Here is a 70,546-nt window from a genome sequence, read left to right on the forward strand (position 1 = left end):
GTGTCAGCGGCTAGCTGGCACTTCTTGGGCGAAAACATACCCAGCCTGAGGGGTGGCAGTGATCTTGCCATCCCTCCGTACTGCCCCTTCTGGGGGAGGTAGACCTTCCGGTGTCACCCCCAACCCGGTGACGCACAACACCTGGGTGAGTGAGTAGGGTTGGTCTCCCAGGCAACCCTTATCCCCCCGCCCAGCCTCACAACCCGTTCGGGGGGGCCTCAGGCGTCACCTGTCACCATAAGGTTCCTCTGCATGCACACCATCCCTACTTTCCTGTAGGGATGTACGAGAGTCACTTACCTGGTCCCGCAGCTCGCTTCGCGGTGGGGGGGAGGCGCTTTGATTCTACCCCTGAAGTTCAGGCCGGGAGGGGAGGCGCCCTGCCTCACCCGGACGAAATTCAGGCCGGGGGGGGAGGCGCCCCGCCTCTCCTGGCGGAAATTCTGGCTGGGGAGAAGTGCCCCATCTCCCCGGCCGCGAAATAAAAAAGTGAATGTAAAAAAAACACACACACACATGATAGGCTACATAACGATTTACATAGCCTACCACTGCTAGATTTCCAAAGTCAGCCGTGATAGACTACGTAAATCATTATGTAGCCTATCACGTGTGACTTTGAAAAAAAAAAAAGCATGTACGCAAATGGCGACGCCCATGGGCGCCGCCATTTGCGTTCCTTATTTGGGCCCGGGTAGTCTACGTAAAGATTTACGTAGACTACAGTGAAAATAAGGGCAACGCAAATAGTGTTGCCCTTATTTATGCCATAGTTATACTTATTTATGCCATATCTTTACGTAGACTACCCGGGCCCAAATAAGGAACGTAAATGGCGGCGCCCATGGGCGCCGCCATTTCCGTGCAAGCTTTTTTGTTTTTTTTTCAAAGTCACCCGTGATAGGCTACGTAACGATTTATGTAGCCTATCACGGCTGACTTTGGAAATCTAGCCATGATAGGCTACGTAAATCGTTACGTAGCCTATCACGTGTGCAGTTTGTTTGTTTTTTTACATTCACTTTGTAATTGCGGCGGCGGCAGCCAGTTGGAAGACCGGCCGCCGCCCTCGCCGAAACACCACCGAAACGCCGCCGGGATCCGCCGCTGAGAGGGACATTCGACAGAGGTAAGTCACATCCTGGGGGGTGGCGGAGAATTTCACCGCCAATTTCGGGGGGCCGAATGTGTTGGCATTTGGCCTCCCCTAGATTCATGGAGAAATTCTCCGCCATTCCTACTTTCCTGTTTATGCCCGTCCCAGCCGCCACCTGGAATGTGACCAATGATAAAGACCATACTCCCTTACAGGACACACGTGACCCGCAAAACAGTGTGACGTAGGCAAAAAAGACGCACAGTAATAGGCCAATCGAACTGTCAGCCAAATTTCCTACATGGTTCCCAAAGGGCAATCGGTAGTAAACCCACACTGCTTAGGGGAGGGTGGGAGGGAGCTGGGTTGAGCCAGAGAGCTAAGATTGGGAGGGTGGCTGAGTGTAAGGCAACTCAGCCTGCCCCTCCTTGCATGGTGGTACCACTGGGGTGCACCAATCAGAGGTCCCTACGTCTTGTCACCCCACCATCCCGCAATGGTCCCCCCTTTCAGCCAGACAAGCTGGCGCCGGGGTGAGGGCATTTGCGTACATGCAGTTGTTGTTTTTTTCACTCAGCCGTGATAGGCTACGTAAATCTATCATGGTGTTTTTTAAAGATCTAGCCATGATAGGCTACGTAAATCTTTACGTAGCCTATCACATTTTTTTTTTTTTTAACTTGGAAATGGCGGCGACGGGAGCCCGTCGGAAGACCGGCCGCCGCAGCCGCTGCCGCCGCCGAACTGCTGCCAAACCGCCGCCGCTTCCGCCGCCACCGCCGCCAGGGACATTCGCCAAAGGTAAGTCCCAGGGGGGGTGGGGGGGGGCTAACCGTTTCTCCATCAATTGCGGGGGGCTGAATGCGCTGGCATTCGGCCTCCCCGAGATTCATGGAGAAATTCTCTGACATCCCTAATTTCGCCAGAAACACAAATTGCGTAGTTGCTCGTCCACAACCCTTTTCATTTTGACTGAAGTATATCACTCAAAGTCAGAGGGGCCAAACCTTGATGGACAAACATTAGTTTTAACCCCAAATTTAATGTATTCAACCAAACCTGGCATTCAGCTGATATTTGGCCTGTCTTTAGACATAGGAGGATGTTGGGCACACTAGGGTTGGCGGACAATTTCTCCCCAAAACTTCGGGGGGCCAAGCACCAAAGTGTTCGGCCCCCCAAACAAGTTTCGGGGAGAAATTCTCTGCACCCCCGCCCCCCGCACCCCCCCCAGGACGGGACTTGCCTTTGGTGAATGTCCCTCCTGGCGGCAGGTCCGGCCGGCGATTCGGCGGGTCTTCGTCGGGGGCGGGAGCGGCAGCTGGTCTTTTGACCAGCTGCCGCCGCCGCCATTCCAATAAAAGAAAAAAAAAAACACCCGCGTGATAGGCTACGTGACGATTAACGTAGCCTATCACGGCTAGATTTGCAAAGTCAGCCATGATAGGCTACGTAAATCGTCACATAGCCTATCACGGGTGACTTAAAAAAAAAAAAAAAAAGCACGTACGGATAATGGCGGCCCCCATAGGGAGCCGCCATTCGCGTTCCTTATTTGGTCGCTGTAGTCTACGTAAAGATTTATATGGCTCCCTATGGGGGCTGCCATTTGCGTAGGTGCTTTTTTTTTTTTTTAAGTCGCCCGTGATAGGCTATGTGACGATTTACGTAGCCTATCACGGCTGACTTTGCAAATCCATGATAGGGTACGTTAATCGTCACATAGCCTATCACGGGGGCGGTTTTTTTTTTTTTACTTTTTAGTTCACGGCCGGGCGAGGCGAGGCGCCTCCTTCGTGGCCTAAATTTCGGCCGGGCGAGGCAGGAAGCCTCCCCCCCAGCCTGAATTTCGGCCGGGCGAGGCGGGACGCCTCCCCCCCGGCCTGAACTTCGTGGGGGGAGCAGCGAAGCACCTCCCCCCCACCACGAAAAGCTTCGAGGACAGGTAAGGGACTTTCGTGAACCCCTAGGGCACACAACTCGGAAGGCCTAGAATATTTCTTTGGAATTTTCTTTGGGTGGAATCCATAGTGACAATATTACTATAAAATTACTAGCCACTATAGAGTAGTTGGTTGACCAGTCAGATGTGCGATTAATAAATTTAATAATTTAAGAAAATGAAAATACTATAAGCACACAACTGAGCACCATATAACATTTGTTTTAACGTCTCGGCAGGAAAACCTTGGAGGGTGATGAAATGCGCTGACCTCCTTTGGCAAAGAAAAAAAGAGATGAATAATCTAACGACTCCTCTGAGCAATAGCCTGAGAGATTTGAGTTCTCCAAGAGCCAGACAACTGGAAAATCACTCCCCAATATTAGAAAGATTTCACCTGCTCAATCAGATCCCCATTTATCTGCCAGGAATGTTTAGTCTGTTTTTGAGTAAACAAAACTTTAGATTTGGCATAATCACCAATTTTTCAGTTTTACAATAAATTTCCAGGGCTCTTAATAACTGCCTCAGGCCAATAACTTAATAACTGCCTCAGGCATGTCAGAGAAAGAAGAATCGTGTCACAAAGGTCGATTTTACTATATGTCAGGCTGCTGCGGACGCAAATGGAATCCTGCGTAGGGGACGTCATTTGTGTCCCTATGCTAGCCTGTTATAGGCTATGCCTATATTTATGTATCCTGTCACGGCTAAAGCGGGGATGCAAATGACGTAGGGGACGCCATTTGCATCCCTGCTGTTGGCCATGATTGGCTACGTAAATATATACGTAGTCTATCCTGGCCAACAGCAGGGAAGCAAATGGCGTCCCCTACGGAGGACGCCATTTGCGTCCGCAGCACCCAGGCGGCGGGTGGAGGCCCCGCTGTGGATCTGCCTGGCCAGTAGCTCCGCAGAATGGCCACAGAGCGGAGCCAGCCGGGCAGGATTCCGGGGGAGAGGAACAGATCTCCCCCCCCATCAAGGAATTCGGGGGAGGGACAGATCGCCTCCCCTCACCTGCAGACCCCAGCAGATCCAGGTACGTGGGGTTTCATACACCCCTAGCATTCTTCCATGTCAAGTAATCACTTCTTCATTTGTACATCAGCTGAATAATTTTTTTAGGAGTACCACTTTTCCCTCATCCTAAACATTCTTTATACATAGGTTGTGCCAGTTTCTATCTGTAGTGCCTCCTGCCAGCCTGGGTATCGGAAGAGAAAGAAGGAAGGGGAGAAGTTTTGTTGCTATGATTGCAATCTGTGTCCAGAAGGGAAGATTTCAAATCAAACAGGTATGCGATGGGATGCACTAAATATTCCAGCAATTTGGGTTAATATAATACCATAGTACCATTTTAGAAGAGAGAGTTCTCAAAGCGTGCATGTCACTATTCGGTAAGTGTCAGAAATTGATCTGCATCATTCATCCTGACCCATTCAAACATTCCCAAATTAGGTAGATTTTTAAAATTATTATTTATGTACTTTACTGTAATTATTTAGTTCCAGGAACCTGAAAGGAATTGCTAGGAAGATTTGAATCCCCACCACGATTTCAGTGAAGGTCAATTCAAACATTCCCCTGCAAGTCACAAAGTGACAAGACCTCAAGTCAGGTACATAAATGCATGAACCAGCTGTTAATTGAGGACAGAATTGGGAAATGGAACCCTGCATAGTGCTTTAAATTTCTCAGCTAGTGAATAAGTCAGAAAATGGTTTTTCTTTTTAGTTTTTTCTATTCATTTGATTCATTTCCAGTGACCATAGCAAGTGAAAGCTGTCGAACACTTCAAAATAGTGAAGCTTTTCATCACTAAACGATCTGCCATAGCTGCCAGAAATTGCAGAAATCCACCTGTCTGTGCTCATTGGGGTCTGTGGCAGAATTCTCTACCACCCCTAGCTACATCTCCAGGGATTTGTGTGTGTCCTCATTTTAACTTGTGCCATGACAGTGTGAGTGCCCAAAGAACCCAGGTTGATGGGCTGTAAATAATCGTAATTGTAATCATAATCATGTAGGCAGAGTTATGTGAGTAGGGATGTACGAAAGTCACTTACCTGTTCACAGATTATGTTTATGGTGGGGGGGAGGTGTTCTGTCCCTCCCCCTGGAATCCTAGATGGGGGGGAGGTGCTCCGTTCCTCCCTCCCGGAATCCACTGCATCTGGTTGTGCTCCGCGGCAGCTCCGCAGAGCAGCCGGCCAGCATGAGCCAGGCCAGAGCCGTCCGCAGCCGGATTTCTGGCCGCGGAGGGCTCTGGGTAAAAAAACAAACAAAAAAAACCACGTATGTAAATATTTATGTAGGTTAAAACGGGGAATCAAAAAGGGACTCAAATAGCACCCACTACGCTATTTGCATTCCCCTTGATTTTCGCCGTCATAGCCTACATAAATATTTATGTAGACTAAGACGGGCAAAAATAAAGAATGCAAATGGTGGCGGCTGTAGCCGCCGCCATTTGCGTACGCGGTTTTTGATGTTTTTTAACCCACCCAGCCGTGATAGGCTACGTAAATATTTACGTAGCCTATCATCCCGTGTTGTTGTTTTTTTTAACCAAGCCATGATAGGCTACGTAAATCTTTGCGTAGCCTATCACGTCTTTTTTTTTTTTTTTACAAGAACAAGAGTGGAAATGGCGATGGGGGCAGCTGGTCTGAAGACCAGCCTCCACAGCCGCCGCCGCCCTGAAGATACGCCCCAGGTGAGTCTCGTCCCGGGGGGGATCCGCGGGGTGGCGGGGGGGTGGCAGGCCGAATGCACTGGCATTCGGCCTCACCGAGATCCATGGCGGAATTCTCTGCCATCCCTATCTGTGAGTGCTGTCCCCCTGTACATTCATTGAGTGACTCATTTCAATACTTGCTTCTAACATTTGTTAGAAGCAAACCCTGCTCTATCTAGGGATGTACGAAAATTCCGGCATGGATCTCGGGGAAGCCCAATGCCTGCGCATTTGGCCCACCAAAATCTGTGGAGGAATGGCCTGCCACCCCCCCACACCCCCCCGGGATGAGACTTACTGTGGGTGGATCTTCCTGGTGGCGGCGGTTCCGGTGGCGGTCCCGGCGGTGGTTCGGCAGTGGCAGCTGTGGCGGCTGGTCTTCCGACCAGCTGCCCTCGCCGCCATTTCCAGTTAAAAAAAAAAAAGTTATAGGCTACATAAAGATTTACGTAGCCTATCATGGCTAGGTTTTTTTAAAAAAAACTTGATAGGCTATGAAAATGTTTACGTAGCCTATCATGTCTGACTTTAAAAAAACAAAAACAAACCCGCGTGTACGCAAATGGTGGCGGCTGTAGCCGCCATTTGCGTAAGAACGTTTGTTTGTTTTTTTAAGTCAGCCATGATAGGCTATGTAAACATTTACATAGCCTATCATGGCTGACTGCAGGGACACAGGGAAACTGTGGCGGCTACAGCCACCGCCATTTGCGTCCCTGCTAGCCAGTGGCCGGATGTCCGGCTGCTGGCGGAGCCAGCCGGCAGCTCAGCAGAATCCCTGCGGAGCACAGCCAGCTGGCCAGGATTCCGGGGGGGGGGGAATGGAGTGCCTCCCCCTCTGGTGAGGATTCCGGGTGGAGGGATGGAACACCTCCTCCCCAACCATAAATATAATCTGTGAAAGGTTAAGTGCCTTTCGTACATCCCTAGCTCTTTCTGTTCAAAGTGCAATGAGCCCATTTCCTTCCCTGCTGGAACATTTCAGGCAGGAGGTGGCATTTGCAGGAGGGAAAGAGGAGGAAGAGACACTGCAAGAAAGGGGTGGAGCTCAGCCTATCAAGGTGGGCTCTGCCTAGACTCAGCATCTTCACTTCTGGGTTCCCACCCTCCCCCTAAAACCAGTAGGAGTCTAACTAGGCACTCCCTTTTGGAGGGCTGAGTAGGAATTTTTGCTTGCCACTGATTTGCATTTGCATGCAAGTGTTTTCACCTACTCCCTACTGGAGCTAGTAAAATTAAGATGGGGGGCTGCTTAAATAGGTTGATTTGGAGTTGGCAGGGATGTGCAGGAATTTTAGGTTAATAGATTTGGTGAGCACTCTCTGGCACTTTTATGGTGATCAACAAGAATGGAGGCCTGATGCAGGGGGGCTGTGTGACCCTTGAGAAAGGAAATGGTGTACCTTTGGGTACCATTCTGCCTGACCTACTCGGAGCTGTGTGTGGCACCAGGTTTCTGCACCCTTACATTGACATGTAGCCTTGAAAAGTTGCTGGGATCAATCTGACTCCTAACTTTGACAGAGTAGCTCACCATAAGGCAGGCTAGTTGTCTGCAGGAGAAGGTTTAATAGATTTCCGCACTTTTCTCATGCAGATCCTGGGTGGGGTGAATCACCCATGTTAAATAAATAGGTCCTAATTTATTCAGGCTCTCTTGAATTCCACTGTTCCTACTGCATCCACAAAAAGAGAGAAAGGTGCAATGCTTTATGGCAGGCGTGGGCCGCCACCTTTCGCTGACCACAAATGACACCTGCCACTGACTGACCACTGACATTAATGGCTGCTCCAGAAAACAACAACAACAAGAAGAAGAAGCAGCAAACATTTGTTTACAGCTATGGAGCAGTAAATAGGTCAACTGTATCTCCTTTCCACGCTAGATTTGACCGAATTACCTCTCTCTAATGGTCCCTGCCAAATTTCAGCAATGAATCTCTCTCTCTCTCTCTCTTTAACATCATCATGGGGCATAGGAGAATTGTGCGGGGTGCTGGGCGGTTATGGCCTCAGGATACCTTTGTGCAAAATGGGCCCTGTAGCCCATAGTTTCCCATCCCTGCTTGATGGTGTGATAAAATAAATATATTTTCTGACAATTCACAAGTAACCTAAACAGTGAAACTAAATAATAACTATTAAATATTTTACTGCTATTATTAATAATGAAAATAAGCAGCAGCAGCAGCATTCGGGACTAACTAAGCTGATCTCCTCTCATGTTCCATCTGTTAACTGTTTGGAGTTCATCATGTTCCAGCATGCTGTTCCTCGGTATTCTTTTGATCTGCTGAGAATTTCTTGTGAGTTCCACCAGAACAAATGTATATTTGATTATGTACACTCACCTTCCCCAACCCAAAGGGAGTATTTCTGTGCTTCTGGCTGACCAATGCTTTTATGTGCATATTATGCTTACTAGCCCAGAATACTCTGATGAAAAGTGCTAGTGGACATGCACTTCCTTACCTGGCCGTACTAGAAGAAATATATTTTTTTCTCACATTTTAATTTGAGTAAAAGTTACAGATAGACACACAAGCACACACACAGAGGGGTGGGGGATAGCCCTTCTCTTCTGAATGTATTGTTGCTTCTTGTGAGCTTCAGGTTAAGTCTTTCTATTCCAACTTCTAATAAACTGGAGTTCCCAAGCTTCCTAGGGGAAAGGGACAGTCAAAATGTTAGAAAGAGGAAGAATTCTCAGAGATATCACAGAGAAGAATTTAAGCTCTTATAGGCACTGGAAGGAAGAATGAAATTGGAGGGCTGCCCCTTTTTTTAGTAACAGTAATGCTATCAGACAGATGTGGACAATGTTTTTACCGCAACAGTCACATGCAGGTGGAGGTGGCAGGTCAGTGGTACAGATACCTGCAGGTTCAAATGCACACACACAAATATAGACTCATCACCCACTCATCATATTTCAATGAAAAAGATGAGGAGGCCTTGACTGCCCCACTAAAACCAACATGAGCCTTCTACATTCAAGACAGAGACAGGGAATCCAAATGTAATGTAAAGCTAGGGATGTCAGATAATTTCGACACGAATCTCAGGGAGGCCAAATGTCAGTGCATTCGCCCCCCCGAAATCGGTGGCGAAACGGTCTGCCCCCCCACCGCCCCGGGACGGGACTTACCTTGGGCGAATCATCCTGGTGGTGGCAGCTCCGGCGGTGCTGCGGCGGCCGTGCTGCGGCGGCGGTGGCGGCGGCGGCCGGTCTTCCGACCAGCTGCTGCCACAACCATTTCCAGTAAAAAAATACAAAAAACAAAAAAAGTGATAGGCTACGTAAAGATTTACATAGCCTATCATGGCTAGGTTTTTAAAAAACACCGTGATAGGCTACATAAATGTTTACGTAGCCTATCACGGCTGTTTTAAAAGAAATCAGCTGTGATAGCTGATTTCTTATTTTATAACGCCATGTGCGTTCCTTATTTTGACACGTCTTAGTCTACGTAAACATTTACGTAGACTAAGACGGCGAAAATAAGGGGAACACAAATAGCGTAGCGTCTATTTCGTTTTTTTTCTTTTAAATCAGCCTTGATAGGCTACGTAAACATTTACTTAGCCTATCACGGCTGACTGCAGGGAGGCAAACGGCGGCGGCTACGACCGCCGCCATTTGCGGACCTGGCTGGCCAGGATTCGGGGGGAGGAGGGACGGAGCGCCTGCCCCCCGGCCAGAATTTCGGGAGGGAGGGACAGAGCACCTCCCCCCTGCCAGAATTTCGGGGGGAGGGACGGAGCGCCTCCCCCCCACCGCAAATCAATGTCGTTAAAAGGTAAGTGACTTTTGTACATCCCTATTAAAGCGTAGGGATGGACGAAAGTCCCTTACCTGTTCTCAAAGCTTGCTTCGTGGTGGGGTGGTGCTTCAGTTCTCCTCCCGAAATTCAGGCCGGGGGAGAGGCGCCCCATCCCTCGCCAGCAAAATTCAGGCCAGGTAGAAGCGCCCCGTCTACCTGGCCGCGAAAAAAAAGTAAAAAAACACACACAGACACCCGTGATAGGCTACGTAACGATTTACGTAGCCTATCACATCTAGATTTCCAAAGTCAGCCGTGATAGTCTACGTAAATCATTATGTAGCCTATCATGGGTGACTTTGAAAAAGAAAAAAAACCCGTACACAAATGGCGGCTCCCATGGGGACCGCCATTTGCGTTCCTTATTTTGACACGTCTAGTCTACGTAAAGATTTACATTGACTACGGTGAAAATAAGGGCAACGCAAATAGCGTTCCCTTATTTTCGCTGTAGTCTACGTAAATCTTTACGTAGAGTAGACGTGCCAAAATGAGGAACGCAAATGGCGGCGCCCATGGGCTGCTGCCATTTGTGTATGCATTTTTTTTTTCCAAAGTCTCCCGTGATAGGCTACGTGACGATTACGTGGCCTATCACGGCTGACTTTGGAAATCTAGCCTTGATAGGCTACGTAAATCGTTACATAGCCTAACATGGGTGTGTGTGTGTTATTTTTTACTTTACTTTTTTTTTTTTGCAATGGTGGCCGCTGCCCCCGCCCCCAACAAACCGCCGCTGAACCGCTGCTGGGACCCGCCGCTGAGAGGAACATTCGGCCACGGTAAGTCCCATCCCGAGGGGGGAGGGGGGCCGGCGGAGAATTTCCGCACCAATTTCAGGGGGGCGAATGCATTGGTATTCGGCCTCCGAAGATTCGGGGAGAAATTCTCCGCCATCCCTAAATTAAGCGGAGAAAGGGGAGTGGATTCATGAGCTATTTGACCATTTTAAACCATTGGGATTTAGGATAATAATTCATGGGGCAGAAAGTTTCTACCCATGAGCACCCATCAAAGGATCATTCCAGGATGTTAACATAATGAAGGAAGGGTTGGTGTTTGGCCAGCAGGATGAGGATGAGATATCAATTAAACTTATAGAATCATAGAATAGTAGGGTTGGAAGGGGCCTACAAGGCCATCGAGTCCAACCCCCATGAAGAAGTTACCAATGGTAACTTCTTCATGAAGAAGTTACCATTCAGATGATGGACCCCCGAAAGTTGCAGTTTGTTCTTTTTTGAAGGTAGCATGACAAGACAGATCGGAATTGCATATCTCAGACAGAAATGTAATGGCGGTGGATACATTTAGTAGTATCCCTCTGCTAAATCAAAATGCCTTCCCTGAACATGAACTCCTCATGTGAAACTACAAGAAAAGAATTGGCAGAAGCAGAGACTCTAGAGTCAAAATTAATCATGGAAATTATTTCCAGTTTACATATGAATAAGCATACTGATGACCCCTTCTCTTTTTTCAGACATGAATGACTGTTTTGAATGTCCAGAAGATCAGTTTCCAAGCAAGGACAGAGATCAATGCATTCATAAAAGTGTAACCTTCCTGTCCTATGAAGAACCATTGGGGAAAAGTTTAGCCACAGCTGCCATTTCATTCTCCTTGGTCACGGCCTTTGTGCTGCAAGCTTTTATTAAGCACAGAGATACCCCCATAGTCAAAGCCAACAACCGAGGCATCACCTACACTCTCCTTATCTCTCTCCTGCTCTGCTTCCTCTCTGCTTTGTTATTCCTTGGCAAGCCTGGGAAACTGACCTGCCTTTTCCAACAACCAATGTTTGGTTTGATCTTCTCAGTGGCTGTTTCTTGTGTGTTGGCCAAAACCATCACAGTGGTTGTAGCTTTCATGGCCACCAAGCCAGGATCTTGCATGAGGAAATGGGTGGGGAAAAGGCTGGCCAACACCATTATACTTTTTTGCACCCTCATTCAAGCTGGCATTTGTGCCATGTGGCTGGCAACCTCTTCCCCATTCCCTGATATAGATACGCACTCAGCAATTGAAGAAATCATTGTGCAATGCAATGCAGGTTCGTCCACCATGTTTTACCTTGCCCTGGGCTACATGGGCCTGCTGGCCATTATCAGCTTCACTGTGGCTTTCTTAGCCAGGAATTTGCCAGATGCTTTTAATGAAGCCAGGTTTATCACCTTCAGCATGCTGGTGTTTTGCAGTGTTTGGTTGTCTTTTGTTCCAACCTACCTGAGCACCAAGGGGAAAGACATGGTTGCTGTGGAAATCTTCTCTATCTTAGCTTCCAGTGCTGGGTTACTAGGTTGTATCTTTTCCCCCAAATGCTACATTATTATGCTAAGGCCTGAGCTGAACAAGAGGGAGCAGCTAATAAGGAGAAAGAATTAAATGCGTAGTGGGTTACATGTGGCCAGTTGTCCCCCCCCCCTGCTTTTTTTTTTTTTGATGTTCCCTAACAATCCCCACACCAGTATCAATGCACTAATAAAGGACCATCACCGGCTATGAAAAAAAAAACTCATTTCCCCTTTCAGTCAAGGAACACAGGGAGTGTACACCTTGCTTTAATGGAAAATCTCAGACCCACAGGGCTCCCGGCAGCATTTCCTTAGAAGGAAAAATGCAGCTTTTTTCTCACTCTTGAATTGGTGCTTCTGCAGTGATTACTGTGGCAGAGAGGCATGTGCAGCCACTGGTGGGTAGGAACGGAACCCCAGGCTCTGCAAAGTTGCCCCCTTTCCCAAAATATAGTAGCAATCTGTAATAAACTGTAGTTCCTCTGCAGGTCAGGACTCTTTTGAAACATAACTCCTTCAAGGAAGGGATGGTGTTGCTTGGGGGAGCCTTCAACTCAGTAGTTAATTCCTCTTCAGACAAGTCTAGACTAAAAACCTAAGTAAAAAGAGATCATGGGAGATGTCATGGAATCAATTTACAAAGCACAACTCTGTCTTCCGGGCCTGTCAATCATCATTTTAGAGGAATTTAAGGACTAGGGAAGTCAGCCACATCATGATCATGGTTGAAGATGTTTTTCTTTAATATCTTTCTAGAGCAATACGACAATGGAACCAATGACTTAGGGAGGTAGTGGGCTCTCCCACACTGGAGGCATTCAAGATGAGGCTGGACAGCCACCTGTCAGGGATGCTGTGACTTGGATTCTTGCATTTAGCAGGGGGTTGGACTCGATGGACTTTTTGTCCCTTTCAACCCTACCATTCTACATAGGGATGCACGAAACTCACCTCCGAGTGTGCCGGTGGTGTTCCACGGGGGGGAGGCGATCCGTTCCTCCCCCCAGATTCATCCCCGGCTGGCTCTGCTCTGCAGCAAGTCAGCAGAGCTGCCGGCCATGTCCGTCCACAGCCGCCCTGCCTGTCTTCAGATGCAATTTGCGTCCGGCGTAGCAGGCGCCAATTGTGTCCCTGCTCTTTGCCGTGATAGGCTACATAAAGATTTACATAGCCTATCATGGCAAATGACAGGGACACAAATGGTGTAGCAGGCGCCATTTGCATCCCTGCTCTATTCTGTGATAGGCCACGTAAAGATTTATGTAGCCTATCACGGCAAATGGCAGGAATGCAAATGGTGTCTGCTACGCCGGATGCCATTTGCATCTGAAGACAGCCAGAAGCAGATGGGACAGGTGGCAGCGGCTGGCCGGCAGAAGGTAGGATCCGGCCCTGCGTGGTTTTCCCTGGCCATGTCCGTCCAATGCCACCCTGCCTGTCCTCGGAAGCAAATGGCGTCCGGCCTAGCGGGCGCCATTTGTGTCCCTGCTCTTTGCCGTCTTAGGCTATGTGAAGATTTACATAGCCTATCACGGGAAATGGCAGGGATGCAAATGGCGTAGCAGGCACCATTTGCTTCCCTGCTGTGTGCCATGATAGGCTACGTAAAGATTTACGTAGCCTATCACGGCAAATGGCAGGAACGCAAATGGTGTCCACTACACCATTTGCGTCTGAAGACAGCCAGGTGCAGATGGGACATGTGGCAGCGGCCGGCTGGCAGAAGGTAGGATCCGGCCCAACGTGTATTCTTTCGTTCCGCCACGGACTCCGGGGGGCCAGATTCTAAGAAGAATCATTGGAGTCTGTGGCAGAATTCTCTGCCATCCCTAATTCTATGATTCCATGATTCTATGATTCTACGATCTCATGTTGTACATGCAATGATCGAGCCTAACCCATATCCGCGACTGCATCTTCCTGCTTTCTCAAGGCTGGGTGAGAGTGAACAGAAGACTTCTGGGTTACTTACTGCCTTGTACAAACCAGCAGAATTCTTAAACTGGATGAATGAATATTTCCAGAAACTGTGCTCTGACTGGAAAATCCCGCTTTGCATTCATAATTTCTGGAGAAGTAATGTTACGGTCTATGCAATGAATATACATACATGTATTACACACCGACGATGTGCGGGATGTTTTTCTGTAAATAAATTAAGATAGTCAGGAAGAAGAAAGAAAGTGATATCCCCTACTGTTCAATCCTCTGTTAACAGTGTTGGATTCCCACAACAAATGTGAACAAGTCAATACAGTGGTGAGGCAGCATTGGGTAAGGAGTAGGGGTGGACAAAAGTCCCTTACCTGTCCTCGAAGGACGTTCGCGGTGGGAGGGAGGCGCTTTGCTGCTCCCCCCGTGAAGTTCAGGCCGGGGGGGAGGCTTCCCGCCTCGCCCCGGCTGAAATTCAGGCCGGGGAGGAGGCTTCCCGCCTTGCCCGGCCGCGAACGTGAAAGTTTTTTTTTTTAAAAAAAAACGCCCCCTGATAGGCTACGTGACGATTAACGTAGCCTATCCCGGCTAGATTTGCAAAGTCAGCCATGATAGGCTACGTCAATCATCACGTAGCCTATCACAGGTGACTTTTAAAAAAAAAAAAAGCGCGTACGCTAATGGCGGCCCCCATAGGGAGCCGCCATTCGCGTTCCTTATTTAGTCACTGTAGTCTACGTAAATGTTTACGTAGACTACGGCGAAAATAAGGGCAACGCAAATAGCCCTTGTTTCTCTTATTTGCCCTTATTTCTCTTATTGCCCTTATTTCTCCCTGAAACTTGTTCGGGGGGCCGAACATGTTGGCGCTCGGCCCCCCGAAGTTTCTGGGAGAAATTCTCCGCCAACCCTAGTAAGGAGACATAGTTGTAGGATATCTGGCATTTCTATTCTGCCTTTAACATCAGCTGGTTATGCTGAACTTTTCCCACAAAGAAAAACAAAACAACCTAACTCTTCAAAGAATGTGTGAAGCAGTCTTGGAGACACAGGGGTTAACGCCACTCCCCACCACTGATACAGCAGGCAGCCATGCCCCTAGAAACCATACTGACGTGCATACAAGGGACTCCTCTGCATAAGGGGTCGCAAATGGATCTCCTTCATATGGAGATGCTCAAGCATGTGTATGCACATAGAACCCATTCTCCTGAACACAGAGCATGCATGTGTGCCCACCAGATACATCCATAGTGGTGGGTCATGCCTTCCAGGTGTGGCCAGGCTCCCCACTCATAACACATTAGGTGTTTGTATGTACACCTTGAAAATTAGTTCCTGAACTTGCCCCAGTGGGTGAGAGAGTCTAACCAGAGCTGACTGAAGTCCATGTAAACGTTCAATATGTTTGAAAATATATATTTAAACCCTAAGCAGGACAACAAGGGATGTCCTCTCAACTTTGCTGAGGCTTGTTAGAAAACAACATATTAAAGCATCAAATAAAATAGCTCTAGTATACCAAAGTTGCAATAGGCCCGACTAGCAGCAGTCTGAATTGTTACTTAGCTCCACTTAAACTTCTCTCAATCCAAAGGAGTTAACCTTATTTTTAAAGCTTCCAATTAAATAGCAGCGTAGTCCACACCTTGTGGGAAAAGGAAGGGGGCAAAGAAAAGGAATGTGTAACTACCTATCCCAAGGAGTAGCTGAGTAACAGTCTCCTGTGGGCACAGATGTAGATTGGAGGAGACCACTGACAGGGTCCAAGGTGTAGGACCCTCACCCAGCAAAGTGCAGATAGGAAAAATAATCCAGGTAGAAAGTTGAGTGAATGTTTCGGCTATTGGGCTTCGGCTATTGGGCGGTATAGAAATAAATAAATAAATAAATAAATAAATAAATAAATAAATAAATAAATGTTTCAAAACGGAAAAGCGTGGTGACGTCTGAGCCCCATCAGTGGGTAAAATGAAATAGTGTGTTTGTATGTGTGTGGAGGGGTGGTGGTAGCAGTGAATCAACCTACTCAGGAGCTAGGCATCTAGCCCCCAAAGGCTAGTTTATAAATTATGGCTAGCTGCAGCCTTAAATACTGAAGAAGGGACATGGCCAAAGGAAGGCATTCCACATTTTCTCAAAATATGGCAGCTGGGACTAAACAGAGATCAGGGAGCTATCGACTCAGGCCAGCTTGCAGAGTTTTGGGTGGTTGGTTTTGTAGCTGTTGTTTTTAATTGAGATTCACATAACTTGCAGGTGCAATTTGTGCAAAATTAAGCATATTACGGCTGCAATTTATGCAAATTCAGTAAATTAAGCCCAACATTTGGATAACTTATGCAACTTCTACCCGCAGTTTGCGTAAATGGCAGTTGAAAGACCAATCTGATAAAGTTCCTGGATTTTGGTGGGAAAGGGCCATGGCTGAACTCACAAATGGAAGCCAAGCGGGGTGAGGGGCGGGGGTCTGTGGAAGTCTGTTTCCCCCCCCAAAAAAGGGATGGATTTCCTTGTGACAGCCATCCCCAATGGTAATGTATGCATTTCTTTCTGTAAACACATATCTCATGTTTTCACTGCATGGTCTATATTCTGTTAACAAGTTTCTTGGTACCAGTTCTTTCCAAACTCAGGATTTGTGGTACAAAACTAGCACAAAACATTGTCACAGGTTTGGAGGTGATATGAGATTGTGGACATTTCAGCCTTCACCAGGCCCATGTAAGGATATGTCATTTCCACGATCTTGGTGCCAGCACAAAACTCAGGATTTGTGGCACAAAATCATGCAAAATTAACACAAAACTTCTCCTATGTTTCAAGGAGATAGGAGAATATGATTTTCTTATCATTCTCTATGCTAGATGTTTCTGATTTTGGTGACAGCACAAAATGTGGGATTTGTGGCAGAAAATGGCGCAAAACTAGCACAAGATGTTGGCAGCACTTCAGAAGTGATATAAGATTGTACAAATTTCAGCTTTTGCCAGGCCCCACCTAAGGGGATGTCATTATCACACTTTTGGTGCTGGCATAACATTGAGGATTTGTGACACAAAATGGCATGAAGCTGGCACAAAACGTTGGCATAGGTTCAGAGGAGAGATGAGAATGCGGATTTGTTTTAATCATTCACTCTGCCACACCTGAGTGTATGCCATTTTCACCTTTGGGGTACTGGCACAAAACTCAGGATATGTGTCACAAAATAGCACAAACATAGCACAAAACATTGGCACAGGTTTGGAGGCGACATGAGAATGTGGAAATGTTTGTGTTCGCCAGGACACACCTAGGGGTCTGTGATTTTTATGCATTGGGTTGTGGCACAAAACTCTGGACTGGTGGCACAAAGCAGCACCAAAATAGCACACAACTTTGGCATATATTCTGAGGTAATTTTAACAATGTTGGTTTCTATGTGTGTTCTCTATGAACCCACATTTGATGTAGCAGTACACAGTTGTGTGTGGAGGCACAGCACCTGGGATTTCTGGCACAAAACTAGCACAAACTGTTGGCATATATTTGGAGAAGGTATTAGTTTCAGGGGCTCACAAAGAAAATCAGGGATCCTATTTCCTCTTAGGTTCTCTGACTAAATATTCGAAGGTACAACCGTGTAGTATCACCCTGAGAAAAGATGACTCCCAACTCCTTTATGAAATTGGGGCTGGGCAGTTGCATCATGTCGAACTGCATCACTACCACAGTCGAGCTGATGAGTTCATCTTATGGCCCAAAATGGCTGCTGCTATTTCCTCACCATCTGAAAACTGTCTGCTTGTAGCGCCAGCAGAGAAAACATGTGGTCAAGAAATAATTATCTGCCTTGTCATTATCCACATCAGTGTAATTCCCCAGTGAAAGGAGCACAGGTTTTTCCGAAGGCTAGAAAACAACACTGAAGTGAGTAGGAAAGTGGTTACATAAACCCTTCCAGTTGTGTCATTCAAGGCAATGGGCAGGCAGGGCTCTGTCATGTTGATCTGTGACACTCCTTTTTTCAGGTCGTATAGGACGGACTTCACCAGTTCATTGGCAGTCTCTGGGATGCCTTAGGCATGCATTCGTACCCTGCTGCTGCTAGGGACAAGGTTGTTAAGTCTGCAGGCAAAATCAGGTGACAGCCAAGGTTGCCTCCTTATGCCAGGCATAGGTTGTAGATGAATGCAGGGATGTTTGCATCTAGAGGGAAGCTGGAAGAATAGTGGGATGGCAGCACTATACTTGTTGCTTCTGCTGTTTCTCTGGGTGTGTGAAGTAGATACAATAAAACGCCTCACAACAGAACCTATCCCTGTTCCACATGAGTCATATCAGTCAGGGGGCCTCCTTATTGGTGGGATGGTTTCTCAGATCATTCACCATTTTCCAGAATTTTCTTTCAAGGAAATTCCTTGGCAGTCTTTCTCTGACTTTATCATGTAAGGAATTCCTTGTTCTCCTTTTTATTGTAAATACAAAAACGCTGAAGGAACATCGGCCATCTCCTTCAGAACTAATTTATTTTCAGTGGTTGTATGCATTTCACCCAGCTGATGTATATAATAGGGAAAATGTCATTGTGTTGTGTGAATTCATGTGTTTGTGTTGGGGGGATTTGTCCTTTCACTCCTGACACCATATTTGGATAAGCATTCATACAGCGGAATAATTTGCAAGGTGGGAAGAATTTCATGGGAGACGTTGATGCAACAAAATACAAAGGGGAAAAGTCACCTCTTGCAAAAGTTCCAAGTCTTGCTGTCCCACTAAACTTTGAATGGGAAAAAAGACAAAACAAACCCATGGTTGATAAGATTGAGGCTGGCAAGCAGAGAAACAAGTATAAATAGATTAAAAACAAAACAAAAATCAATCTCGAAAGAATAGATAGAGATAGATGATGATGATGGTAGATAGATAGATAGATAGATAGATAGATAGATAGATAGATAGATAGATAGATAGATGATAGATAGAGATAGGTATTTATCAGAAATTACTGATCAAGGTTGATGTCAGTGTTGGATGACACCCTGAGAGTGGCAGAATGTAAGAAAATAACTACTTCTAAAACTGAGCAGAAATGGATGCTGACAGAAATTGAGGTAAAATGGGGCCCCTGAGAAACAGGAGGGAGGTAACAGCATACTCATAATAACCTCAAAGTTTGCAGAAGGGTACAGAATCTTAATTCTTAATTGGAATTCTTACCACTTACCCCTTACCACTCAATGTCAACAAGCACACTCCTGCTAGGCAGTGAGGGTACCCTGTAACATTTTATTGTAGATGTAACTTGTATGTGATGATATGCTTGGTAGGAGTCTTGTCAGATATTATTGTTATGTATTCATTTCTAAAATGCCTGGAAATAAAGCAGAATTCCACGGGGCACACCTGTTATACATCATGTGAGGCATAAGGCACAATTGTGGTCCTGTGTTAAAGATAAGAAGGCTGAATAGCCAGCACAGTGGGAAATTGGCGGAGGGGGGCAATAGTTCTATGGCTTATACTGGGAAAATGGCTCAGCCAATCTGAAATTTGCCTGTATAGGAGAGGTCTGTTTCAGGATAGTCTGTGGTGACGTTGAGGTAGAACTGATAGGAAAGTACTTATTTTTAGGACTTTCCATTTTGATGAGTGACCTCCAGCAGTTTGACTCATTTTGCCCCCCCCCCCCCGATAGACTTACATGGGGTTCACATTGTAGTAATGTTTTCTCCATTTGTAGAGTGTCTTTTGGAAAACAGTTTGTCTTCTCAGGTAAGGGAAAAAGTGTAATATGTGCTATGTCCCAGAAATATTGTGAGGGAGTTAAAGATTTTGAAACGTGTGGTATTGTTCATCCCATTTTGGGGTATGATATGCAATCACCTCTTGTTTGCAGGCTGGGAGGGGGAATACAGTGGAGTGAGAGTGCAGCCCACTTGTAGAATGGGGGCATCTCAACCTTTTTGGCTAAGATGAGCTATTGTAAGGAGCTGTTTTCTGAGGGGACTGTGAAAGACACACAGCGCCTGTACAGGCTTGCCCTTCCCCTGTTACTGGTCAGTAGATGCTTAGCAACCAACTGTCAGTCAATGAGGCCTACAATTACTTTTCAGTAGGGGTGAATGAAAGTCACTTACCTTTTCTCGCAGCTTTTTCGCGGTGGGGGGGAGCGCTTCGCTGCTCCCCCCGCAAAGTTCAGGCCGGGGGGGGGAGGCTTCCCGCCTCGCCCGGCCGAAATTCAGGCCGGGGGGGGAGGCTTCCCGCCTCGCCCGGCCGAAATTCAGGCCGGGGAGGAGGCTTCCCGCCTCGCCCGGCCGCGAACACGGAAGTAAAAAAAAAAACAAAAAAAGTCCCCTGATAGGCTACGTGACGATTCACGTAGCCTATCACGGCTAGATCTGGAAAGTCAGCCGTGATAGGCTACGTGAATCGTCACGTAGCCTATCACGGGTGACTTTAAAAAAAAAAAAAAGCGCGTACGCGAATGGCGGCCCCCATAGGGAGCCGCCATTCGCGTTCCTTATTTAGTTACTGTAGTCTACGTCAATGTTTACGTAGACTACGGCGAAAATAAGGGCAACGCAAATAGCGTTGCCCTTATTTTCGCCGTAGTCTACGTAAACATTGACGTAGACTACAGCGACCAAATAAGGAACGTGAATAGCGGCTCCCTATGGGGGCCGCCATTATCCGTACACACTTTTTTTTTTTTTTTTAAAGTCACCCGTGATAGGCTACGTGATGATTCACGTAGCCTATCACGGCTGACTTTGCAAATCTTGCCGTGATAGGCTACGTGAATCGTCACGTAGCCTATCAGGGGACGTGTTTTTTTTTTTTCTTTCATTGCAATGGCGGGGGCAGCAGCCGGTCAAAAGACCAGCTGCCGCTCCCGCCCCGCTCGAACACCGGACAAACCGCCAGCCGGACCCGCCGCCGGGAGGGACATTCAGGGAAGGTAAGTCCCATCCCGGGGGGGGCGGGGGGCGGGGGGGGCGGAGGATTTCTCCCCGAAACTTGTTCGGGGGGCCGAACACGTTGGCGCTCGGCCCCCCGAAGTTTTGGGGAGAAATTCTCCGCCATCCCTACTTTTCAGTCCTGGGCTGCACCACTAGGGACAGGTTTGATTTTAAGGAAAACCTACCTTTAGGGAACTTACCACTACTGGACTCCCTTCCCTCCATTTTCTTTTATTGTTTAGACACTTACTTTAAATCATGTATTCATTTGGGTGCTTGATTTGTGTCCTCCTTGTAGGGCTGGGCTGGCTCAAATTTACGATGACAAATCCTCTTTTTTTTCTCACATGGTCCGAAGCGGCTGCGTAACTCTACTGTGTTTCACAATCTGAGACAAAATCGTTTCCAAAGCAGCATTCCGATGCAAAGAGAGTTTCCCCACCAGCCAGCCATTCTGGACTATTAAGAAGTCCTTCATTGCCCAGAGGATGTTAACTTAAAAGCCTTGACCTAAGGACCATGGTGGCAGGGGGAGAGAAATAGATCTACCTCTTAATAATATAAGAGGCATAGCTAGGTGCCATTGATCTGCACCTCATATCTTTTCCCCCCATTGTTAAAAAAGAAAAGGGTAGCTTTCTAATTAGCTTTATCAAAGATCTCAAAGGCGCGTCAATGTTCAGATTGCAAGAGGAAGAAAGAGATTAATCTCCCTCCCGCCGAGAGAGGGGGAGAGAGAGAGAGAGAGAGAGAGAATACACTCTGATCTCTTGTATTCATGATCACTGGAGACTTTGTGAGTATGACTACAATTGATTTCTACTATCCTGAATTTGGATCTCAAACGCACACAGGCTCTTTGAGCATGGAAGGCATGCACAAATACTTAATACCATCATATCAGGATTAAAAATAAAGCTGCCACATTGCATTTAGTCTGTAGAATGCAATACTTACTATGCCTTTTACCTGAAACTCTGTTAAGGTAAAACACCTTCATTCTCAGATTCACTCAGCAATCTCTTTTTAGTTGTGTGCTCACATTCACATCTTTCTTTCACCAGATCAACTGTCTTCACTCATAGAGCTCTGTGTTTTCCCTCCCTGTCTCTTCCCTGACAATCTTCATGGCAGTTTTCTCCCTACATCAGAGCCACTTGAATATCTGCTCTGCTATTACAAGAATGATGACAATTCATGATGATAAGGCTTGGCTTGAAATTCCATTTTTTCTGCAGTGGTTTCCTGTTTCTGTAGTATTATTATGAACTTCCTTTCCATGGTAATTACATCTTGCCATGATTATATGTTCTCAGAACCAGCAGTGATTTCTCCCCCCACCCAAAAAAGTGTGATATGATTGCACAGATAAAGGAAAATTGGGAACATGAACAGCAGCCATTGTTTTTTCCCTGGACTTCTGTACTGCTGCATGGGGCCAGTGCACAAATGCAGAAGCAGGGGTGGGGGATTTCATCTCCACTGTACTGATAATGATCTAGCAACATGGTCAAGTCCTTGGCAGGTCCAGCCCTACCAGGAGACAGAGGGTGGCAGCTGCCTTAGGTGGTAGATGCTGGGAGGCAGGGAGATTCAGCAAGATATTGAGACAATGTATCTGATATGGGCTTAAGGAAAACAACTACGCCCACATCACAATGAACTAATAAAAGAGCATTATTACAGTTGGCAAGCAGAACAAACCAATACTGTGATCAAACAACCTTGTGTGTTGTATAATTCTCCAGTGAACGACTGTCTATCTTTATCTTCAGAGTGATGACCAAGTTCTACCAGCACATCTTGGCCTTGGCTTTTGCTGTAAATGAGATCAACGAGAATCCAAAGATCTTACTGAATGTCACACTCGGATTCCACATCTATGACAGCTACAATGATGCTCAGATGACCTATCGTACCACCCTGGACCTTCTCTTCAAATCCCATAGCTTTGTCCCCAACTATGAATGTGGTGCCCACAGAAAACTAGTAGCTGTCATTGGGGCACTTGCCTCTGTTACCTCATTCCGCATGGCACAAATCTTAAGTCTCTACAAGATTCCACATGTAGGATCTGTGCTTCAGAGATTATAGCAGCTTCAGTGATCTTGTCTGCAGTGCACTCTTTCTCTTGCCTCTCCAGCATTGTAATTTTTAGTTTAGGAAGAGGGAGATGAAGGAACAAGTCTTTCCTTATGATGAAAAAGACACCAGATGAGGACTGGATAAAGAAGGCATATGGAAGAGCAATCAGAGCAGAGTCAGTCATAGTTACAAGATCTCCTTATCAAAAATCGCATCCCCATGTCCGCACATTTTAGGCACAAGAATTGGCAACACTTCTGAAAGCTGCCAATTCAATCAGGATTTACATTAGCAAAAATCACTTGCATGAAATTGCACACATTATTATCCACTCCTCCTAATCCATTGCTACAATTATGACATATTTGCTTTCAGACTGAACACTATTTAAAAACAGCTGTGAATAATCAGAAAAATTGTACATCATGGAGATATAACAAGATAAGCAATATCTTCCCAAACAAGCACTACCAGCAGGAACCCCTGGTGGGCAGGAGATAGGACTCTGAAAGACTATATCTCCCCCCAGCACAGATATTTTGACACCACCTTTCAGAGGAGCAGGTCCCACATCCTTTGTTCCTTTGTTGTTATGCCAGTATGGGGGAAAATGCATTTAAATGTAGAAAGGTCTGAAGTAACATTTTCATATTTTGCCTAATGCTGTAGATGTATTCATGATTCTATCATAATTCATCTCCCAGTGTAAATGTTACATAAATTTTATCTCTGACAATTTATTAGAATTTTGCTCAAAGGCATTTGCTAACAGATCTTTCTTTGAAATATATTTCAGCTCATGTATGGCTCATTTGCCCCAGTGGAGAGTGAGATGATGCAGCTCCCTTCCTTTTACCGCATGGTCCCAAATGAAGCCCATCAGTATTTGGGAATTATCATCTTGCTTAAGCATTTTGGGTGGACGTGGGTTGGGCTCTTTGTGGTGGATGATGATCAAGGACATCGTTTCTTGCAGGCCCTGGAGCCATTGCTTTCCCGGAACAGAATCTGTTCAGACTTCATAGAATGGATCCCACCCCAGCGTCCTGTTGGCACTCCAAATTTGCTTAATGCTAGAGCCAATAAAATACATCTACTTATCAATTATAGGAAATCGAGTATATTTATCATCTACGGTGACACTTATACTCTGATGTATATGCGTTTTTTTATTAATGGTGTAATCGCTTCTTGGAATGGAGAAAATGGATTAGTTGGAAAAGTCTGGATTATAACAGCCCAGATAGATTTTGCACAAGGGAGCTTAAACCGGGATTCAGATTTGGGCCTGTTCCATGGTGCAATTTCCTTCATGATTCACTCCAGTGAGCTTCTGGCATTCCAGAAATTTCTTCAGATCCTAAAACCTGATTGGACAAAAGCAGATGCTTTTCTGAAGGACTTCTGGGAGCAAGCATTCGACTGTTCAGTTCCAGACCCCAGCTTGCCGTATCAGGTCTCTGGGACATGTACTGCGGAGGAGAGGCTGGAGAGCCTTCCTGGGCCTCTTTTTGAAATGCACATGACTGGCCACAGCTACACTATCTATAATGCTGTCTATGCTGTGGCACATGCTTTACATAGCTTGTATTCATCTAGATCCAATCACAGAGCAAGAGTGGGGGGCAGAAAAGGTGAACTTCAAGAACTGCAGCCCTGGCAGGTAATGTCCACTCCATGTCATGTCAGTATTTCTATGAATAAGTTAGCACAAATGGTGTGGACAGGAGCTCAATTTATCTTCCATATATAATTGGTGAATGGCATCACACACATTGATCTTTCCTTCTAGCCTAAAGCATGTGATGCAGTAAATCTGCATCACTCTTTCTTTGAACGTTTCATTTTTTAAAATCTCCCTCTGGAACTTTGTTAGAGGAACCTGCATTTAAAAATGGGTGGGATCTAGCCATAGAGAAGGTTAGAGTAGACCCAGTTAAATCAATGGGACTTTGGTTAGTCATGTCATTCTTGTAGCATTGACTTCAGCGGATCTGCTTCATGTGTGACTAAGTCTGAATCCACATTAGCAAGGAGAGGTATTATGATTTATTTTCAGTATTGTGTAATACTCTCCTTTCTTTTTCTCTTTCCACTAGCTGCACTATTTGCTTCAAGGTATTTCATTTAACAACTCTGCTGGAGAAAGAATCTCTTTGAATAGTAACAAGGAAATGGAAGGTGGATTTGACATAATTAACTTGGTGACATTTCCAAACAAGTCATTCCATAAAGTGAGAGTTGGATGGGTAGATTCCAATGCTCTTAAAGGAAAAGGATTCTTCTTTCATGAGGACAAGATTGTTTGGCATAGGGCCTATAATCAGGTGGGACTGCATTTCTGGTTGGCACACCATAATGAACATGGGTGAGCTTCCCTTTTTCTTGGGAAATATGAGAACAATTATGAAGATTTTCCCCCCTGGCTCTTGGTCAGGATTGGGTGATATCAACAGGTGTTATAGACTTTTAATTATGGTATTAAAAATTATGCCTTCCAAATGTAAAAATCAAATCAAAACAAAACAAACAACCCTCTCAATAATATCGATAATCTATCTTTCCATCCACAGGGATTGTTGTACTTCCCACCTACACACACACACACACACACACACACACATATATATATATATATATACACACACACACACAAACACACACACATATTAAGGGAGCTGCTCATAACATGTCTATTTCTTAGCAAAATCACATTAACATTGCAGGGGTAGTTGCCAATTTTGAGAGGATCAACCCTGCCAAAATCCCTGACTGATAACTGCAGGGAGTTCAGTGAAAGAGCAATCCTGGGATTTTGAGTGTTTCATGAAGAGAATGTGGTTATAAAACTTTGTTCCTTTATTAAACTATTGTTCTAAAAATGTCAGATATGATAAAAAAAAGCCCCTTCATGGATCATTGCCTTGTTGTGGCGAAGGGGCTTGCATAACTCAGTGAAGCCATAAGCTATGCCATGCAGGGCCACCCAAGATGGACAGGTCATGGCAGAGAGTTCTGACAAAATGTGGTCCACTGGAGAAGGAAATGGCAACCCACTCCAGTATTCTTGCCAAGAAAACCCCATGGAACGTATCACAAGGCTAAAAGATATGATGCCGGAAGATGAGAACCTCAGGTCAGAAGGTGTGCAATATACTACTGGGGAAGAGCAGAGGGTACTTCCAAGTAGCTCCAGAAAGAGTGAAGTGGCTGGGCCAAAGCTGAAAGGACACTCAGCTGTGGATGTGTCTGGTGGTGAAAAGAAAATCCGATGCTGTAAAGAACAATACTGTTTAGGAACCTGGAATGTCAGATCAATGAATCAAGGTAAGCTGGAGGTGGTCAAACATGAGATGGCAAGATTGAACATCGACATCTTGGGAATCAGCGAACTAAAATGAACAGGCATGGGCGAATTTAATTCAGGTGACCATCAAATCTACTACTGTGGGCAAGAATCCCTTAGAAGAAATGGAGTAGCACTCATAGTCAACAAAAGGGTGGGAAAAGCAGTACTGGGGTACAATCTTAAAAACGATAGAATGATCTCAGTATGAATCCAAGGCAAACCATTCAACATCACAGTAATTCAAGTCTATGCCCCAACCACTGATGCCGAAGAAGCTGAGGTTGATCGGTTCTATGTAGACCGACAACACCTTCTAGAACTAACACCAAAACAAGATGTCCTCTTCATCATAGGGGATTGGAATGCTAAAGTAGGAAGTCAAGAAATCACCGGGATAACAGGCAAGCCTGGCCTTGGAGTACAAAATGAAGCAGGACAAAGGCTCATAGAGTTTTGCCAAGAGAACACGCTGATCAGAGCAAACACTCTTTTCCAACAGCACAAGAGGCGACTTTAAACATGGACATCACCAGATGGTCAATATCGAAATCAGATTGATTATGTCCTTTGCAGCCAAAGATGGAGAAGCTCTATACAGTCAGTCAAAACAAGACCTGGAGCTGACTGTGGCTCAGATCATGAGCTTCTTATTGCAAAATTTCAGCTGAAATTGAAGAACGTAGGGAAAACCACTAAGCCATTCAGGTATTACCTAAATCATATCCCTTATGAATATACAGTGGAGGTGGGGAATAGATTTTAGGGATTAGACCTGATAGACAGAGTGCCTGAGGAACTATGAACAGAGGTCAGTAACATTGTTCAGCAGGCAGCAACGAAATCCATCCCAAAGAAAAAGAAATGCAAGAAAGCCAAGTGGCTGTCTGATGAGGCTTTACAAGTAGCTGAAGAAAGAAGGGAAGCGTAAAGCAAGGGAGAAAGGGGAAGATATATCCAACTGAATGCAGAGTTCCCGAGAATAGCAAGGAGAGACAAGAAGGCCTTCTTAAATGAACAATGCAAAGAAATAGAGGAAAACAACAGAATGGGAAAGACTAGAGATCTCTTCAAGAAAATTGGAGATCTCATGGGAACGTTTTGTGCAAAGAAGGGCATGATAAAGGACAAAGAAGTAGGAATGGCGGAGAATTTCTCCCCGAAACTTCGGGGGGCTGAGCGCCAACGTGTTCGGCCCCCCGAACAAGTTTCGGGGAGAAATTCTCCACCCCCCTGCCCCCCGCACCCCCCCCCAGGACGGGACTTACCTTTGCTGAATGTCCCTCCTGGCGGCAGTTCCGGCGGGTCTTCATGCAGGGCGGGAGCTGCAGCCCATCTTTCGACCGGCTGTCACCGCCGCCATTCCAAGAAAAGAAAAGAAAAAAAAAACGCCCCCGTGATAGGCTACGTGAAGATTAACGTAGCCCATCACAGCTAGATTTGCAAAGTCAGCCATGATGGGCTAGGTAAATCGTCACGTAGCCTATCACGGGTGACTTAAAAAAAAAAAAAAGCGCGTACGGATAATGGCAGCCCCCATAGGGAGCCACCATTCCCGTTCCTTATTTGGTCGCTGTAGTCTATGTAAATGTTTACGTAGGCTATGGCGAAAATAAGGGCAACGCAAATAGCGTTGCCCTTATTTTCGCCGTAGTCTACGTAAACATTTACATAGACTACAGCGACCAAAAATGAACGCGAATGGCAGCTCCCTATGGGGGCCACCATTAGCATACGCGCTTTTTTTTTTTTAAAGTCACCCGTGATAGGCTACTTGAGGATTAACGTAGCCTATCATGGCTGACTTTGCAGATCTAGCCGTGATAGGCTACGTTAATCGTCACGTAGCCTATCACGGGGGTGTTTTTTTTTTAAACTTTGGAGTTCACGGCCGGGCGAGGCGAGGCGCCTCCTCCCCGGCCTGAATTTCGGCCGGGCGAGGTGGGAAGCCACCCCCCCGGCCTGAATTTCGGCCGAGTGAGGCGGGAAGCCTCCCCCCCCGGCCTGAACTTCGCGGGGGGAGCAGCAAAGCACCTCCACCCCCACCGCGAAAAAGCTTCGAGGACAGGTAAGTCACTTTCGTCCACCCCTACAAAGAAGGCAGGGACCTAACAGAAGCATATGAGATTAAGAAGAGGTGGCACGAATACACAGAAGAACTATACAGGAAAGATCTGAATGTCCCTGATAGCCATGATAGTGTGGTCACTGAACTTGAGCCGGACATCCTCGGGAGTGAAGTCAAGTGGGCCTTAGGAAGCATTAGTAACAACAAAGCTAGCGGAGATGACAGTATTCCAGCTGCTCTATTTAAAATCCTAAAAGATGTTGCTGTTAAAGTGCTGCATTCAATATGCCAACAAATCTGGAACACTCAAGAATGGCCGCAAGACTGGAAAAGGTCAGTTTACATTCCAATTCCAAAGAAGGGCAACGCCAAAGAGTGTTCAAACTACAGCACAATTGTGCTCATTTCACATGCCAGCAAGGTGATGCTCAAAATCCTTCAAGCTAGGCTTCAGCAGTATGCGAACCGAGAACTACCGGAAGTACAAGCTGGGTTTCTAAGAGGCAGAGGAACTAGAGATCAAATCGCCAACATTCGCTGGATCATGGAGAAAGAAAGAGAATTCCAGAAAAACGTCTATTTCTGCTTCATTGACTACGCTAAAGCCTTGGATTGTGTGGATCACAAGAAACTCTGGCAAATTCTTAAGGTGATGGGAGTACCAGACCACCTTATCTGTCTCCTGAGAAACCTGTACGAGGATCAAGAAGCAACAGTAAGAACCAGACATGGAACAACTGAGTGGTTCAAATTGGGAAAGGAGTACAACAAGGCTGCATATTGTCACCCTGCTTATTTAACTTATATGCAGAGTGCATCATGAGAAACGCCGGGTTGGATGAATCACAGGTCGGAATTAAGATTGCTGGGAGAATTATCAACAACCTCCGATATGCAGACGATACCACCCTAATGGCAGAAATGGAAGAGGATCTAAAGAGCCTCTTGTTGAGGGTGAAAGGGGAGAGTGCAAAAGCTGGTTTGAAACTCAACATTAAAAAAACTAAGATCATGGCATCTGGCCCCATCACTTCCTGGCATATTGAAGGGGTAGAAATGGAAGCAGTGACAGATTTTACTTTCTTGGGCTCCAAGATCACTGCAGACGGTGACTGTGGCCATGAAATTAAAAGACGCTTGCTCCTTGGGAGGAAAGCTATGGCAAACGTAGACAGCATAGTAAGAAGCAGAGACATCACCTTGCCGACAGAGGTCCATCTAATCAAAGCTATGGTTTTCCCAGTAGTAATGTATAGCTGTGAGAGCTGAGCGCCGAAGAATTGATGCTTTCGAACTGGGGTGCTGGAGAAGACTCTTACGAGTCCCCTGGACTGCAAGGAGGTCAAATCAGTCAATCCTAAAGGAAATCAACCCTGACTGCTCATTGGAAGGACAGATACCAAAGCTGAAGCTGAAAAATTTGGCCACCTAATGCAAAGAGAAAACTCTCTGGAAAAGACCCTGATGCTGGGAAAGATTGAAGGCAAAAGGAGAAGGGGACAACAGAGGATGAGATGGCTAGATAGCATCACCGATGCAATGAATATGAACTTGAGCACACTCCAGGAGAGAGCTCATGACAGGAAGGCCTGGCGTGCTATGGTCCATGGAGTCATGAAGAGTCGGACACGACTGAACGACTGAACAACAACAACAATGATAAAAATGTTCAGAACTAATAGACCTGCAAAGTGACAAAAGAATAGGTCCGGCAGTTCATGTGAAAGGGCAATCTTCAAATTTTGGAAAGAAAGGACGATTCACTTCCTTTCATTATTCAAGATGTACCTCGAGGTGCACTTTATAGCAAAGTATCTGGGCAAGAAATATGCAGAGATTCAGGAGGATGGGTGCTGGCTAGGGAGAGATGACCAAAAGCCAAGCTTTTTCATCCTGAAGCATGGAGGCATTATAAGTAAGTAAAATTTATTACACTTGCAATACCAGCCAAGTGAAGTAGCGCTGTAAATACAATAATATACAAGTGATACGAGTGAGTTAGAAAAACAAGTAAAGAAGAATTATACATCACCAACTCATAATATTTAAATATTTAACGAATTAAATTTTATCGAACAAGTGACATCATCCCATGCCGACACACAATTTCATTGACACAGCATCTAGCCACCACCTTAGAAGTTACTTGTGAATTCTGGTCAGCCAAGAGATAATCCGTATAAAACAGATCAGAAATCTTGGATGTGGAGTGGTATATCAATATAATAAATAAGTAAGTAAGTAAGTCGGTAAGTAAATAAATATATAAATAAATCATCCCCAGGTAGTCCTTATAAAATAGGGGTAAGAAAGATCTGCCAAAAATCATAACAGAGGGAAAAATGCAGCAGTGTTTGGCCCACCAGGCCAGCATCTCAGGGCCATAAGCGCTCAGAGTATAAGCTTCTTTTATATGTCCCCTCCATAAGTGCAGAATGTAACATTGGACATGGCCAGCATGAATGCTTTCCTGTATTTTGGAATGGTTAGAGTAGTTCAATAGGTTGCAGGTTAGGAAGATCACCCCCTATATCTGAATTCAGAGTACTGGGTAGATACTCGTGTAACTTGTTGTCCAAATACACTGGTGTACATCCCCTTTGGCTTTTGTATGGCCCAGGGACAGGATGACATTTCACCAGAAACCCAAATTGCGTAGTTGCTCGTCCACAACCCTTTTCATTGTGACTGAAACATATCACTCAAAGTCAGAGGGGCCAAACCTTGATGGACAAATATTAGTTTTAACCCCAAATTTAACGTATTCATCCAAACCTGGCATTCAGCTGATATTTGGCCTGTCTTTAGACATAGGAGGATGCTGGGCACACAACTCGGAAGGCCTAGAATATTTCTCAGGAATTTTCTTTGGGTGGATTCCATAGCAACAATATTACTATAATATTACTAGCCACGATAGAGTGGCTGGGTGCCCAGTCAGATAGGCGATTAATACATTTAATAATTTAATAAAATGAAAATACTATAAGCACACAGCTGAGCACCATATAACATTTGTTTTAACACCTCGGCAGAAAAACCTTGGAAAGCTGATGATATGCGCTGACCTCCTTTGGCAAAGAAAAAAAGAGATGAACAATCTAACGACTCCTCTGAGAAATAGCCTGAGAGATCTGAGTTCTCCAAGAGCCAGACAACTGGAAAATTACTCCCTAACATTTGTAAGAGTTAGCCTGCTCAATAGGATCCCATTTATCTGCCAACAATGTTTAGTCTGTTTTTGAGTGATGAATAAAACTTTAGATTTGGCATAATCACCAATTTTTCAGTTTTACAATAAATATCCAGGGCTCTTAATAACTGCCTCAGGCCAATGCATGTCAGAGAAAGAAGAATCGTGTCATCTGCATATAGTAAAATAGAGAAAGGTCGATTTTACTGTATGTTGGGCTGCTGCAGACGCAAATGGCATCCTGCGTAGGGGACGCAATTTGTGTCCCTACGCTAGACTGTGATAGGCTACGTATATATTTACGTAGCCTGTCACGGCTAAAGCAAGGATGCAAATGGTGTAGGGGATGCCATTTGCGTCCCTGCTGTTGGCCATGATTGGCTACATAAATATATACATAGCCTATCCTGGCCAACGGCAGGGATGCAAATGGCGTCCCCAACGCAGGACACCATTTGCGTCTGCAGCAGCCTGGCAGCGGGTGGAGGCCCCGGTGCGGATCTGCCCGGCCGGCGGCTCCGCGGAATGGCCACAGAGCGGAGCCAGCCAGGCAGGATTCTGGGGGAGAGGAACAGATCACCTCCCCCCCATCGAAGATTTCAGGGGGAAGGATGGATTGCCTCCCCCCACCTGCAGACCCCAGCATAACCAGGTACCTGGGGTTTCATACACCCCTAGATTCTTCCATGTCAAGTGATCACTTCTTTATTTGTACATCAGCTGTAGATTTTTTTTTTAAAGAGTACCTCTTTTACCTCATCTTAAACATTCTTTATACATAGGTTGTGCCAGTTTCTATCTGTAGTGCCTCCTGCCAGCCTGGGTATCAGAAGAGAAAGAAGGAAGGGGAGAAGTTTTGTTGCTATGATTGCAATCTGTGTCCAGAAGGGAAGATTTCAAATCAAACAGGTATGTGATGGGATGCACTAAATATTCCAGCAATTTGGGTTAATATAATACCATAGTACCATTTTAGAAGAGAGAGTTCTCAAAGTGTGCATGTCACTATTCGGTAGGTGTCAGAAATTGATCTGCATCATTCATCCTGACCCATTCAAACATTCCCAAATTAGGTGAGATTTTTAAAATCATTATTTATGTACTTTACTGTAATTATTTAATTCCAGGAACCTGAAAGGAATTTTCAGGAAGATCTGAATCCCCACCACGATTTCAATGAATGTCAATTCGAACATTCCCCTGCCATGCATAGTGCTTTAAATTTCTCACCTCGTGAATAAGTCTGAAAATGGTTTTTCTTTTTAGTTTTTTCTATTCATTTGATTCATTTCCAGTGACCATAGCAAGTGAAAGCTGTCAAACACTTCAAAATAGTGAAGCTTTTCATCACTAAACGATCTGCCATTGCTGCCAGAAATTGCAGAAATCCACCTGTCTGTGCTCATTGGGGTCTGTGGCAGAATTCTCCACCACCCCTAGCTACATCTGCAGGAATTTGTTTGTGTCCTCATTTTAACTTGTGCCATGATAGTGCGAGTGCCCAAAGAACCCAGGTTGACCTGCTGTAAATAATCGTAATCACGTAGGCAGAGTTCTGTGAGTGCTGTCCCCCTGTATGTTCATTTAGTGATTCATTTCAATACTTGCTTGCTTCTAACATTTGTTAGAAGCAAACCCTGCTCTATCTGTTCATAGTGCAATGAGCCCATTTCCTGCCCTGCTGAAACATTTCAGGCAGGAGGTGGCATTTGCAGGTGGGAAAGAGGAGGAAGAGACACTGCAAGAAAGGGGTGGAGCTCAGCCTATCAAGGTGGGCTCTGCCTAGACTCAGCATCTTCACTTCCGGGTTCCCACCCTCCCCCCTAGAACCAGTATGAATCTAGCTAGGCACTCCCTTTTGGAGGGCTGAGTAGGAATTTTTGCTTGCCACTGATTTGCATTTGTGTTCAGGTGTTTTCACCTACTCCCTACCTGAGCTAGTAAAATTAAGATGGGGGGCAGGTTAAATAGGTTGATTTGGAGTTGGCAGGGATGTGCAGGAATTTTAGGTTAATAGATTTGGTGAGCACTCTCTGGCACTTTTATGGTGATCAGCAAGAATGGAGGCCTGATGCAGGGGGGCTGTGTGACCCTTGAGGAAGGATATGGTGTACCTTTGGGTACCATCCTGCCTGACCTACTCGGAGCTGTGTGGCACTGGGTTTCCCCACCTTTATATTGATGTGTAGCCTAGACAGGTTGCTGGGCTCAATCTGACTCCTAACTTTGACAGAGTGGCTCACCATAAGGCAGGCTAGTTGTCTGCAGGAGATGGTTTAATACATTCCCACACTTCTCATGCAGATCCTGGGTGGGGTGAATCACTCATGTAAAATAAATAGGTCCTAATTTATTCAAGCTCTCTTGATCTCCAGTGTTCCTACTGCATCCACAAAAAGAAAGGTGCAATGCTTTATGGCAGGCGTGGGCTGCCACCTTTCACTGACCACAAATGACACCTGCCACTGACTGACCACTGACATTAATGGCTGCTCCAGAAAAGAACAACAACAACCACAAGCAGCAAACATTTGTTTACAGCTATGGAGCAGTAAATAGGTCAACTGTATCTTCTTATCACGCTAGATTTGACCGAATTACCTCTCTGTAATGGTCCCTGCCAAATTTCAGCAATGATCTCTCTCTCTCTCTCTCTCTCTTTAACATCACCATGGGGCATAGGGGAATTGTGTGGGGTGCTGGGAGGTTATGGCCTCAGGATCTGTTTGTGCAAAGTGGGCCCTGTAGCCCATACTTGCCCATCCCTGACTGATGGTGTGATAAAATAAATATATTTTCTGACAATTCACAAGTAACCTAAACAGTGAAACTAAATAATAACTATTAAATATTTTACTGCTATTACTAATAATGAAAATAAGCTGCAGCTGCATTCGGGACTAAGCAGATCTCCTCTCGTGTACCATCCGTAAACTGTTTGGAGTTCTCCATCTTCCAGCATACTATTCCTTGGTATTCTTTTGATCTGCTGAGAATTTCTTGTGAGTTCCACCAGAACAAATGTATATTTGATTATGTACACTCACCTTCCCCAACCCAAAGGGTGTATTTCTGTGCTTCTGGCTGATCTATGACCAATTCTTTTATGTGCATATTATGCTTACTAGCCCTGAATATTCTGATGAAAAGTGCTAGTGGACATGCACTTCCTTACCTTGCCATACCAGAAGAAACATAAATTTTTCTCATGTTTTAATTTGAGTAAAAGTTACAGATAGACACACAAGCACACACACAGAGGGGTGTGATAGCCCTTCTCTTTTGAATGTATTGTTGCTTCTTGTGAGCTTCTTGTTAACTCTTTCTATTCCAACTTCTAATAAACTGGAGTTCCCAAGCTTCCTAGGGAAAAGGGATAGTTGAAATGTTAGAAAGAGGAAGAATTCTTAGAGAAATCACAGAGAAGAATTTTAGCTCTAATACGCACTGGAAGGAAGAATGAAATTGAAGGGCTGCCCCTTATTTAGTAACAGAAATGCTATCAGACAGATGTGGACAACGTTTTTACTGCAAGGGTCACATGCAGGGGGAGGTGGCAGCTCAGGAATACAGATACCTGCATGTGCAAATGCACAGACACAAATATACACTCATCACCCACTCATCCATATTTCAAGGAAAAAGATGAGGAGGCCTCGACTGCTCCATTAACCCAACATGAGTCTTCTACAGTCAAGGCAGAGGCAGGGAATCCAAACGTAATGTAAAGCTGAGAAGTGGGTGTGAAGTCATGAGCTATTTGACCATTTTAAACCATTGGGATTTAGGATAATCATTCACAGGGCAGAAAGTTTCTAACCATGAACACCCATCAGAGGATCATTCCAGGATGTTAACCTGATGAAGGAAGGGTTGGTGGTCGGCCAGCAGGATGAGGATGAGATATCAATTAAACTTCTTCATGAAGAAGTTACCATTCAGGTGATGGACCCCCGAAAGTTGCATTTTGTTCTTTTCTGAAGGTAGCATGACAAGGCAGATCAGAATGGCATATCTCAGGCAGAAATGTAATGGTGGTGGATACATTTAGTAGTATCCCTCTGCTAAATCAAAATGCCTTCCCAGAACAGGAACTCCTCATGTGAAACTACAAGAAAAGAATTGGCAGAAGCAGAGACTCCAGAGTCAAAATTAATCATGGAAATTAGTTCCAGTTCACATATGAATAAGCATACTGATCGCCCCTTCTCTTTTTTCAGACATGAACGACTGTTTTGAATGCCCAGAAGATCAGTTTCCAAGCAAGGACAGAGATCAATGCATTCATAAAAGTGTAACCTTCCTGTCCTATGAAGAACCATTGGGGAAAAGTTTAGCCACAGTTGCCATTTCATTCTCCTTGGTCACGGCCTTTGTGCTGCAAGCTTTTATTAAGTACAGAGATACCCCCATAGTCAAAGCCAACAACCGGGGCATCACCTACACTCTCCTTATTTCTCTCCTGCTCTGCTTCCTCTCTGCTTTGTTATTCCTTGGCAAGCCTGGGAAACTGACCTGCCTTGTCCAACAACCAATGTTTGGTTTGATCTTCTCAGTGGCTGTTTCTTGTGTGTTGGCCAAAACCATCACAGTGGTTGTAGCTTTCATGGCCACCAAGCCAGGATCTTGCATGAGGAAATGGGTGGGGAAAAGGCTGGCCAACACCATTATACTTTTTTGCACCCTCATTCAAGCTGGCATTTGTGCCATGTGGCTGGCAACCTCTTCCCCATTCCCTGATATAGATACGCACTCAGCAACTGAAGAAATCATTGTGCAATGCAATGCAGGTTCGTCCACCATGTTTTACCTTGCCCTGGGCTACATGGGCCTGCTGGCCATTATCAGCTTCACTGTGGCTTTCTTAGCCAGGAATTTGCCAGATGCTTTTAATGAAGCCAGGTTTATCACCTTCAGCATGCTGGTGTTTTGCAGTGTTTGGTTGTCTTTTGTTCCAACCTACCTGAGCACCAAGGGGAAAGACATGGTTGCTGTGGAAATCTTCTCTATCTTAGCTTCCAGTGCTGGGTTACTGGGTTGTATCTTTTCCCCCAAATGCTACATTATTATGCTAAGGCCTGAGCTGAACAAGAGGGAGCAGCTAATAAGGAGAAAGAAATAAATGCGGAGTGGGTTACATGTGGCCAGTTGTCCCCCCCACCCTGCTTTTTTTTTTTTTTTGATGTTCCCTAACAATCCCCACACTGCTATCAATGCACTAATAAAGGACCATCACCGGCTATGAAAAAAAAACTCATTTCCCCTTTCAGTCAAGGAACACAGGGAGTGTACACCTTGCTTTAATGGAAAATCTCAGACCCACAGGGCTCCCGGCAGCATTTCCTTAGAAGGAAAAATGCAGCTTTTTTCTCACTCTTGAATTGGTGCTTCTGCAGTGATTACTGTGGCAGAGAGGCGTGTGCAGCCACTGGTGGGTAGGAATGGAACCCCAGGCTCTGCAAAGTTGCCCCCTTTCCCAAAATATAGTAGCAATCTGTAATAAACTGTAGTTCCTCAACAGGTCAGGACTCTTTGGAAACATAACTCCTTCAAGGAAGGGATGGTGTTGCTTGGGGGAGCCTTCAACTCAGTAGTTAATTCCTCTTCAGACAAGTCTAGACTAAAAACCTAAGTAAAAAGAGATCATGGGAGATGTCATGGAATCAATTTACAAAGCACAACTCTGTCTTCCGGGACTGTCGATCATCATTTTAGAGGAATTTAAGGACTAGGGAAGTCAGCCACATCATGATCATGGTTGAAGATGTTTTTCTTTAATATCTTTCTAGAGCAATACAACAATGGAACCAATGACTTAGGGAGGTAGTGGGCTCTCCCACACTGGAGGCATTCAAGATGAGGCTGGACAGCCACCTGTCAGGGATGCTGTGACTTGGATTCTTGCATTTAGCAGGGGGTTGGACTCGATGGACTTTTTGTCCCTTTCAACCCTACCATTCTACATAGGGATGCACGAAACTCACCTCCGAGTGTGCCAGTGGTATTCTGCGGGGGGGAGGCGATCCGTTCCTCCCCCCAGATTCATCCCCAGCTGGCTCTGCTCTGCAGCAAGTCAGCAGAGCTGCCGGCCATGTCCGTCCACGGCCGCCCTGCCTGTCTTCAGATGCAATTTGCGTCCGGCGTAGCAGGCGCCAATTGTGTCCCTGCTCTTTGCCGTGATAGGCTACATAAAGATTTACATAGCCTATCATGGCAAACGGCAGGGACGCAAATGGTGTAGCAGGCGCCATTTGCGTCCCTGCTCTATTCTGTGATAGGCCACGTAAAGATTTATGTAGCCTATCACGGCAAACGGCAGGAATGCAAATGGTGTCTGCTACGCCGGATGCCATTTGCATCTGAAGACAGCCAGAAGCAGATGGGACAGGTGGCAGCGGCTGGCCGGCAGAAGGTAGGATCCGGCCCTGCGTGGTTTTCCCTGCATGGCAGAGGTGAGTCTTTCGTTCTGCTGCGAACTCATTGGAGTCTGTGGCGGAATTCTCCACCATCCCTAATTCTATGATTCTATGATTCTACGATCTCACATTGGACATGCAATGATCAAGCCTAACCCATATCCATGACTGCATCTTCCTGCTTTCTCTAGGCTGGGTGAGAGTGAACAGAAGACCTCTAGGTTACTTACTGCCTTGTACAAACTGGCAGAATTCTTAAACTGGATGAATTAATATTTCCAGAAACTGATTGTGCACTGACTGGAAAATCCCGCTTTTCATTCATCCTTTCTGGAGTAGTAATGTTATGGTCTATGAAATGAATATACATATATGGATTACACACCGATGTGCTGGATGTTTTTCAGTAAATAAAATAAGATATTCAGGAAGAAGAAAGAAACAGATATCCTGTACTGTTCAATCCTTTGCTAACAGTGTTGGATTCCCACCACTAATGTGAACAAGTCAATACAGTGGCATGGCAGCATTGGGTAAGGAGACATAGTTGTAGGTTGTCTGGCATTTCTATTTTGCCTTTAACATCAGCTGGTTGCACTGAACTTTTCCCACAAAGATAAACAAAATGACCTAACTCTTCAAAGAAAGTGTGAAGCAGTCTTGGAGACACAGGGGTTAACCCCACTCCCCACTACTGATACAGCAGGCAGCCATGTCCCTAACCATAATGACATGCATACAAGGGACTCCTCTGCATAAGGGGTAGCAAATTCAGTTTTACAGTAAATATCCAGGGCTCATAATAACTGCCTCAAGCCAATGCATGTCAGAGAAAGAAGAATCGTGTCATCTGCATATAGTAAAATAGACAAAGGTCGATTTGCCAGTTTAGGAGGGTATTGGAAGTACTTTATCTTAGCAAGATTTTGCAGGAAATCTCTTGCAGCAGAAAGGATAGTATTATTTGTAATAAAATATAAGCAATCAAAACTTTAAGCAGAGCCCCCACCATCACCACCACCACCACACTCCACATAGTAAGAAATAACGCAACCGGTCACTTCCCTTCCTTCTCCACTAAGGTGCTACATTTTACTGAACAGAAATGGAAGACACTGAGAATTTTGAATAAACACTCAATAGAACTCAATCCCTCACTGAAAGCACAGTGATAGGAGCTGATGGTAAAATAAGGTGCTCTAGGATTAGAAGGTGGACTTCACAGTCACTCAGCTTCATGCTATCCCCTGCTCACAGTCAGTTTATCATCCCATGAAAGATGCTCTTTGCCAGAGACATCATGTCTGGGCATTTCTGAAGCACAAGTTGCAAATGAAGCCTCATTTTAGAGTGGGTTTGTTTTTTGTTGGCTTTGGAGGGAAGCTTACTTTATCTTGGGAAGCAACAAAATGTATGCTTAATCCAAGTGTCCCAACATTTCCCATGCACGTTCCTCGTGATTAGGCTGCAAAATGTTCTCATAGCCAGGTGTAACTTTCCAAACTAAAGAGAGATTAAATATTAAAGCCCCATATGAATGGGCCAAAACAGGACTGTGGGCCAGTAGTGGGCATCCTTGCTTTTGTGGGATGAGGCATTGAGCTGAGTAGAACATTTCATTTCTCCAGCTTCAGATATGGCTCAGCCAACCAACAGACTGCAAACTATGGATGTATGAAACGCTTACCATGCTCCATTCCGGGGCATCCGTGGTGGTGGGGAGGCACTCTGTCCCTCCCCCCGGAATCCTCCCTGGCCAGCTCCGCCTACGTTGGTCCTTGAGAAGAGAACATTGCGTGGGGAGGGAGAGGATATGATAATGCTTTGCACTTTGTGGACTGTGGGCTCTTCTCTCCTGAAATGGGGTTATTTCATGCCATGCTGTTATTTCATGCCATGCTGTTATTTCATGCCATGCTGTCTTGGATGATAGAGAACAGGTTGAAGCCCTTTTACGTGTGATAATACTTTATGTACTTGACAAGCATGATCATATCTCCCCGCCCCCTGCTCAGTCTTCTCTTCTCAAGGCCCAACATACCCAGTTCCTTCACTCTTTCATCGTAGGATTTATTGCCCCATCTCCTGATCATCTTTGTTGCCCTTCTCTGAATTTGTTTATCTAAATCCCTGTTAAACTAGTGTCCAGAACTGGACACAGTATTGCGGGTGATGTCTGACCACCGCAGAATAGAATGGAAGTATTACTTCCTGTGATTTTGAAACTATAGTTCTGTTGATACAACCTACAATTTCATTTGCCTTTTTTACAGCCACATCATCACATGTTGGCCCATACGCAGCTTGCGATGGATTACTACTCCAAAATCCCTTTCACACATACTATTGCCAAGCCAGGTATCATCCATCTTTTATCTGTGCTTTTATTTTATTTTTCCTGAATGAAAAACATTGCACTTGTCTCTGTTAAATTTCATTCTGTTATTTTCTGCTTAACCTTCTAACCTATCAAGTTTATTTTGAACATGGTTCTGTTTTCTAAAGTTTTTATTAATGACTTGGAGGAAGAGATTTGTTGTTGTTCAGTTGTTAAGTCATGTCCAACTCTTTGTGACCCCATGGACCATAGCACGACAGGCCTTCCTGTCCTGCGTTCTCTCCCGAAGTGTGCTCAAGTTCATATTCATTGCATCGGTGATGCTATCTAGCCATCTCATCCTCTGCCATACCCTTATCCTTTTGCCTTCAATCTTTCCCAGCATCAGGGCCTTTTCCAGGGAGTTTTCTGTTTGCATTGTTAATTTAAGAATGGAATGGAATGGAACCAACTGCCTAGGGAGGTGGTGGGTTCTACATCACTGGAGGTATTCAAACAGCGACTGGGCAGCCATCTCTCAAGGATGCTTCAACTGGATCCCTGCACTGAGGAGGGGTTGGACTTCATGGCCAAAACGGCTCTGTGGTGGAACCGCCCCATGGTTTTATTTGTTTAAATGCAGTGTTAAGGGTTTTTATCTTCTCCATACATTGGAGGTTGCCTGGTGGTTGTGTGAAAATATATGGAATGATAGGAGTGGCTGAGTGCCTGGGGCCATGTGATTGGTCAGTGAGAATGTTGATGGGAGGGGATGCTGGAGTGAGTTAGAGTGGGTAAAAGGAGGCAGTTTGAAGATACATGAGAAAGAATGGGATTTGCTTTCTTAGTTTAAACATCTCCTGAGCATAGAGAGTAGTGGTTGGTGGTTTTAGGCCTCCGTTTAGCTTAGGTTAGGTTAGGAGGTTAACATATAAAGTAACTAAGAAATAAAAATCAGATTCAAGAAATCTTTTAAAGTTCTATCTTTATGGTAACCTAAACAAATTAGTTTGATTCTTTTATACTGAGTCTGTACTTGATTCATCATCACATTACTTATACTTAACCTAGGTAGAAGTTAAAAAAGGGCACAACTCACAGACACAATTATACTCTAGGGGGAAAAGAGTATAATAAAGGTGGTAAAAGGTGGAAGCCTGAGGTGGGTGGGAACAAGCTGCCCAGGCTGAAGCAAAGATGACCCCCCCCCATCTCGAGGGACCATAGGCTGGGTGAAGAGAGGAGCAGTTTCATCACCGGGACTTCAAATTTATGATTCTTTGACTTCATGGGCAGCAATTACTGCAGGGATTTCCTTGCCATCTGGAACTCACCTGCTTCTTGTCCCTCTAATGAGAAAAGAAAGTTGTTCAGTTCTAAAACAAAAACAAGTTTGTGATCCATGTTTTCCTTGAGAGCCAAGAAATAATTACTTTCCTTGTTATTATCAAAATCACTGTAATCCCCCCACATTCCCCTTGAGAACATTTCAGTGAATTTTAAGATGGTTACAAATGAAATAAATCATGAAGCAATTAGGAAAATGGTTACAAAATCTCTGACACTTCAGATCTTATCGTCCAGACTGTGTATGGGTTGTCTCTGTTGGCTTTGGATGGAATCCATTTGTAAATTTGCTGGGGATGCAGGAAAGAAAATAGCTCTTCCAATATTAATTACATTGGGAAAATCATGTGCCTGACACCCTGCCCTCTTTAGCCCAGAAGGTGGTGTAGATGGATTCAGGAGGTTTTACATTTAGAGAATGCCTTTGCTGCCAGAAGAGTGGGCTGGTAGTGTTACTGTTTTTGCTTCTGCTTCTTTTCTGGGTTTCTGAAGTAGATACAATGAAATGTCTCACAACTGAACCTATCCCTGTTCCACATGAGTCATATCAGTCAGGCGACCTCCTTATTGGTGGGATGTTTTCTCAGATCACTCACCATTTTTCAGAATTTTCTTTCAAGGAACTTCCTTGGCAGTCAACCTCTTATTTTACACTGTAAGGAAATGCATTTCTCTATCTATTTCCACTGGAAATTAAAAAAAAACAAACAAAATTGGTGAGGGATCATAGACCCTGTCCTTCTGGGTACATTTGTTTTCAAAATTAAAAAGTGTATGCATTTTAATTTGCTTATATGGATGACGTCCTGCTCTTATAATGTGAGATCTCATTCTGGTATTTCTGTATGTGTTTGCGTGTGCATATGTGTGTGTGTGTATGTGTGCATCTTTGGCAGGATTTTTCTTTCCCCGTGCCATATTTGAGTAAGTGTGGAATTTTTATGGTGCAATAAATGGCAAGGTGTGAAGAATCTCATGGAAGTTGTTGGTACTCCAAAAGTCACACATGAAAAGTCACCATTTGCAGAAGTTTCAGAATTTGTTGAAATTAGAAATGTTTCAGGAGAACCTCCCCCCACCCCCAAAGTTGAGAATATTCAGGCTTGTGAACAATAAAACATGTATAAGCAGATTCAAAACAGGAAAAGAAACAAAACAACAATAACAACAAATGTTTGCCTAAAATAACTGATGCAAGGTAAATGCCCGTACCCAATAATGACCTGGGAGTGGTAGAAGTTATGAAAATAGCCCCCTCTAATAGCAAACAGAAATAAATGCTGAGAGAAATGAAGCTACAATGGGGGGGCTGTGAAATGAGAGGGAGGTAGCAGCATGTTTGGGAGTATCTGTTTTGCAGGGGTATGAAGAATCATAATAACACACATTTTAAGTGGGCAACAAGTCCCCCAACAGTCAGTGAATGTTGCCCATGCTCTCTTGCTTCAGGATGTTGAGCATCAGCTGGAAAAAAAATATTGGAAAACCAAGAGTTGAAGGGTTGAGGGATAGAGTGGGATTCTTATAGCTGATAGTTTCTTGATAGAGGCCATGGCTATCTGGCTGGAACCCTGAGGACGAGCACTCCCACTGCCAGCTGAGGATATGCTACAACATTCTGTTGCAGATCCAACTTGTTTGTAATGATAAACTTGGCAGCAGCCTTGCCATCTCTTATTGCTATTTTTTATTTAAAATTCAGACCTGTGGCTGGAAACAGAACAGAATTCAGTGGGACACACCAGTTGTGCTGAATTTAATGCACTAGTTACATAGCTGGGGAAAAAAAAAATAAGTTGAAAAAATAATCCCTACCACTACAGGGTGACGATATACTACAACATTTTGTTGCAGATCCAACTTGGTTGTGTTGGTAAACTTGGAAGCAGTCTTGCCAACTATTATTTCCTTTTATTTAAAATGCAAGCCTGTGGCATTTTAAATGGATGCGACAAACCGGCTGTGCAGAATTTGCGGCACTAGTGTACAAAATCCTAAGTCAGTATTGGACATTCGTTTGTAAGGATTAAGAACTGAGTTATTCTCTTTTCAGTTGTGTGCAGAAATTCACATCTTTATCTCACAAGGTTAACTGTCTCTTTTATAATGTGCTGCTTTCTCTTTGCTGCCTCTTCCTTGACTTTTCTTGCAACTTTTCTCTCTAGTTCACAGCCAGGATTTGTCCTGTATTCTAACACTTATGAAAACTAATGTGTGTATGGTTTTGTTTTGAAACAGAATTGTCTGCATGGTTTCTCAATTTATATACATGATGCTACCATAATCTTTATTTTCTCTGAAAACTCCATCTTGTTCTGTGTACATCTTCTTGCTATCGACAGTTCCCCCCACCCCCACCCATCAACTAGCTTGGAGTGATTGCATGGTTAAAAGATAACTGGAAACATGTGGAACAACCATTGCTGTATGGGGTTGATGCCCGAATCCAAAAGCAGGTGTGGGAGACAAGTGTCACTCGAGAGCTTATATGACTCCAACTCCCATCAGACCTGGCAAGCATGGCCAAATCTCAGGGATGCGGGCAGTTGTAATTCAAAGATATCTGGAGGGCCACACTCTTGTCCTAAATATATAGAGATGGTGAATAAAACAGATCTACTATCAAGAAGAGCAGAAAGGGGTAATGATTTGGGGAACTGCATTGAAAGTCTGTGGTACAGCTTAGGTTGACAACTACATTCTTGTAATAATGATCTAGCAAAAGGTCAGTACCAGCTGTCATCATAGGCAAAGTGTGACAGCTGCCTGAGTCTGTCAGTACTGGGAGTCAGGGGAATGCAGGGAGAAATCCAACAGGTACTTCGCAGCGATCCTCTTACACCCTGCTAATTCACTTGCGCAGGGTCCATCATGGCTTGTGCAACAGTGATTTAGTGCTTCTGGGGCAACCCAAAACAATGGGAAAATCCTGTTTCTGGAAGGAAGCAGGTCAGTGAGGTCATGGAAGGGAACCCCGGAAATCTCCCTCCTTCCAAAAATGAGTGTTTCTGCAAATTTCTGGGCTACCTCCAGGAATGGCTATATCTCTCTTGCATACTTAGTGGATCCCACTTGTGCAATACTATTTGTAGGACCCAACATTTCTGTAATGGAATCAGCAGAGAAGAAATGAATTGTCAGGGGCATAAATGCCCCATTCCATTCTGCCTGCAGGAAGTTGTTGAAACACATATCTTGGTTGGGCTTATGAAAGGGAGCTACGTACTTATAAAAGGGCATGCTTAAGTTGAGTAAATAGAACCAAGCAGTATGGACAAATACTGGACAAATACTGTGGTAAATTAATTTTCTGTGTTGTAGAACTCCAGTGAAAAAATGTTTATCTTTATATGCAGTGTGGTGACAAAGTTCTACCAGCACGTCTTGTCCATGACTTTTGCTATCGGGGAGATAAATGAGAACCTCAAGGTCCTACTGAATGTCACACTGGGATTCCACATCTATGACAACTACAACACTGCACAGATGACCTACCGTACTACCCTGGATCTTCTCTTCAAATCTGATAGATTTGTCCCCAACTATGAGTGTGATACCCATAAAAAACTTGTAGCTGTCATTGGGGCCCTTTCCTCTGTTACCTCATTCCGAATGGCTCACATCTTAAGTCTCTACAAGATTCCACAAGTAGGAACTATGAATGTTATGGCACTTTCAGTGGTCTTGTAAGCAATTCACCTTCAGCAACTCAGATAAGTCTTTGTTTTGGAGGGCAGAATCCAGCCGTGGCCTTGCACACACAGCAAGCCCATGGCCCTGCTGACCTGCCCCACAGCTCCACCGACCTTCTCCCTTTTTCAGAAATGACTAGTTCTACCTTTTTCAGGGCTTGCTCCCAGAAACCCTAAATCCCCATTTCACAAGCTTTAGGGGCTGCTTGAGGACTGAATTCAGGTGGGGCCCTGGCTCCACACTCATGGGCAGTGTTAGGCTCTCTCCTCTAAAAAAAATACTTCTCTGAAATCTGAAGATCAACACCTAATGAGGAGGAGATATAGAAGGCATATCAAAGAAGAGTCAGAGTATAGTCAGATGCTTTTATGAGACTTCCGTCTCAGAAATTTTATGACCGTATCCCCACATTTCAAGAAGAATCATCAACACTTCTAAAAACAGCAAATTCAACCTAACATTCACCTTAGCAAATATCAGTTGCATTAGATTACATGACCCTTAGGCATCTCTCCTAATTCATTTCTACAATGAGAATGCATTTTCTTTCAAATGGACACTACTTCGAGACTGCTGTTAATTGTCAAAACAAGTGTGGATCATAGAGATATCAGGCCAAGACAGCAGTGGCATCAGATGGGACAGCAGAACAACTGGTGTGCAGGAGACAAAGATCCGAAGGACAACAACCCACCCCTTAATCCCCAGCACTGACATTTTGCCACCACATTTCAGTGGAGCAAAGACCTAAACTAAAGATCTGTGTTTTGTATACCGGCATGGGTGAAAAATGGTTCATGAATGTGGAATTAAATGAAATAACATTTTTCATATTTTGCCTAATAGATGCATTTATTACTTTAGTATAACTTATCTCACAGTGCCAAGGTTAAATAAAGTACATCTTTGACCATTCTTTAAAGTGAGGATTTTGCTCACATGCATTTTCTCATAGGGTTTTTTTTATTATTATTCTTTCAGATCACATATGGCTCATATGCCCCAGTGGAGAGTGAGATGATTCAGTTCCCATCCTTGTACCACATGGTCCCAAATGAAAACCATCAATATATGGGGATTATCAGCCTGCTTAAGCACTTTGGATGGATGTGGGTTGGGCTCTTCGTGGTGAATGATGATCATGGAGAACGTTTCTTGCAGGCCCTGGAGCCATTGCTTTCCCAAAATGGAATCTGTTCAGAGTTCACTGGGCGAATCCCAAGCCAAGAACACGTTCATCCCCCAAATAAACTGTATCATTTAGCCCATAATATTAATCTACTTTTAAAGTATAGGAAATCCAGGATATTTCTCATCTATGGTGAAACTTTTACCATTTTGTGGCTCAGGTACATTATGAAACTATTAGCTCCAGGACACGACGAAAAGACATTTGTGGGAAACGTGTGGATTACAGCAGGCCAGATTGATTTTATGTTAACAAGTGTTAGACAGGATGTGGATTTGCAAGTGTACCATGGTGCAATTTCTATCACAATTCACTCAAATGAACTTCCGGGGTTCCAGACATTCCTTCAGAACCTAAAACCTGATTGGGCACAAGCAGACGACTTTCTCCAGGAATTCTGGGAGCAAGCATTTGACTGTTCAGTTCCAGATCCTGGCGTGCCATACAAGGTCTCTGGAACATGTACTGGAGAGGAGAGGCTGGAAAGTCTTCCTGGAACTCTTTTTGAAATGCACATGACCGGCCACAGCTATAGTATCTATAATGCTGTCTATGCTGTGGCTCATGCTTTTCATGCCTTGCGCTCATCTAGATCCAATCACAGAGCAATGGTGGGTAGCAAAAAAGATGCACTTCAAGATCTGCAGCCCTGGCAGGTAATATCTCTACATGGTAATGTCTGTATTTCCATGATTTGGTCAGCACAACTGTAGACAGAATCTAACTTGCTGTACTGTCTACAAACCATCCTTTCCAAAAATTTATGGGTTTGCCTTTTGCTGCCCATGAATCCCATGGAATGTGAATTAGTAGGTTCTCATCACTTTCCCACTGGAAACACATTTCTTATTCTGGAACTACATTAGATGAAACTGGATAACACAATGTGTGAGATATAGCCTTAGTTATGCTTAGAGCGGAACCAGTGAAATTAATTGGGCTTAGGTTATTCAGGTTGTATTTGTCATATTGATTTCAGAGGGTCTACTTTATCTGTGACTAAGTCTGAATCTGCATTAGGAATGAGATGTGTTTTGATTAATTTTCAGAGCAAAGCCTTCAGGATGGTTTTATTCTCTTGTTTCTTTTTTTCTTTCAACTAGCTGCACTCTTTTCTTCAAGGTATTTCATTCAACAACTCTGCTGGAGAAAAAGTGTTTTTAAATGATAACAGGGAAATGGAAGGTGGATTTAATATAATGAATCTGGTTACATTTCCAAACAAGTCCTTCCTTAAAATGAAAGTTGGATGGATAGATCCCAATGCTTTTGAAGGAAAAGCATTCGTCATCAATGAGGACAAGATTATTTGGCCTAGCAGCTATAATCAGGTGTGGATTCCAAGTCAAATTTGGGAACCAGAGGCATTGTGTTTCACATTGACTCTCATGGGAAATCTAGTAACCGATACAAAGTTCTTGTTTTCCCCATCCCCTTGGTCAGCACTGGATGATATCGACAAGTGTAGTCACCGGTTAGGCAGTCCTTATGACTGAGAAATATAATGAAGGAAAAATGAAAAAAAAAATGTTCAGAGTATTTTGTGCTATATGCCTTGACAGATTTATATAGAAAGAGAGACAGACAGAGAGATTTAAGGGAACTGCTGATAATTTCTCTATTTCTTTGCAGAATCTTATCAAAATTGCAGGTACAGTTGTCCCTTCTATGGGGATTGTACTTACAGGAGTATGTGTGTGTATGGAAGAGCTGTCTTGGCTTTTGATGGTCTTCCAAAGAGGATGAGTGTATTCCCCAGTGTTCCTTGTTGACCACTGTTCTGAAAACATCAGACTATCCAGAGATGCTCCTAATAGAGCTGTGCCAATAACTTCTTCTATATTTTTCAACCATTCTCATTCAGTTTGATAGAAAAGAAATGGCTATTGAATAGGGATGTCGCAGGAGTCCGAGAGGGCATGGAGTCAAGCAGAGTCCCCCTGCCCCAGCTCACCCTCGCAGACTCCAGTCTGGACTGCCATGCTTCCCAGACCTGGGAAGTGGCGAGTGGGGACACTGCAGTGGTCCCTGCTGGTCCTCGAGCCGCCATGTTGCATAAAGGTGGTGGCTTGTTCTTTTATGTAAAGGTCCCTTTACACAAATGGAGGCAGTATAGCAGCCATTTATGCAAAATCACAGGCTTGAGTACTGATGGAGAGGGACTCCTAGTGGATGCAATCGAATGCTGGTATATGCCTATGGTAAATATATTCAGGGGTAGTGAGGTTTGCAAAGAAAATAATCTTGCTGCCTCTATTGAATTTTCTATCTGCTGCCCAGTGGAGCTTTTCAGAGTTGTCCAGGGGCTATTACATGCCAGCCCTAAGGACACTGTAGAGCCCTCTGAGGCCTGCTGTAATGCATTTGCTAGGCATTTCAGGGATAAGACCTCTTGCATCTGCCAGGACTTAGACTCCAGTGTTACAGCATGTGAATCTGATGTGGCATCTAGAGCACAGCCTTGCCCTTTTCTCCTGGATGAGTTTCAGTTCGTACAACTCAAGGAAGTTGACAAGGTGCTTGGGTAGGTTCATGCAACGACTTCGGTACTGGACCCTTGCCCCTCTTGGCTGATAAAAACTAGGGCTGTGTAGGGACCGCCCGATCCTACTCAGAAGCCGCTTTGTGGCTTCCAGGGCAGACCCAATCATGCTCAGGAAGATTCGGGGGGGGGGCCTGTCCCGCCTCAGCCCCGAACCCAAAGCAGGTCCCCCCTCAATGTCCCCACGCAACCCCCCAGCTCCTTACCTGGGCTGCCACCTCCTCTGCTTCTGCTGCTGCCAACACCATCACGATCTCCATTGCTGCGCCACCATGTTCTCTGTTATGCCGCCGCCACCCACTGCTGCTGTCTTCGCCTTCTCCGCTGCCATCTTCTGAGGCCTGGATGTGCAGTGACTGGTCTTCTTCCAGGGAGTTGCCATTTTTTAAATGGCAGTCTCCTGGAAGTTCCAGGAAGTTGTCATTTTAAAAATGGCGACTCCCTGGAAGAAGACCAGTCATCGCACATCCAGGCCTCAGGAGATGGTGGCGGCAGGTGGCAGCGGTGGCATGGCAGCGAAGAAGGAGGCTCAGGTAAGGTCCTGAAGGGACTGGGGAGGGAAGCAGGCCGGATGTCGAAGGTCCAAAGCTCACCGAGCGCTTTGGTGAGCCCCTGACCCACTCCGGGCCACTTCATGCCCTCTCTGCTTTGCCTTGAAAGGGGCACTAAGTGGCCCGAAGCGACCCACTTTGACTCAGGGTTCAGGACTTGGACTGAAGCGGTGCACAGCCCTAATAAAAACTGGCAGGGAAGGAACAGCTGGCTGTGCCAGGGAGGTGATTAATTCCTCCTTTTGAAAGGGGGTGGTCCCAGGCCACCTCAAAGAGGCAGTAGTGAGACCACTCTTAAGAAACCCAACCTGGACCTGGAAACTCTTAGTAATTTTAGTAGGGATGTACGAAAGTCACTTACCTTTTCGAAGGGTGACATTCGTGGGGGGGGGGAGGCACTCTGTCCATCCCCCCAAAATTCTGGCCGGGGGGGAGGCACTCCCTCCCTCCCCCCCGAATCCTGGCTGGCCAGCTCTGCTCCGCAGGGATTCTGTGGAGCCGCCGGACGGCTCCGCCAGCGGCTGGACATCCGGCTGCTGGCTAGCAGGGACGCAAATGGCAGCGGCCATAGCCGCCTCCGTTTGTGTCCCTGCAGTCAGCCGTGATAGGCTACGTAAATGTTTACGTAGCCTATCACAGCTGATTTAAAAGAAAAAAAAGCAAACGCACGTACGCAAATGGCGGCGCCCATGGCCGCCGCCATTTGCGTTCCTTATTTTGGCACGTCTTAGTCTACGTAAACACTTAGGTAGACTGAGACGGCGAAAATAAGGGGAACGCAAATAGCGTAGCGTCTACGCTATTTGCGTTCCCCTTATTTTCACCGTATTAGTCTACGTAAATGTTTACATAGACTAAGACGTGCCAAAATAAGGAACGCAATTGGCGGTGCCCATGGCCGCCGCCATTTGCGTTCCTTATTTTGGCACGTCTTAGTCTACGTAAACACTTAGGTAGACTGAGACGGCGAAAATAAGGGGAACGCAAATAGCGTAGCGTCTACGCTATTTGCGTTCCCCTTATTTTCACCGTATTAGTCTACGTAAATGTTTACATAGACTAAGACGTGCCAAAATAAGGAACGCAATTGGCGGTGCCCATGGCCGCCGCCATTTGCGTACGCGCTTTTTTTTTTTTAAGTGAGCCGTGATAGGCTACGTAAACATTTACGTAGCTTATCACGGTGTTTTTTAAAAACCTAGCCGTGACAGGCTATGTAAATCTTTACGTAGCCTATCACATTTTTTTTTTTTAAACTGGAAATGGCGACGGTGGCAGCCGGTCTGAAGACCGGCCGCCGCAGCCGCTGCCACTGCTGAACCGCCGCCAAACTGCCACCAGAGCCACCGCTGGAGCCGCCGCCACCAGGAAGATCTGCCCAGGGTAAGTCTTGTCCTGGGGGGGCGGGGGGGCAGGCCTATCATGGCAGCCTGGCAGGACTCAAATGGCGGCTGCTATGGCGGCCGCCATTTGCGGCTGCAGCAGCCGGCCGAGAGACCAGCTGCCACAGCCGCCGCCACCAGAGCTGCCACTGCAGCCACCCCCACCGGAACATCTGTCCCAGGTAAGCTTCATCCTGGGGGGGATTCCGCAGGGTGGTGGGGGTTGGGAGGCCATTACACCATGGGTTTCAGGGGGCTGAATACCAGTGCATTTGGCCTCAATGAAATCTGTGGCGGAATTCCCCACAATGCCTAGTCTGATGAGGCTTTAGAAGTAGCTGAGGAAAGAATGGAAGTGAAAAGCAAGGGAGAAAGGGGAAGATATATCCAACTGAATGCAGAGTTCCAGAGAATAGCAAGGAGAGACAAGAAGGCCTTTAAATGAACAATGCAAAGAAATAGAGGAAAACAACAGAATGGGAAAGGCTAGAGATCTTTTCAAGAAAATAGGAGATCTCAAGGGAGCGTTTTGCGCAAAGACGGGCATGATAAAGGTAGGGATGTACGAAAGTTGATTCGAGGTGGGGGGGAGGCGCCCCGTCCCTCCCCTTGAAATTCTGGGGAGGGGGGGAGGTGCCCCGTCCCTCCACCCTGAAATTCTGGCCGGGGGGGAGGCGCCCCATCCCTTCCGCCGCAAATCCTGGCCGGCCGGGTATGCAAATGGCGGCGGCCGTAGCTGCTGCCATTTGTGTCCCTGCAGTCAGCCGTGATAGGCTACGTAAACAGTTACGTAGCCTATCACTTTTTTCCTTTTTTTTAACTGGAAATGGCGTGGGGCGGGGGGGCAGACCGTTTCGCCACCAATTTTGGGTAGTGATGTACGAAAGTCACTTACCTGGTCCCGCAGCATGCTTCGCGGTGGGGGGGAGGCGCTTTGGTTCTCCTCCCGAAGTTCAGGCCGGGTGGGGAGGTGCTCCGCCTCGCCCGGCAGAAATTCAGTCTGGGAGGGGGAGGCGCCCCGCTTAACCCAGCAGAAATTCAGGCCGAGGAGAAGCACCCCATCTCCCGGGCTGCGAAATACAAAAGTGAATTAAGAAAAAACACACACACCCCCGTGATAGGCTACGTAACGATTAACGTAGCCTATCACGGCTGACTTTGGAAATCTAGCCATGATAGGCTACGTTAATCGTGACGTAGCCTATCACGGGTGGGTTTTTTTTTTTTTCATTCACCTTGTAATGGTGGTGGCGGCAGCCGGTCGGAAGACCAGCCGCCGCCCCCGCCCCCACCGAAACACCGCCGAAACGCCACTGGGACCCGCCGCCGAGAAGGACATTCGAGGGAGGTAAGTCCCATCCCAGGGGGGGGGGCGGGGGGTGGAAAATTTCACCAACAATTTCAGGGGGCCGATTGCATTGGCATTCGGCCTCCCCGAGATTCGTGGAGAAATTCTCTGACATCCCTAGATAAAGGGCAAAGAAGGCAGGGACCTAACAGAAGCAGATGAGATTAAGAAGAGGTGGAAAGAAGACACAGAAGAACTATACAGGAAAGATCTTAATGTCCCTGATAGCCATGATAGTGCGGTCACGGAACTTGAGCCGGACATCCTAGAGAGTGAAGTCAAGTGGATCATAGGAAGAATTGCTAAAAACAAAGCTAGGGGAGATGACAGTATTCCAGCTGAGCTATTTAAAATCCTAAAAGAGGATGCTGTTGAAGTGCTGCACTCAATTTGCCAACAAATTTGGAACACTCAACAGTGGCCACAAGACTGGAAAAGTTTACATTCCAATTCCAAAGAAGGGCAATGCCAAAGAGTGTTCAAACTACCATACAATTGCACTCATTTCACATGACAGCAAGGTGATGCTCAAAATCCTACAAGCTAGGCTTCAGCAGTATGGAAACCGAGTACTACCAGAAGTACAAGCTGGGTTTCGAAGAAGCAGAGGAACTAGAGATCAAATCGCCAACATTCGCTGGATCATGGAGAAAGCAAGAGAATTCCACAAAAATGTCTATTTCTGCTTCATTGACTATGTTAAAGCCTTTGATTGTGTGGATCACAACAAACTGTGGCAAATTTTTCTCCTGTCTCCTGAGAAACTTGTACGATGGTCAAGAAGCAACAGTAAGAACCAGACATGGAACAACCGATTGGTTCCAAATTGGGAAAGGATTATGACAAGGCTGTATATTGTCGCCCTGCTTATTTAACTTATATGCAGAGTACAGATACTGAAGCTGAAGCTCAAATATTTTGGCCACCAAACGCGAAGAGAAAACTCTCTGGAAAAGTCCCTGATGCTGGGAAAGATTGAAGGCAAAAGGAGAAGGGGACGGCAGAGTATGAGATGGCTAGATAGCATCACTGATGCACTGAATATGAACTTGAGCACACTCCGGGAGAGAGCGGAGGACAGGAAGGCCTGGCGTGCTATGGTCCATGGGGTCACGAAGAGTTGGACACGACTTAATGATTGAGCAAGAATTTGCAAGGAACATGGGCAATGATGAATGAAACAAGTCCAAGGCTTCCTTTTCAAATTTCAGAGTGCTGGCATTGGAAGTAGAGTATGCAAAAAAAGATTTGGCAGGAAACAGTCTCAGACAATGACTGAGTTAAAGCAGAAAGGAAGGGTTTATTTTGCCTCAAAGTATAAGCAAACAAAACTTCAACCCGATCCACCACACCCCACTCCACCAACTATGAAACAACCCAACCTAGTGATTCCTTTCCTTCTCCTCTACAGTATTACAACTTATTGAAGAGAAATTGGAACTGTGGTGCTGGAGAAGACTCTTACGAGTCCCCTGGACTGCAAGGAGGTCCAATCAGTCCATCCTAAAGGAAATCAACCCTGAGTGCTCATTGGAAGGACAGATAATGAAGCTGAAGCTCCAATATTTTGGCCACCTAATGCGAAGAGAAAACTCCCTGGAAAAGACCCTGATGCTGGGAAAGACTGAAGGCAAAAGGAGAAGGGGACGGCAGAGGATGAGATGGCTAGATAGCATCACGGATGCAATGAATATGAACTTGAGCACACTCCGGGAGAGAGCGCAGGACAGGAAGGCCTGGCGTGCTATGGTCCATGGGGTCACAAAGAGTCGGACACGACTGAACGACTGAACAACAAAGAATTTTGATTAAAATCTCAGTTGAACTCAATCCCTCACAGAAGGCACAGCCATTGGAGCCACTGATAAAGCAGACCATAGCATTAGGAGGTGGACCTGCCAAGTAGGGATAGGCAGATTCCCTACCTGTCATTCCCATCAGGAATCTGCCCTTGAGGGGAGGAGATCCATCCCTCCCCCCTGGAATCCTAGCCAGCTGGCTCCGCTCTGCTGTGATTCCATGGAGATGCCAGCTGGCTCTTGGGTGCCAGCGATATGTAGTGATGTACGAAAGTCACGTACCTTGTCCCGCAGGTTGCTTCGCGGTGGGGGGGAGGCGCTTCAGTTCTCCCCCCGAAGTTCAGGCCGGGGGGGGAGGCGCCCCACCTCGCCCGGCCGAAATTCAGGCCAGGGGGGGAGGTGCCCCGCCTTGCCCGGCCAAAATTCAGGCCGGGGAGAAGCGCCCCGTCTCCCCGGCTGTGAAATAAAAAACTGAATGTAAAAGAAACAACAACACACACCCGTGATAGGCTACATAACGATTAGCGTAGCCTATCACGGCTAGATTTCTAAAGTCAGCCATGATAGGCTACGTAAATCGTTACGTAGCCTATCACGGGTGACATTGAAAAAAAAAAAATGCATGTACACAAATGGCGGTGCCAATGGGCACCGCCATTTGTGTTCCTTATTTGGGCCCGGGTAGTCTACATAAATATCTACGTAGACTACAGCGAAAATAAGGGCAACACAATAGCGTTAATTAAGTCACATTGTCATGGAGGATCTTGTTAAAATAGCAATGTCCAAAATTAAGTCACAGTGCCATTGAGGATCTTGTTAAAATAGCAATGTCCAAAATTAAGTCACAGTGCTATGGTAGGGATGTACGAAAGTCACTTACCTTTTCGTGGATTAAATTGATGGTGGGGGGGAGATGTTCCGTTCCTCCCCCCCCGGAATCCTCCGCGGCTGGCTGTGCCCCGCAGCAGCTTTGCGGAGCAGCCGGCCAGGCCCGGCCAGGCCAGAGCCATCTGCAGTCAAATTTCCGGCCGCGGAGGGCTCTGGGTAAAAAAAAAAAAACAAACCGCGTACGCAAATTGTGGCGGCTACGGCCGCCACCATTTGCGTTCCTTATTTTTGGCCCTTTTAATCTACGTAAATATTTACGTAGACTATGACGGTGAAAATCAAGGGGAACGCAAATAGCGTAGCAGGCATAAATATTTACGTAGGCTAAAACGGGGAATCAAAAAGGGACGCAAATAGCGCCCGCTACGCTATTTGCGTTCCCCTTGATTTTCGCCGTCATAGTCTATGTAAATATTTACGTAGATTAAGAGGGCAAAAATAAGGAACACAAATGGCGGAGGCCATAGCTGCCGCCATTTGCATACGCGTTTGTTTGTTCGTTTTAACCCACCCAGCCATGATAGGCTACATAAAGATTTACGTAGCCTATCACGTCGTGGTTTTTTTTTTAAACCTAGTCATGATAGGCTACGTAAATCTTTACATAGCCTATCACATCTTTCTTTTTCTTTCTTTCTTTTTTTTACCAGAGTGGAAATGGCGGCAGTGGCAGCTGGTCGGAAGACCGGACACCGCCGGAGCTGCCACCGCCCAGAAGATCCGCCCCAGGTGAGTCTCATCCCGGGGGGGATCCACGGGGGGGGCGGAGGGCAGGCTGTTCCGCCACGGAGTTCGGGGGGCCAAATGCACTGGCATTCGGCCTCACCGTGATCCATGGTGGAATTCTCTGCCATCCCTATGCTATGGAGGATCTAGTTAAAATAGCAATGTCCAAAAATTTAGCAACTTGCTCGGTGATTAATCTGCTAGATCCTTCGAGTAAGATACACATGAGTGATTCTAAAGACCAACCTGGAAAATATTAAGTAATTGGAAGTATCAGGGCATCTCTGAACCGCTGGTAGAAAGTCCTGAATATATGAATGGGCCACAACAGGACTGCATTTCCTGAGGGAGGAATCCAGTTGAGCAGAACATTTCTTTTCTGTATGTCCCAAATATGTATTAGTCAACCAACAGAATTCAAGCATAATATCTGCTCTGTTCATAAATGTTCTGGTGCATTATTTTGTGCAGCATGTTCCTCATACTCCCATGGCAAGTGATCACTTTTTTTTTTATTTGTATATCAGCTGAAGATCAATACAGGTTCCTCATTTCTAAACATTCTTCTCCTTAATGAATAGGTCCTGCCCATTTCTGTCTGTAGTGACTCCTGCCACCCTGGTTCTCAGAAGAAAAAGAAGGAAGGAGAGAAATTTTGCTGCTATGATTGTGATCCATGTTCAGAGGGGAAGATTTCAAACCAAACCGGTAGGTAATGTGGTGTACCAGCAAACAGGATTAGGGGTGTACGAAACCCCACTTACCTGACTCTGCCGGCCTCCGCAGGTGGGGGGAGATGCTCTGTCCCTCCCCCTGGAATCCTCATTGGGGGGGAGATGCTCCGTGCCTCCCCCCGGAATCCTGGCCGGCCGCAGCTGGACATCTGGCCACTGGGCAGCCCTGCATGGACGCAAATGGCAGCTGTCATAGCTGCCATCATTTGTGTCCCTTTCTTTCGCCGTGATAGGCTATGTAAATATTTACATAGCCTATCATGGCAGGGGGAAAAAAACCCAGCGTACGCAAATGTCGGTAGCCGCCACCATTTGCGTACGCTGGGTTTTTTTTCCCCCTGCCATGATAGGCTATGTAAATATTTACGTAGCCTATCACAGCAGGGGGGGGGGACCCAGCGCACGCAAATGGCGGTAGCTGCCGCCATTTACGTAGGCTGGGTTTCCTCCCCCCCAATGTGATAGGCTACATAAATACTTACGTAACCTATCACGGCCTCCACAGGGATGCAAATGGCATCCCTGCATTAGCCGTGATAGGCTACGTAAGTATTTACATAGCCTATCATGGCTGAAGAAGGAGGAAGCAAATGGCGGCTTCAGGACGGCCACCATTTGCACAGCAGTGCGGACGGGAGCAGGTAAGTGCTCCATTTCGTGCACCTTTTTTGGGGTGGGGGCAGTGGGCACTTCATCCTGTGCGCCTTTTGTGGGTTGGGGGGGGTGGAGGCTTCGTTCCACGACTGTTTTCAGGGGGCCGAATGCACTGGCATTCGGCCTCACCGAGATCCATCACGGAATTCTCTGACATCCCTAAACAGGATTAATACCATATTACTATTTTTGAAGAGTGAGTTGCCACAGTGTGCATATACCCACTTGGTGAGAGTCAGATGTTGAGTTGTATCACCTTGACACTTTTACAGCATTTCGAAAGTTGGTGGGAAATCATACCTAATTTACCATAATTATTCAGTCCCTATATCCCGATGGAAAATGTGGGGGGAAAGTTAATTTCAAATACAATATTTGCAACTGTGTTCCACTTAAATATTCATCATCTGTAATTCAAATCTGTCAAGAACTCAAGTGATGTACAAATAAGGCTGGGCGAACTCACCATAGCTCACCCTGTGCTCCGCTCACCTGACAACCACTCAACCCTGCTGGCCGCATGCATATGACACAGGATTGTGATGCTCCCTCTTTTTTATCTTTCTTTTTTTCAGACATGGATGACTGTTTCAAATGCCCAGAAGACCAGTATCCCAGCAAGGACCGAGATCGATGCATCCCTAAATTTATAAGCTTTATGTCCTATGAAGAACCCCTGGGGAAAGGTTTAGCTTCAGTTGCTCTTTCTTTTTCCATAATCACAGCCTTGGTGCTACAAACCTTTATTAAGCACAGAGATACCCCCATTGTTAAAGCTAACAACCAGGCCCTCACCTACACTCTCCTTGTCTCCCTCCTGCTCTGCTTCCTCTCTACTTTCCTGTTTCTTGGCCAGCCTGGGAAGCTGAAGTGCCTTTTTCAACAACCAATGTTTGGTTTGATCTTCTCACTCTCTGTTTCTTGTGTGTTAGCTAAAACCATGACTGTGGTTGTAGCTTTCATGGCCACCAAGCCAGGGTCCCTCCTGAGGAAGTGGGTGGGGAAAAGACTGAGCATCTTCATTGTCCTTTCTTGCTCCTTCTTTCAAGTTGGTATTTGTGCCATGTGGCTGACCACCTCTTCCCCATTCCCTGATACAGATATGCACTCAGTGATGGAAGAAATCATTGTGCAATGTAATGCAGGTTCGGTCTTCATGTTTTATCTTGTCCTGGGCTACATGGGCTTCCTGGCTATAATTAGTTTCACTGTGGCTTTCGTAGCCAGGAATTTGCCAGATATGTTTAATGAAGCCAAACTGATCACCTTCAGCATGGTGATGTTTTGCAGTGTTTGGTTGTCTTTTGTTCCAACCTATGTGAGCATGAAGGGAAAATACATGGTTGCTGTGGAGATCTTCTCTATCTTAGCCTCCAGTGCTGGGTTACTGTGTTGCATATTTTTTCCCAAATGCTACATTATTGTGCTAAGGCCTGAGCTGAACCAGAGAGAGCAGTTAATTAAGTGAAACTTTTAAAGGAGGCATTGGTATGACATGGCCCTTGGACAACATGTGGTCTCCCAATCATTTTTTCCCCCCTGACAGAAGCCATTCTGAAATGGTTTCTGAAATGCTGTTAAATTGCTGCTGGCATGGTGACAATGAAACCTAATTTTCCCTTTCAATCATGTTTCAATGAATCTACTACAGAAGATGAAGAGCATTCTCTGGCTGGGTCACAACAATTCATTATGTGTCACAATATTAACTTCTTTATGGAAAGGCTGATGTTGGTTAGGGGAGGTTTTACTAGGGATGGCTGGAATGCTTATTTGCTGTTCCAGGGGGGGTCCGCAGGGGGGGAGGTGATCCATTCCTCCCCCCCCGGAATCCTCTTTGGCTGGCTCTGCGGTGATTCTGTGGAGCCACTGGCTGGCTCCGAAGCTCCAGTGATATGGCCACCATGGCTGGGGTAGGTAAGGTGAGTCTCCGGATGCAAATGGCATTCGGGATGCCATTTGAAGCTGTAAAGGCCTTAGTTTAAGGTAAATGCAACCATAAAAAAGACGTCCCTGCTTTTACGTGTTAGTATTTGCGTAGCCTATCACGTTAATGAAAACCACGGATGCAAATGGCATCCAGGGCGCTATTTGTGTAGAGATGTACAAAATCCCTACCTGGGTCCATCCACAGTGGGGGGGAGGCATTCCATCCCTCCCCCCGGAATCCTCCCTGTCATAGTGGCTGCCATTTGCATCCTTGCAGTAAGCCGTGAAAGGCTACATAAGTATTTACATACCCTATCATGGCAAAAGTAAGAAATGCAAATGGCGGCCCCTAAGCCATTTGTGTGGCTGCTTTTTGCCGTGATAGGCTACATAAATACTTATGTAGCCTATCACGGCTTACTGCAAGGATGCAAATGGCGTAGGGATGTCAGATAATTCCGCCACAGATCTTGGTGAGGCCGAATGCCAGTGCATTCAGCTCCCCGAAATCCATGGCGGAATGAAGCCCCCCCACCCCGCGAAAGGCACGCAAAATGGGACACCTATCTGCTGCCGTTCGCACTGCATTGCGAATGGTGGCCCCATCCGCGGCCGCCACTTGCTTCTTCACTATAGCCGTGATAGGCTACGTAAATACTTTTTACATATTCCTTCCTGCAGAAGCCGTGTAAATAATATGTAAATACTTATGCAGCCTATCACAGAAAAAAAAAAGGGAACACAAATGGTAGCAGCTACAGTGGCCGCCATTTGCATTCCTTTTTTTTTTTAGCCATAAATATTTTGGTACATAAATATTTACATAGGCTATTACGGATAAAGAGAGGTGCGCAAATGGTGCAGTGGCCGCCATTTGCGCCCATCACTTTTGCTGTAATAGGCTACGTAAATATTTACGTAGCCTATCACGGCTCAAAAAAAAAGGGAACACAAATGGCGACCGCCATAGCCACCGCCATTTGCATTCGCTGTTTTGTTTTGGGTTTTTTTTGCCATAATAGGCTACGTAAATATTTACGTAGCCTATCATGGCAATATATATATATATATATATATATATATATATATATTTACGTAGCCTATCATGCCTATCATGCTACGTATATTTACGTAGCCTATCATGCCGCAGGGACACACATTTGTGTCCCTGCAGGCTGCTCAGCAGCCAGATGTCAGCCTGCAGGTGGCCCTGGCAGGTGGCTCTGGGGAATTGCTGTGGAGTGGAGCCAGCCGGAGAGAATTTTGGGGGAAGGGACGGAACACCTCCCCCCCACTGCGAATGTCACCCTTCGAAAAGGTAAGTGACTTTTGTACATCCCTAAAGTGGCGGCCACTACGATGGCTGCCATTTGAAGCTGCAGCAGCCTGGCAGTGGCCAGGAGACCACCTGGAGCTGCCGCCACCACTGCATCTGCCGCCACCACTACTGGAGCTCCCGGAGCCGCAGGATCCACTGCTAGGCCCATTCCGTCCAGGGGGATTCCGTAGGGTGGCATGGTGGGTGAGGCCGTCCTGCCATGGATTCTTTAGAATCTGGCCTCACTGGAGTCCATGGCGGAATTCTCTGTCATCCCTACATTTGTGGCCGTAAAAGCCTTAGTTTAAGGCAAATGCAGCCATTTATGGCTGCATTTGCCTTAAACTAAGGCCTTTACGGCCACAAATAGCATTCCGGATGCCATTTGCATCTGGAGACTCACCTTACCTACCCCAATGATATGACCATGACGGCTGTATCACTGGGGCTTCGGAGCTGGCGGCAGGGAGGATCCGCCAGCGAGGACTTCACCCTTCAGGAGAAGGTAGGGGATCCGATCCTCCATGGACTTCAGGGAGTCCTTCACAGACTCATTGGGATCCGTGGAGGATTTCTCCAACATCCCTAGATTTTACCTCAGTAGTTCATCCTTCTTCAGTTAAGTCTGCAGTAAAAATATCATCATCATCACCATCATCATCATCATCCAATTAAAGGAAGAAGCCAGGAAATCTGTTTACTCAACATGACTCCATTTTTCCAAGCTGCCAATTATCATTTTGGAGGAATTTATGGTCCCATGGCATAATTTGTTGTTCAAGATTTTTTACTTTAGCTTCCCATGCCTTATGAGAAATAATGAACTCTCAGCCATACCCATGACTGCTTTATCTGGGGTGGGTGAGAGTGAGCAGTGGTTGCTATGTTGCTTCTTCCCCTGTACTGGTTGAATTCTTAAGATAAATGAATAAACACCTCTGGAAATGGACCTAGCTCTGACTGAAGAAACTGGTTTTTTTTGTGCCCAGAGAGTGCAATAACTTTGGTGTTCAAATTTGATGTATTTTAGTGGATAAAAACTCCTGAGAGAAATGTATGATCAATATGAAGATCGGGGGGAGGGGGAGAGGAAAGTATGGAGAGATGGGAAGAGAATTTAGGGATGTACAAAAGTTCCACCACGGATCTCGGGGAGGCCGAATGCCAGCGCATTCGGCCCCCCGAAATCAGTGGCGGAACGGCCCCCTGTCCCCCCCCAGGACGGGACTTACCTTAGGCGGATCTTCCTGGCAGCGGTGGCTCCGGCGGCGGCTCCGACGGTGGTTCGGCGGTGGCAGCTGCGGCGGATGGTCTTCCGACCGGCTGCCGCCGCCACCATTTCCAGGTAAAAAACAAAAAAAACAAAAAAAGTGATTTACATAGCCTATCACGGCTAGATTTTTTAAAAAAACACTGTGATAGGCTACGTAAATGTTTACATAGCCTATCACAGCTGATTAAAAAAACACAAAAAGTGCGTATGCAAATGGCGGCACCCATGGGCGCCGCCATTTGTGTTCCTTATTTTGGCACGTCTTAGTCTATGTAAACATTTACGTAGACTAAGATGGCAAAAATAAGGGGAATGCAAATAGCGTAGCATCTACGCTATTTGCGTTCCCCTTATTTTTGCCATATTAGTCTACGTAAATGTTTACATAGACTAAGATGTGCCAAAATAAGGAACGCGAATGGCGGCGCCCATGGGCGCCGCCATTTGCGTACGTGCGTTTTTTGTTATTTTTTTAATCAGCCATGATAGGCTACGTAAACATTTACGTAGTCTATCACGGCTGACTGCAGGGACTTATTTCCCGGTGAGGATTCCGGGGAGAGGGACGGAACGCCTCCCCCCCGCACCATCAGCATAATCCCCAAAAGTTAAGTGATTTTCGTACATCCCTAGAAGAGATAGGAGGGAAAAGGACACAATAACCAATCACATCACATAGCATGTCAAATTGTAAAAGTATAAGGAAAAGGGAAATATCAGGTGTGGTCACTGTGGTAGGGAATCACATCTGACAATAGAATGCTGTTGCTGTTAAAGTAGGCATGGCATTTCTGTGAGCTTGTATTTCATGTGGTTACTGCATTCTCTATATTCTTTTAGCTAGTAACTTGGTACCATCTTGTTTCCATTATCATCTTGAATGTATCCTTTCTCACTAAGGAATTTACTGAGAATAGGACTGCATCTACTAGCTTCTCCCAAAAGACACTGGCAATATTTGCATATATTTCCTACAAAGGAAGGCCTCAGTTATTTAAGCTGATGCAAACATTGTCAGGTTTCAAAGTGGGATGCTGAGACTTGCTATCCCAATGCAATAAGTGGCAGCAAGGAATTTCCACCAGGAAGATGGACCCCTTTCTGCCACTGATGCATCTCTCTTCTGCTGCCCCATGTACACTTGAAAAGGTTCTCCTGGTAGGGGGATGAGGCAGTTGCTGTAGAGGTGGTAGTGGTGGTGGTGGTGAGTGGGTGTGTACAATCACCAGTGAATATTTTCAGGGCAAAAACTTTTGGGTCGAACATTTTCATGTTTGTGCATCCATGAGCAGGAACTCTGAAGACTCTGTGTTGGCCCTTGATAGGAAAGCAGAAAAGCATGCAATCCTATGGAGAAAGTCAGCAGCCTACAAAGTCAGAGGAAGCCCAGTATGCAGAGCAGAGTGGATGTAGCACAGTGGTGATTCTCACCTCCGTGCACTGATTGCCCTGCATTTTTGGCTTGATGTAAAATTTTGCCTGTCTAGCCATGGATTCGGGATTGGGGAAGGAAGGAGGCCACACAGCAAAGGGAATCTGCATGACATGACTTCTGCAGTCTCCTCCCCTCACAACCCACAGGACCATCACCTTTTCCCCATCACCACACTCTATTTCTGAGTGCAGAGTAGGGGTTCACGAAAGTCACTTACCTGGTCTCGCAGCTTGCTTCGCGGTGGGGGGAGGCGCTTCACTGCTCCCCCCGAAGTTCAGGCCAGGGGGGGAGGCTTTCCTCCTCACCCGGCCAAAATTCAGGCCGGGGAGAAGCGCCCCGTCTCCCCGGCCGTGAACTTCAAAGAAAAGTAAAAAAAAAAAAAAAGCCCCGTGATAGGCTACGTAACAATTAATGTAGCCTATCATGGCTAGATCTGCAAAGTCAGCCATGATAGGCTACGTTAATCGTCACGTAGCCTATCAAGGGTGACTTTGGAAAAAAAAAAAAGCGCGTATGCAAATGGCGGCCCCCATAGGGAGCCGCCATTCGCGTTCCTTATTTGGTCCCTGTAGTCTACGTAAATCTTTACGTAGACTATGGCGAAAATAAGGGCAATGCAAATAGCGTTGTTTTGTTGTTGTTTTTTTTAGGCGTTGTTGTTTTTTTTTTACTTTGCTTGTAATGGCGGCGGCGGCAGCCGGTCGAAAGACCGGCTGCTGCCCCCACCCCTGACGAAGACCTGACGAACCGCCTCCGGGACCCGCCGCCGGGAGGGACATTCGTGAAAGGTAAGTCCCATCCTGGGGGGGGCGGGGGGCGGGGGGGCGCGGAGAATTTCTCCCTGAACAACCTTCGGGGGGCCGAATGCGTTGGCGCTCGGCCCCCTGAAGTTTCAGGGAGAAATTCTCCCCCATCCCTAGTGCAGAGATGTTGCCAGTGCACAGAGAAGCACACTGGCTATGAGAGGATGGGGAGGAGCAAGGAGCACAGTTTCTGTGATCTGACGTTGGAGCCCTGCCTCCGATCTCATTTTCCAGAAATGAAAAATCCTATGACCCTCTAGACAGTGTCGTGGCCACAGGATTGCTCCCTAAATCAGTGATCTTATTTCCTCCTGTGTTCTCTGACTAAATATTTTAACCATTTGTTGTCTCTCTGAGAAATTATGACTCCCAACTCCTTTATGAAATTGGTCTACATCACAACAGCGGTCATGCTGATATCTTCATCTTATGGCCATAAATGTAAGGATGTATGAAAGTCACTTACCTTTTTGCGGAATCTTTTGCAGTGGGGGGGTGCACTGTCCCTCCCCCTGGAATCCTTGACCAGGTGGAGGCGTTCCGGTCCTCCCCTCCCCGGAATCCTTGACGGCCAGCTCCGCTCTGCGGCCAGGCTGTGGAGCAGCCAGCCAGGGCCATCCACAGCTGGATTTCAGGCCACGGACAGGCTACTGCGGACACAAATGGTGGCCACCGTAGCGGCCACTATTTGCATCCAGCCAGGCAGCCATGATAGACTATGTAAGAATTTATGTAGCCTATCACGGCTACCCCCCAAAAAAAAACCCAGCATATGCAAATGGCGGTGGCTACAGCGTAAATATTTCCGTAAATATTTACGTAGACAATTATGGTGAAAAAAAGGGAACCGCAAATAGCGAAGTGGGTGCTATTTGCATTTCTTTCTTTTTTCGCCGTAAAAGCCTACGTAAATATTTACGTAGGATAACATGGTGGGGAAAAAAAAGGAATGCAAATAGCGCCCACTACGCTATTTGCGGTTCCCTTTTTTTCGCTGTAATTGCCTACGTAAATCTTTACGTAGGCTAGAATGGCGAAAAATAGAGAACGCAAATGGTGGCCACCGTAGCTGCCGCCATTTGCGCACACTGGGTTTTTTGGGGGGGGGGGTTAGCCATGATAGGCTACTTAAATTCTTACGTAGCCTATCACAGCTTGAAGGACGGCAATGGCCACTGCAGTAGCTTGGCCGCGGCTGGCCAAGAGACCAGCCACTGCTGGAGCAGCTGCTGCCGGAGCCGCCGCTGCCGGAAAGGCCGCCGCCACTGCTGAATCCGCTGCATCCACTGCAGGTAAGTGCTGTCCTGGGGGATTCTGGGGTGGGGGGGCAGGAGGCCATTCCGCCACAGATTCCAGGGGGCTGGATTCTACAGAATCCGGCCTCACTGGAATCCGTGGCTGAATTCTCCACCATCCCTACATAAATGCCTGCTCATATTTCCTCATCATCATTCCATACCATCTGCTCACAGAGCAAAGAAAACTTGTGGTCATACCTGAAATAAAAATCAAATCAGCATGCTTGTGATCAATGTTGCCACTCAGAGCCAAGGAATATCTATCTTCCCTGTCATTATCCAAATCGCTGTAATTCTCCTGAGAATGGAGCTCTGGACGTTCCGAAGGCTAGAAAACAACAATGGAGCAACTACGAAAGTGGTTACATAAACCCTTCCAGTTGTGTCATTCAAGGCACTAGGCAGGCAGGGCTCTGTCACGTTGATCTGTGTCACTGCTTTTTTCAGGTCTTACAGGACAGACTTCACGAGTTCATTGTCAGTCTCTTGGATGCCTCAGGCATGCACTCATAACCCTGCTGCTGCTAGGGACAAGGTTATTAAGTCTGCTTTTCTGTAGAAGTGGCAAAATCAGGTGCCAGACAAGGTTGCCTCCTTAAGGCAGGCATAGCTTGTAGATGGATGCAGGAATGTTTGCATCTGGAGGGAAGCTTTGCTGCAAGTCTACTGGCCTTGCAGTGCCACACTTGTTGCTTCTGCTTCTTCTCTGGGTGTGTGAAGTAGATACAACAAAATGCCTCACAACTGAACCTATCCCTGTTCCACATGAGTTATATCAATCAGGGGACCTCCTTATTAGTGGGATGGTTTCTCAAATCACTCACTTTTTACCTGAATTTTCTTTCAAGGAACTTCCTTGGCAGTCATTCTCTGCCTTCACTGTGTAAGGAATTCTTTGTTCTTTTTTTCTATTGTAAATACAAAAATGCTGAAGGAACATTGGGGAGTCTCTAAAAGGATGATTCATTGCACAGTCATGATTGGTCACTCATGGGTGTTTGTGGGTCCTTCACATGATGTCGTCAACCTCCAGGATGTCTCCCACACATTTCCCACTTCATCCCATTTTCAAAACGATCAGAGATAAGCTAGTAATAAAAGTTAATGGTGCCATATCAGCAGTGTGTAAGTCTGCAGTAGTGCTATGAACTTGCTGAGGAAGAACTTTCCTTGATTTAAACAACCATGTGTCTGCCATGTAAATGCTTGAGCAAAATGCCTCCCTAAAATGGAGACAGATCTGATACTCCACCCCAGCAAGCTCAGAATCAATGTCCTCCATTTATTCAGAGCACCCCATTAAGCTCAATAGGGGTTACTCCCAAGTAAGTGTGCCTAGAATTGCAGGTTTATAGCACAATCTTAAATCTACTCAGAGGTAAGTTGTAGCTTTCCTAGGAGCTGGGAGCAAACACTACAGCGTAAGTTAAGAGATGAAAACAAGGCACACACACCCCACAACCACTATTTTGCATTTACGCCAGGGAGGGAAGGAGGTGCTCCCTTGATTCAAAACATGTGTCTTCCCTGTTGTGGTTCTTTATTTGTTTGTGTTTGGGGGACTTGTCCCTTGCACCATATTTCATTAAGTGCAGCATACATACAAGGGGCAAAACATGCCATGCAAGAAATTGGTGCAGCCAACTACGCACATGGAAAGTCGCCTCTTGCGAAAATTTCCAAACCTTCCTGATATTGGGAAACTTTGAAAACAACAACAGCAGCATGGTTGTGATAATGTTCAGGCAGAGAAAACCTCTCCCTCTAACAGAGAACAGAAATGGATGGTGCAGAAATCGAGCTCAAATGAGGACAATGAAGAACAGGTAGAATTGCATACTTACAATTTCCTCAAGCTTTATAGAAGTATAAAGAACCTTAAAAGCACACATTCAAAGTGGGCAAAGAATTTCCCAGAGCCCAGTGATGATTGTGCATGCTTACATAGCACAGGTGTTTGGGTTTCAGCTGGAAAAGAGCAATCAAAAACCATTGCGTGAGGATAGATAGAAATGCCCTGCTTGAGATTCTTGCCACTCAAATGATCCTGGAGAAAGTCAAAGCAGGCTGTTTGGAGACCTGAACAGGACCACTTTTGCTAGGAGGTCAGGATACAGTGCAACCTCTTCTTGAAGAACTAACTTGCTTGTGATGGTGCTCTAGGCAGCAGTCTTGCGAACTAGTACTGATATTTATTTATTTTTAAAATACTTGTAAACAGAACAGAATTCAATGGGACACATGCATTATGCAGCATGCGAGGCACTTAGTGTCATATAACAGGACCGCAGTTGTGCTCCTATGTTAAGGATGAGTAGGCTGAATAACATTCCACCATTTTAACCAAAAACTGTGTGGTCAGTAGGTTCTATGGCTTATACTGAGAAAACAGCTCAACAGACCAGTCTGAAACTTGGCAGCATAGGAGAGGTCTATTTACTGTATGGATAATTTGTGGTGATTTTGTGGTAGTACAGCACCTATTGATAATATAAGAGGCATAGCTATTTTCCACTGATCTGCATCTTACATATGTCCCCATTGATAAATAACCCTCATTCCTAACTATATTTCTGGCATATCGTAAGTTGATAAAGTCTCTGTCGAGAAAATTATGCCAGTCATAGTCCCAATGTATGTTTTACTCACAAAGTATGCTTACTCACAATGCAGGAGTAAATGCCAAGTTCAAGAAATGAAAAATAATTTGCACATGTTCAGTGAAACTGTAAATACATTCCAGATTTTAAATTATTTACTAAAATGCCCCCCCCCCTTACCAATATGCAATGAAGTATGAATGCCTCTGTGTGATCAGTTAGGGGGAAGAAATGCATCAAAACTCTGTGGTACAGTTTAGGTTGCCAGTTACATCTCTGCAATAATGATGTAGGAATAATGATGTAGGTTGCCAGTTACATCTTTGCAATAATGATGTAGGAAGAGGTCAGTACCAGCTCTCATAACAGACAAAGTGTGACAGCTGCCTGAGGCTGTTGCTGCTGGGAGTCAAGGTGATGTAGGGCAAAATCAAACAGGCGCTTACACTCCTGCACCGATTCTCTTACACCATTCTAATTCTCTTGTACAAGTGGCCATCACCGCTTGTGCAGCAGTGATTTAGTGCTCCTTGGGCAACCCCAAACGAGTGAACATGCCTGTTTCTGGAAGGAGGAAGGTCAGTGGAGGTCGCAAAAGGGAACCCTGGAAATCTGCCATCTTCAAAACATGAGTGTTTCTGCAAATTTCTGGGCTACCCCTAGGAAGAGCTAAATGTCCCTTGCATACACAGGAGGTCCCAATTGTGCAATGGAATTGGTGGGACCCATCACTTCCGGAATGAAATAGGGGGTAGAGAAATGAATTGTCAGGGCCTTAAGTGCCCCGTTGGGTTCTGTCTGCACTGAGGTGTTCAAACACGTATCTTGGTTGGCTTATGAAAGACAGCCACATACTAATAAAAGGGCATGCTTAAGTCAGGCAGCTAAAAACAAGCAAAATGGACTAATAGTGTGGTAAAATAATGTTCTGTGTTGTAGAATTCTCCAGTGAATTTTTTTTTTTAATCTTTCTTTGCAGTGTGGTGACAAAGTTCTACCAGCACGTCTTGTCCATGACTTTTGCTATCAGGGAGATCAATGAGAACCCCAAGGTCCTAATGAATGTCACACTGGGATTCCACATCTATGACAACTACAATAATGCACAGATGACCTATCGCACCACCCTGGATCTTCTCTTCAAATCCCATCGATTTGCCCCCAACTATGTGTGTGATACCCATAAAAAACTTGTAGCTGTCATTGGGGCACTTTCTTCTGGTTCCTCATTCCAAATGGCTGACATCTTAAGTCTCTACAAGATTCCACAAGTAGGGTCTATGCATGTGTTGTTATAGCACTTCCAGTGGTCTTGTGAGCAATTCACCTTCAAAGACTCAGATAAGTCTTTGTTTTAGAGGGCAGAATCCAACAATGCCCTTGCATGCACAGCCAGCTCCACGGACCTGCTGACCTGCCCCCTTCCAGAAATGAGTGTTCCTGCCTGTTTTGGGGCTTACTCTTGGAAACCCTAAATCCCTGCTCCACAAAATGTAGGGGCTGCTTGAGGACAGGAATCAGGGAGAGAGCATTCACCCTGAGGCAGTGTTGGACTCTGCCCTCTAAAAACGTATCTGATATTTAAAGAACAATACCATATGAGGAATGGATACAAAAGGCGTATGGAAGAGAAGCCAGTATATATTCAGGAAGTTTTATGAGACGTCCTTCTCAGAAATTTCATTACTGTATCCCCACATTTTAAGGAGAAGTATCATCAACACTTGTAAAAACAGGGAATTCAAATTATCATTTATGTTAGTAAATCTCAGTTGCATTACATTACATGCACTCTTATGTGCCACTCCTAATTCATTTCTACAATAACAACACTTTCTTTCCCCTTTCAAATGAACACTATTTAGAAACAGCTGTTAACTGTCAAATGAAGTCTGGATCATTGACATATCATCCCATACCCAAGACAGCAGTGGCATTACCTGAAACAGCAAGAACCCTTGTTGTGCAGGAGACAAAGGTCCGAAGGACAACAACCCACCCCCCCATCCCACTGCGCTGGCATTTTGCCACTGCATTTCAGTGGAGCAAAGACCTAAACTGAAGACTCCAAGTTTTGTATACCGGCATGGGTGAAAAATGGTTCATAAATGTGGAATTAAATGAAATAACATTTTTCATATTTTGCCTAATACTGTAGATGCATTTATTACTTTAGTATAACTTATCTCACAGTGCCAAGGTTACATAACGTAATCTGTAACAATTTCATAAAGTTAGCATGTTCGTCAAATACATTTTCTCATCATTTTTAAAAACTTCTTTCAGATCACATATGGCTCATATGCCCCAGCAGAGAAAGGGATGATTCAGTTCCCTTCTTTTTACCGCATGGTCCCAAATGAAGACTTTCAATATATGGGAATTATCAGCCTGCTTAAGCACTTTGGATGGACATGGGTTGGGCTCTTTGTGGTGGATGATGATAGTGGAGAACATTTCTTGCAGGCCCTGGAGACATTGTTTGCCCAAAATGGGATCTGTTCAGAGTTCACAGGGCGAATCCCAAGCCAAGAACATGCTCCCTCCACCAAACAACTGTATCATTTAGCCCATAATATTAATCTTCTTTTAAAGTATAGGAAATCCAGAATATTTCTCATCTATGGTGAAACTTTTACCATTTTGTGGCTGAGGTATGTTATGGATCTATTAGCACCCGGAGACGAGGAAAAGACATTTGTGGGAAAAGTATGGATTACAGCAGGACAGATTGATTTTATGTTATCAAGTGTTAGACGGGACACAGATCTGCAAGTGTACCATGGTGCCATTTCCATTGCAATTCACTCAAATGAAGTTCTGGGGTTCCAGAAGTT

At 45.6% G+C, this 70,546-nt stretch overlaps 5 protein-coding genes across 5 annotated transcripts; all 5 read left to right on the forward strand.

Moving 5' to 3' along the window:
- Positions 1 to 3,856: 3,856 nt before the first annotated feature.
- Positions 3,857 to 12,100, forward strand: LOC146342827 (vomeronasal type-2 receptor 26-like). The gene is made up of 3 exons (XM_084808651.1): positions 3,857 to 4,080; positions 4,209 to 4,335; positions 11,086 to 12,100. The coding sequence occupies exon 3, from the start codon at positions 11,088 to 11,090 to the stop codon at positions 11,985 to 11,987; it is 900 nt and encodes a 299-aa protein (XP_084664777.1). The 5' UTR covers positions 3,857 to 4,080; positions 4,209 to 4,335; positions 11,086 to 11,087; the 3' UTR covers positions 11,988 to 12,100.
- Positions 12,101 to 20,664: 8,564 nt separating this feature from the next.
- LOC146342828 (vomeronasal type-2 receptor 26-like) lies at positions 20,665 to 23,617 on the forward strand. The gene is made up of 2 exons (XM_084808652.1): positions 20,665 to 20,771; positions 22,548 to 23,617. The coding sequence occupies exons 1-2, from the start codon at positions 20,665 to 20,667 to the stop codon at positions 22,864 to 22,866; spliced, it is 426 nt and encodes a 141-aa protein (XP_084664778.1). The 3' UTR covers positions 22,867 to 23,617.
- A 99-nt stretch (positions 23,618 to 23,716) lies between these two features.
- LOC146342829 (vomeronasal type-2 receptor 26-like) lies at positions 23,717 to 36,586 on the forward strand. The gene is made up of 4 exons (XM_084808017.1): positions 23,717 to 23,905; positions 24,957 to 25,184; positions 32,247 to 32,373; positions 35,685 to 36,586. The coding sequence occupies exons 1-4, from the start codon at positions 23,717 to 23,719 to the stop codon at positions 36,584 to 36,586; spliced, it is 1,446 nt and encodes a 481-aa protein (XP_084664143.1).
- Positions 36,587 to 37,810: 1,224 nt separating this feature from the next.
- LOC146342830 (vomeronasal type-2 receptor 26-like) lies at positions 37,811 to 46,149 on the forward strand. Its single transcript, XM_084808018.1, has 3 exons — positions 37,811 to 37,916; positions 40,154 to 40,238; positions 44,901 to 46,149. The coding sequence occupies exons 1-3, from the start codon at positions 37,811 to 37,813 to the stop codon at positions 45,232 to 45,234; spliced, it is 525 nt and encodes a 174-aa protein (XP_084664144.1). The 3' UTR covers positions 45,235 to 46,149.
- A 132-nt stretch (positions 46,150 to 46,281) lies between these two features.
- LOC146342831 (vomeronasal type-2 receptor 26-like) lies at positions 46,282 to 58,521 on the forward strand. Its single transcript, XM_084808019.1, has 4 exons — positions 46,282 to 47,082; positions 47,530 to 47,757; positions 56,247 to 56,373; positions 57,629 to 58,521. The coding sequence occupies exons 1-4, from the start codon at positions 46,282 to 46,284 to the stop codon at positions 58,519 to 58,521; spliced, it is 2,049 nt and encodes a 682-aa protein (XP_084664145.1).
- The last annotated feature ends 12,025 nt before the right edge of the window (positions 58,522 to 70,546 follow it).

Source organism: Heloderma suspectum, chromosome 6, assembly GCF_057233095.1.
Source record: "Heloderma suspectum isolate Gila_16-S chromosome 6, 16-S_ref, whole genome shotgun sequence".
NCBI classification, from domain to species: domain Eukaryota; kingdom Metazoa; phylum Chordata; class Lepidosauria; order Squamata; family Helodermatidae; genus Heloderma; species Heloderma suspectum.

What these genes read in the sequence shown, in the direction of transcription:
- LOC146342827 (XM_084808651.1), top strand. Translation starts at nt 11,088, where the DNA reads ATGAATGACTGTTTTGAATGTCCAGAAGATCAGTTTCCAAGCAAGGAC.
- LOC146342828 (XM_084808652.1), top strand. Translation starts at nt 20,665, where the DNA reads ATGGCGGGGGCAGCAGCCGGTCAAAAGACCAGCTGCCGCTCCCGCCCC. An exon ending in GGGAGGGACATTCAGGGAAG is followed by an intron (nt 20,772 to 22,547) that starts GTAAGTCCCATC and finishes CTTTATCTTCAG; the next exon opens with AGTGATGACCAAGTTCTACC.
- LOC146342829 (XM_084808017.1), top strand. Translation starts at nt 23,717, where the DNA reads ATGGTCCCAAATGAAGCCCATCAGTATTTGGGAATTATCATCTTGCTT. An exon ending in GGATCCCACCCCAGCGTCCT is followed by an intron (nt 23,906 to 24,956) that starts GTTGGCACTCCA and finishes TCTTTCCACTAG; the next exon opens with CTGCACTATTTGCTTCAAGG. An exon ending in GGCATAGGGCCTATAATCAG is followed by an intron (nt 25,185 to 32,246) that starts GTGGGACTGCAT and finishes CTTTATACATAG; the next exon opens with GTTGTGCCAGTTTCTATCTG.
- LOC146342830 (XM_084808018.1), top strand. Translation starts at nt 37,811, where the DNA reads ATGCCATTTGCATCTGAAGACAGCCAGAAGCAGATGGGACAGGTGGCA. An exon ending in GTTTTCCCTGCATGGCAGAG is followed by an intron (nt 37,917 to 40,153) that starts GTGAGTCTTTCG and finishes CCTTTTTTACAG; the next exon opens with CCACATCATCACATGTTGGC. An exon ending in ACATACTATTGCCAAGCCAG is followed by an intron (nt 40,239 to 44,900) that starts GTATCATCCATC and finishes CTTTATATGCAG; the next exon opens with TGTGGTGACAAAGTTCTACC.
- LOC146342831 (XM_084808019.1), top strand. Translation starts at nt 46,282, where the DNA reads ATGGTCCCAAATGAAAACCATCAATATATGGGGATTATCAGCCTGCTT. An exon ending in AAGATCTGCAGCCCTGGCAG is followed by an intron (nt 47,083 to 47,529) that starts GTAATATCTCTA and finishes TCTTTCAACTAG; the next exon opens with CTGCACTCTTTTCTTCAAGG. An exon ending in GAAGATTTCAAACCAAACCG is followed by an intron (nt 56,374 to 57,628) that starts GTAGGTAATGTG and finishes TCTTTTTTTCAG; the next exon opens with ACATGGATGACTGTTTCAAA.